The sequence below is a fragment of the Schistocerca piceifrons genome, chromosome 6 (assembly GCF_021461385.2).
Source record: "Schistocerca piceifrons isolate TAMUIC-IGC-003096 chromosome 6, iqSchPice1.1, whole genome shotgun sequence".
In the NCBI taxonomy this organism is placed as follows: domain Eukaryota; kingdom Metazoa; phylum Arthropoda; class Insecta; order Orthoptera; family Acrididae; genus Schistocerca; species Schistocerca piceifrons.
Window position 1 is genome coordinate 9,818,037 of NC_060143.1, and position 72,089 is coordinate 9,890,125.

The 72,089-nt window shown below is 40.2% G+C and overlaps 1 protein-coding gene across 2 annotated transcripts; it reads left to right on the top strand.

Moving 5' to 3' along the window:
• Positions 1-23,394: 23,394 nt before the first annotated feature.
• Positions 23,395-54,304, top strand: LOC124802604 (innexin inx3-like). 2 transcript variants are annotated; one of them, XM_047263484.1, is made up of 7 exons: positions 23,395-23,514; positions 29,330-29,504; positions 34,924-35,138; positions 39,343-39,561; positions 45,440-45,599; positions 45,720-45,946; positions 53,061-54,304. In XM_047263484.1, the coding sequence occupies exons 2-7, from the start codon at positions 29,345-29,347 to the stop codon at positions 53,235-53,237; spliced, it is 1,158 nt and encodes a 385-aa protein (XP_047119440.1). In that variant the 5' UTR covers positions 23,395-23,514; positions 29,330-29,344; the 3' UTR covers positions 53,238-54,304. The 2 variants fall into 2 exon arrangements, with proteins under 2 accessions (XP_047119440.1, XP_047119441.1); XM_047263485.1 differs by having other exon boundaries at positions 23,468-23,602.
• Positions 54,305-72,089: the final 17,785 nt, after the last annotated feature.

Genomic DNA, 72,089 nt, shown 5'->3' on the forward strand with positions numbered 1-72,089 from the left:
ACTAAAGGAAGAACGCAAAATGATGAGGCAGATTCTCGGCCCTAAACTAGTTAAAGGGGGATCAGATTGCACTGTCGGAAAACCTAGCAATAGACGTCAGAAAAAGGTTGAAGTTCTGCAAGCACTTCGGAAGGCTACCACCAAGACTCCCCGACAGAATTTGGACGTACATACAGGGGGGGCAAGTCAACGATACCATGGATCACACAAATCGATGTAATAGAAACTGAAGACAGAAACATATGCAGGGACAAGATACATAAGTGAAATCTGACAGCAGAGAACGAAGTCGCAAAGAAACCAGGAGGAAAGTTGACTGAAGACAAAAAGAGACTCCGTGTAGAAAAAAAGAGTAACTCGTGGAAGAACTGAAAGAATGCTCAAATGAGGCAGAATGCGTTGCGTGGTCCTGCAAGGTCTCGACGCAAATAATAAATATTCTTGTTCATCTTCGCTGTTGTGGAAAACATTTCTGCTGCTGAATAAATCCTCATAGTTCGTTAGGAATGCATTTTAGAGCCCATATGTACTCCATTTTTTATGTCTTGTTTTGGTCCATACTACCGCCTCTGAAAATATCGAATACTTTTTAGCTTCCTATGAATCTTGTAACGGTGTTGCAGGGTAGCTTGTGCTGAAAAATAATTGTTGAGAAAAAAATTAGATACGTTGCACCGTGTCAGATTGAAGAAAGCCAAACAAGTTGTTGTGCACGCAAATTCAAGCAGCCTGCCATGTACAACATTCTTAGTTTGGTTTCCTCAAACTGAACAAGAACGATACAGAAATTGGACACTGGATAATAGTAAGGATCCAACTCGCTACCGTCCAATGTTTTTCCCGTGATTTTTGTTTCAGCTAATAATCTGTAAGTTCGCTTGCCCCAGTTCGATAACTGGGTAGGTTACGGACACGCAAGTCGACGAAGTGATGTTCAGTTGAAAGACTTGCACAAGGTCCCTGAGCCACACGAATTATTATTATTTATTATTATTATTATTGTACCTAAGCAAACAAAGAACATGTTTCGCAACAGCGCCTCTGGCAGGTTGCTTGGATTTGCGCGCCCAACGACCTCAATGGCTAACTTCAACGCTATTTAAATCGGATGCGGCGTAAAGTATCGAATTTATATCTTAAATATTGTTGCTCAGCACAACCTACCCCGCAATACTCTTACATCCCTTTCGGGACCACCCTCTGTCTGTAATACGCAAGACGATGCATCCCAGTCCCCTCCAGGTCTATTGTTGGCAGTTGTCTTGGATTTACTTAAATATTTATTTAGAGCCGGCCATTACATACATAGTACAGTAATTACTTCTTTATGTTTACCCCACTCCGTAGCTAATGCACACATATAAATCGCTCTTGATCTGGATAACCAGTTCCAATCCTGGCTGCGAAAGAAATTATTTTGACTGGCAAGAGGGGAAGTTTTGGCCAGTGGCCTGCATTAAACTTCAGATCCCTCCGTACTGTCTCATAAAGTGAGGACAAGTGACGCTGTTGATGGTGATCCGCTGGACGGGGTCGTTAAGCCCATCTGTCCCACTGGTGCTATTCGCAAGGAGTAGACAATGCGCCAGTACTGAGTTTCACCCTCTCTCTTCGTTCATCGTGATATGACACAATCATGACACTGAACTACGTAACACTTTACAGTCTCTTACATTCAACAGGTACTCTTAAGACAAAACTCTTACACACTGCGAGGAAAGGGACTACCTGATGACGGACACAAAGCCAATACCGGTCCGTGTTAAATAAAAATCACCTTCTATTGTGACTGGTAGCGGTTATTATCCTACACGCAACAGAGCTCCCGTTTCGACGACATGTTGTGCTGCAATTCTGTATTCCTTGATTCAGTCACTACAGCCGGCCTGTGGAATCCAACTGGAAACACGAAGTCGAGTACTGCAATCACTTTCGGGTGCCAGCTGAAAATCGAAAACGATCGCCTCTAACGTTAGCTGCTGTTTCCATTTCACGATGTGTCGTAGCACTGGTGGTTCAGACCATTCCTTTTCGTCCTGTATACCGTCGTTGATGATACAACACGACCTCTGTATACTGTAATCAACTTGGACGCAGTTATCTTCATGCAGCTGGCGTATTGGCATTCTACCATACTATGGATCTTGCCACATATTTTGAAATGACCTGTGTTTCGCGTGGAGCCTCCAAAAGTGGTAGAATAAGCACATATCTCGTGTAGTGCTCTTTCCTTTCACACCTTACGTGCTCTTGTTACATATGAATGTCATGAGTGGAAGTTAACACACTGGATTCACATTCGAATGGCTGTGGATTCGAATCGTTTTGTTTTAGGTTCACCTTCATGCACATGTTTCCTTAAAGAGTGTTTAAGATCACTATTTAAATCATAGTCAAGCAATGTGTGATGACTAAATACAAAGAAATTAAATGTGGCTAAGCAGCATTTTACGACACATGTCGCTTGGTCACTTCTAAATTTTTCATTTCTGCCTATTTAATCGTTATCACATTATTTGCTTTTGATTTAAACAGTGATCTCCAATACTGAGTATTAAAACATATACATGAGTAAAAACACCTGAAGATGGGCACAACCTCGAAACAGGTTGTGTGTTAAATAAAGTCACCTTGGCTGGCTCTGAGCACTATGGGACTTAACTTCTAAGGTCATCAGTCCCCTAGAACTTAGAACTACTTAAACCTAACTAACCTAAGGACATCACACACATCCATGCCGAGGCAGGATTCGAACCTGCGACCGTAGCGGTCACGCGGTTTCAGATTGTAGCGCCTAGAACCGCACGGCCACCCCGGCCGGCTTAAAGTCACCTTCTGGTGTGACTTGTAGCGGTTATTATTCTACACCCTACAAAGGAACAGTCACGAAGTTCAGTTCATCCAGTAAGGATAAAATTCATCGAATGTTTACTCATATGACACCATATGACAAACCAGCTGACATGAATGGATCAGGCCAATGACAGATTTTATATATATATATATATATATATATATATATATATATATATATATGTTCCATATATCTATAATGAGGAGATCCTCAGCGATGTAAGACATATCACCAAGTAAAACAATTTGATATTACATATTTAGAAAATACAGAGAGATTACAATGTTCCTTCCACAGATTCTAAGTCAAGTGGTCCTGATGGGTGTGGAATAAGTCAAGAAACCTTTAAAAATCTTTACTTGAGAGGTAATGTCGAAGCTTGTCACAAACATGTAAAGGCATTTGCATTGAGGTGTATAAGATGCTTTTTGTGCTATTGTAGCCACACATCATCAAAGGAAAAACCGTTTACAACACTTACTTACATTGATAATATTATTTTGCAGTCATGCAGACATCATTTTTAACATGGCTGTTATTTAATATTATTAATAATATTTACATTAGTTGGTTCTATTAAGAAATTAGCGAATGGAGTAGAAATACTTGGCCACTGATAAATTCTTTACACTAGTCTTAAAAAATAAACTTTATTAGTAGTTAAATTTTATATGGCTGCTGGTAAGTCACTGAAAAAATGTGTGTTAACCTTTATGGACTAAAGTACATGAATTTGAATTTTTATTTAAATTACTCTTATTTCTAGTACCGATTTCAAAGAGGAATATATTATTGTTAATATTTGTAGCCAAGTATCCTCAATTGCTGCTTCAATTATACATTATTATATAAATAAAAAGATCCATCTTTTGTAGGTGAATATTTTGCCTATTCATGCTAGGCATCATCAGTCGTCTATAACACAAAGAAATCTATCAATTGGAAACCGATACTAGGATGTATATGCATCTAACACAAACAGGACAACATATTATATATAAACTAAAGGAGAGAAAAATGAACTAAAGGGTAAAAATACAACCATTATCTGCAAATAGATAATTTAAATAAACTGACAAGTCATTACACTCTCGTATAAAAATATATTCAATTAAACAATTTTCTATGTATTATAATGCCTAGCATAAATAGGGGAGTATAATTGGTAGGCACAAATAAAACATTCTGTTGCAAAACGCGTATTTTTTTCTTATCTAGATGATTTAGCGTAATTTGGTATTTACGACAAACGTCATCAAGGAAAGAGCATATTGGGAAGCATTAGTTCCTGTCAATAGTTCCTTCAACAGGTCTCTGCATGATGTACTTGAGTTCACACCGCAAATTATTTGTGTTACACGGTTTAGTTCTTGGAGACGTTTAATTTGGTTTAATTAGTTGCGTTACTCCAAAAAATGATCTCACGTGACGTCATAAAGTGATAGTAGGCGAAGTATACTGGCTTTTTTTATTTTTATATCATTCTATCTGACAACATCCACTCTGCAAATAAAAATCGATAGAAGTGGGGAATCGACGAAAGGGAGGAAGTTTATCATTTAGTGCTTCGTTGTTTAGGACGAAGTGCTGTCCAGAGGGGCAAGGAAATCAGCCACGCTTTTGTTCAAAAATAACTGTCGTGGCAGTCACTGAATTATATCAGGAAAACAATGTGGGTGGATAGACATGGATTTAGTCATTCTTCTTTCGAATGCGATTCCAATTCGTTAACTACTGAGCCACTCCACTTGATAGGATCCATCGAGATTCATTAGAGCATAGCGCAGATTTTCTGTGATTGGTCTTGATCCAAATGGTGAATCCTATAAAAATATCGACCAGGTCTCAGTTATACATGAAGTAGCAAGGCTTGTCACTGTCCTTTTCGAATTGGCGTTGATTCACTTCATAAATCAAATGAGTTAACGGAGTGGTTTGATGAGATGAAAGTGAATCAGATCGGACGATAGGTTAGCAATAACAATGTGGCAAAATTTAAAAGGAAATCTCACTGTATCATATTTTATAGGAGGAAGTACAGAAATGTGCGTCAAAATACATGGTGTCCCACTCAAACCTCCATGATTTCAAAGACCAAGGAAAAAAATACCATAGTAGATACGACAATGATAAATGCACCACATTGTAGAGCATCTCAAGGAATTTATTAATCTGAACCATTTGCAGCACGACGAATACCGAGTCTATATTCAGTTTCTTGCCAAGTTCTTTGTACCATTTCCTCTATTATTGTTGCAATCGCATTAGTGATACGATGTCGCAACTTAGGAATATCGTCCACTTTGGTCGCATGCACGCGGTCCTTCATGAATCCTCACATGAAGAAATCAAGCGGTGTAATGCCGGGTGGACGTGGTCGCCAGGCAATAGGTCCTCCACGTCCGATCCAACAATTGGGAAATTTCCTATCCAGGAACTTGCGAACAGCCGTTGACCAATGCAGTGGAGCTCCATCTTGGTGAAAAATGATGTTGGGTTGCAAGTCTTGTATCTGTGGGTACATAAACTGCTCCAACATGTCCAGGTACACTGACCCATTCAGTGTTTGTTCCGCAAAGAAGAACGGTCCAACAATCCTCTCGTGCATTAGCCCACACCAGACATTTAGTTTAGGGCTACCATGAGTATGTTCAATGACAATGTGCCGATTTTGCGAACCCCAAATCCGAGCATTATGCCTATTAACCCTTCCTGATAGATGAAAGGTTGCCTCATCTGAGAATGAACATCTTCCCAGGAAGCTGGCATCCATATCAATACGCTGCAGCAAATTGTTGTCGGCGCGGTTTGTCGTTCGGCGTCAGATGTTGCAGAATTTTCACTTTGTAAGCACACATACGAAGACACTGACGAACTACACAATGCAATGTTGATCGAGGTAGATCAAGTTGCCTAGATGCTTGACGAATTGACTTACAAGGGCTTCTGAAAAACGTTTGTCTGATGTCCTCCACTCTCTCTTCTGAAACTCCGTAACGTGCACCGCCAGAATGTTTCAGAGCACTTCCTATCGCCAGAAACTTCCTGTTTGGCAGAAACCTCCTATATCATTCCTTAATTGTTTTCACATCAGGTGGATCACATTCATACTCACGACAATTTCTTTGCGCAGTAATCTGCGGTTTTGTTTCTGCAAACCACACTACTGCTTGCGCACGCTGCTGTGGAGTCGCCATTTTCACTTCATGCGACGATGCTACACTCTGGCGACGACAGTTGGCACTTCTGATGAGGAAATATAAATTCTTTGAGATGCTCTACAACGTGGTGCATTTTTTATTGTCGTATCTACTAAGGTTTTTCTCTCCTGGGTCCTTGAAATCAGGGAGGTTTGAGTATGTAAACAGTAGCAGCAGACGGCCAATGTAGCTGGCAAAGCAGGCCGAATGCTACGGTGACACGGTAGTTGAAAATCAGCCATTAAAGGAATTTTCAGCTTCAGAGACGTGTCCTATTTCATACCATCAGTAGACATATTTATTTAAGTAGTAGCACACTAAGGAATGTATAGTGTAAAAAATTTTATTAGTAATTGTGACTTTTTGAGGTGAAATCAAATAGCATTAAACACTTACACAGATAAAATTCAATAAACAGCGACTCACAAAATTACTAAATTAAACCAAAAGAAACTGAAGAAATTTCCGTGTTTCTTGCAGTTTCATACTGATATTATGAAGGAACACAATCTATAAATACATAATGAATAAAATAAATAATAATAGGTACCACCAGAGTACATAATATTCAGTTCTATAAACACTTTTACTGTTATCAATTTTCTGATCCAACATTTTGAAGAATTTTTGTTTAAAAAACACTAGTGTCCAAAATTCAAACAACAGCCGGAAATTTTGGAAGGTTGCATTTATTTCGCCACAAAACAGTACAAACAGGTGATAGGAAAGTATAAACAATGTAAAGAAAACAGAATGTAAGCAACTGCAACATGCAGAACAGTAGACGAAAATGTTCTTCGTTTTGTTCCAGCTTAACAGATTTGCACACACATCCCAATAACTGGTAATGTGCTCTTAATGGGTTGTGACCAGCTCTGGCAGCAATAGAGGAATGACAACAAAAGAGCATGTTTTGAATAACGTCACCAGTGCCATATTGACGCAATGGCGCCCATCCTTCCTGCGGAGCTGCTCGCACATCTTAGAGAGTGGATGGTGGATGTTGACGTGGTGCAACCCGTATCCCTAGTGCGCCGCAAACATGCTCAATGGGATTCAAGTCACAAGAGCGAGCAGGCCACGCCAAGCGTGCAGTATCCAAGAAAACATCAACCACTCGTGTTCTATGAGGTTGAGCATTATCACCCATCAATACGAAGTCTGGGCGCATAAGCACCTCGCAACAACCGTACATGATGTCCCAAGACCTCGTCAGGTACCTGAAAGCAGTAAAACGTTTCCGATTCACCCGTACAATCTCATGAAGAGGTGTTAGAGTGATCAATATAATCCCTGCCCACACCATTAGCGATATCCTTCTCGATATCGATCCCTTTCCACAATGTTCGGATCTCGAAATCGTGTTCCATATTCCCTTCAGATGAGAATCCGTCGGGAATAACTCTCCAGACCAAACGAGGATCCATCTGTAAAAAGAACATTGACCCACTCTTCGACTGTCCAGGTGGCATGTTGACGACTTCATTCTAGACATTCCCTCGGTGAAGACTGGTAAGAGGCACACATACAGCAGGTATCCGACAATAAACGCCACTCTGTCGAATCCTTCTCTACACAGTTTGCTTCAATACGACACGTCCGGTGGATGCTGCGAGGTCCCATGCCAGTTGCTACAAGGTACTAAGGCGGTACCGTCGTGCGTTTACAGCCAAATAACGGTCCTCTGGCCGGCCGGAGTGGCCGAGCGGTTCTAGGCGCTACAGTGTGGAACCGCGTGACCGCTGCGGTCGCAGGTTCGAATCCTGCGTCGAGAATGGGTGTGTGTGTGATGTCCTTAGGTTAGTTAGCTTTAAGTAGTTCTAAGTTCTAGGGGACTGATGACCTCAGAAGTTAAGTCCCATAGTGCTCAGAGCCATTTGAACCAACAGTCCTCTGTGATATCACGCATGGTTGGACCTGCCCTAATCTCGACGATACAGTTTCGGTCTCTCTAAACTGTCGCCACACCCGAGAAACAACAGAACGATTCACGTTAAGCGATCGGGTCACATGAGTTAGCGACTGCCCTACTTCCATTCTTCCTACGGCTCTCCATCGCAGAGTGTCTGTTAGGTGTCTTCTCTGTGCCATACTCCACCGTCTGCGACAGTGTACACAGCGATTGTGGATGTGAGACTACCAGACAAACACTACTCCGTTTGATAGATACCCTGACATCATCTTTGGCGTGGTTTTCGGTTGACCGAAATTCAATCTTCCGTGCAGAACACGATCTTATGGACATTTGTTGATAGTTTGTATGATTTTATCGTGAATTAAACATAGGACGGGGAAACAGCGGTTTGTTGCTTTAATTTTGGACACCAGTGCATAAATCGTCTGCGGGTTTCCACGTCTCTTGTCACTTGTAAGTTAAATCTGGAGCATCCCTAACAAAAGTCCAGTTGTGGTCTGTCAAAATAGCAGGAGACCACTTCCCTGCACACTTCTTCTCCATACATTCTCGCCATGTTTGTCAGAAACGAATCCCACATTTTCAGGGAGGAAGTCGATGTTGGTGTAAAGGAAGAGTATTTAAGAGACATGTTACAGCCAACGCTTGCACGTCACGGCAGCACGTCACCCAAAGGCTTCTTATCGCTTTGTGCTCTCTTATTTCCTACGCAACTCGACAAACCTTTATAATCTGGGGCGCCCCCTGCCGCTTCTTTCTCTAACAAGGGGAGGCCGCCATTTGTGAAATTCAGATTCGATTCATACTGCACATAATAAAAGCTCATGGCCAGAGGTGTAATGTGGCAAAGCACCAAGATGCACTTCTCAGCCGTTGTCGAGAAAATCGATAGTTAAAAGAAACCGTTGCGGTGAAATACTCTGTACGATTAATGATTTTCCACAGCGTCATAGCGCAGCGGTAAGCGCTGGGGTTCGTAATCCGAAGGTCGCCGGATCGAATCTCGCGCCATGCAATATTTTTTTATTATTAGTTTTTTGCAATTCAAATATATATATATATATATATATATATATATATATATATATATATATATATATATATATATATATATATATAATGAATTGCTTATGCATGTTGGTGAAGGCGGATCGCTCTCCAATTGTATCGCCTCCATTTTTCCGTTTGTTTAACAGGGTGTAGCAAAGCTCTCCCGTCCGCACTGATTTTCGACGATGTTATAAGTTGCGCTAGGGACCGCACCTACCTTCTTTCGAAGTTAGCAGGCGACTACGCTGTTATGGGGCGGCTCGTTTCGGCCCATTCAACATCTGTCCTTCAAGTGTAACGAGCGAGTAACGGAGTTTATATTTCATACCTGCCACAGCAAGTTTGTGTTCCTGGGGTCTCTATTCTAATTCGAACGTTTGACTTACGCTATACGTATTCGTTTCTACGTCTTCCGTTAACTATACGTGGTTAACATTATGAAGACAATTAATAACATTTGTGAAATACAACTTTGTTTGCGGAAAACATAATGATGTTCGAAGTCGCCAGTTTTTCCACGACAAACGACTTTCAACAACTTATTATATGCATAATTGTTGCAACTGATTGCCGGGAATTATATATATATATATATATATATATATATATATATATATATATATATATATATACAAAAAAAACAAATACTAAAAAAAAGTTGCATGGAGCGAGATTCGATCCGGCGACCTTCGGATTACGAACCCGAGCGCTTACCGCTGCACCACCACGCTGAAGAAAATTACTAATCGTAGAGAGTATTTCACCGCAACGGTTTCTTTTAACTGTCAATTTTCTCGACAACGGCTGAGAAGTGCGTCTTGGTGCTTTGCCACATTTCACCTCTGGCCATGAGCTTTTATTATACGCAGTATGAATCGAATCTGAATTTCACAATTGGCGGCCTCCCCTTGTAAGAGTTCATTTCTGGAACTCAGCCGGCGACTAGCTTGAAGGCTTAAAGCAACTTTCTGTGCGATCCGCCAATCATTTTGCAGAACATCGCTCGGGAGAACATGTGGTAAGTTGACTGTTTTTTCGATCGATGGGACGGAAATGCTGCACTACGTACCACACTCACCGGACTGATGCCCTTGTCATTTCAGCTTGATTCCTAAATTGGAGGAAGCACATCATGGCATTCGCATCAGAAGTGTGACAGAGATTGGTCAGGCAATAGATAGCTCCACTCGAACTGTCGACATAGCTGATGCTGTTAAGAGTATCCTACGACTTAGACAGCCCTGGTAACTGGTTATTAGACAATGTTAGTGAAGGCTTTGAAGAACAATACGAAACACGCACCTATTTTGTATAAGTCGTAAATAAATAGCGGGTGTTATTAAAACTTCAACACTCGTGCCCAAAATTTTGAAGAATTTCTATCCTGTAAGCCAAACAAACTCATGGCAAATCATATCGCCATTCTTCATTGTACTCGTGTTCTGTAACAAATCTGTACAACCCGAACTTAAAGGAAGCTCAAAATTTGTAAGTCTTTCTATTTGTATCAATATTTTCATTGTAAATCTATTAGTTTTCGAGACTATGACCGTACATTGTGTTTGTGTAGCAGAGGGGAAAAATGGCAAAGAACTATATCGTTCTGTCCTGCTCCATCAGACAACCAGGCTGTTTTTCAAATACAGTCATTCTGTTTACAAATAGACACTTACAAATGAAAGCAGTAACTAGCCGCTACATACAGTATTTTTATACTTTTCCGAAATATTTAAGAGGTAATGGTGAACAGATATACAGGGTCTTCAAAAAGACAGTCATGGATTGAAAGTGAAATGAAACCTACCGTTACTGTAGCTCAAAAAGGGTAAGATGAGGTGGCTCAAACCTTCTTCAGCATGTAAAGTGGTTAACTAGGAGCACTTGCGTGCACCCAGCGGATTAACAGATCAGCCACCTCTTGTAACGGGCTAAGCTATCCTATCAAAAGTTGAAGCTTCTGTAAACTGAGTGCAATGTAGCCACTCCGCAGATATAGTCCTTGAAGAACTGTCTCCAAGTGAGCGAGATATGCAAAGCTGGCAAGACAGCAAGGAGATTACTTCCGCACCAAATGTACTTCCCTTCGAAGAAGAGATAACGAACCGAGGAAGCCCAACCGAGCTGCAGTGAAGTGATGTTTGACCAAGGTTTTACCACAGGATGAAGAATCCTGGGAAGGACGAAGGAAAGCAGAGTAGAGTTTAGCATCCCGTCGACAGCGCGGTCATTATAAAGGGAGCACAACCTCGGATTACGAAAGTATGGAGAAGGAAACCGGCCGTGCCCTTTTCAAAGGAAACGTCCCGGTATTGGTCTGGAGCGATTTAGGGAAATCACGGAAAACCTAAATCTGGATAGGCGGACGGGTATTTGAACCGTCGTCGTCCCGAATTAAAGTCCAATGTGCTGACGTCCGCGCCACCAAGTACGGTGGACAATAAGGAACAGACATAGATATTTCTACTGATGACGAATAGGATGCGGACTGTTTTTACTACACCGATTTATTCAGCAGATCAAAAGGAATGGAAGTGTAATTGAAATTCGTGAGCTGTTCAGAACAGAGCCATGTAGGAATGCCCTGTAGTTTCTAGAGAAACATAAAATGGGAACTATGTCACGGATGAAATTTTAAATTTGAATTGTCAGTTTTTAATTTCTGGGAGACGTGGTCAAACGATTAAATTTTTACATTTTTAGGATCACAGCACTAACATCTGATTCCGATATTATTTGTTAATCCTATGTGCTAATGATTTCTTCTTTTTCATCTGTCTTTGTCCCGCATCGGCGCAGCGTCGACATAATTATTTACGGCTGGGGCATAGTTAGTTAGTTTCGAGGAGTGGCCGGATGCCCTTCTGTCGGAGAAACATTGGTGTAATGTAAAAGCGTAGGTACACAGTTTTAACTGGCGTTAAGTCACATCTACATCTACTTAGATACTCCACAAACCACTGTACGCTGCGTGGCGGATGATATCCTGCACCACTAGTAGTCGCCGGCCGGGGTGGTCGAGCGGTTCTAGGCGCTACAGTCTGGAACCGCGGGAGCGCTACGGTCGCAGGTTCGAATCCTCCCTCGGGCATGGATGTGTGTGACGACCTTAAGTTAGTTAGGTCTAAGTAGTTCTAGGGGACTGGTGACCTCAGAATGGTTCAAATGGCTCTGAGCACTATGGGACTTAACCACTGTGGTCATCAGTCCCCTAGAACTTAGAACTACTTAAACCTAACTAACCTAAGGACATCACACACATCCATGGCCGAGGCAGGATTCGAACCTGCGACCGTAGCAGTCGCGCGGATCCGGACTGCGCGCCTAGAACCGCTAGACCACCGCGGCCGGCTGGTGACCTCAGAAGTTAAGTCCCATAGTGCTCAGAGCCATTTGAACCATTTGAACCACTAGTAGTCATTTCCTTGCCTCTTCCAGTCGCAAATAGAGTGGGAGAAAAACGACTATCTACATGCCTTTATATAAGCCGCAATTTCTGGTATCTTATCTTCGTGGTCCTCATGCGCAAAATGGGCATGTTGGTGGCAGCAGAGTCAGTCGGCAGTCAGCTTCAAATGCCGGATCTCTAAAAGTCGCCTTCCCTCCATGGATTCTCATTTGAGTTCGCGAAGCATCTCCGTAACACTTACGTGTTGTTGAAACTTATCGGTAACAAATCTAGCAGCCCGCCTCTGGAGTGCTTCAATCCGACCTGGAACAGGTCCCAAACACTCGACTAGTACTCAAGAATAGGTCGCACCAGCGTCCTATATGCGGTCTCCTTTACAGGTGAACCACTCTTTTCTAAAATTCTCCCAATAAATCGAAGTTGATCAGTCGCCTTCCCTACCACAGTTGTCACACGCTCGCTCCATCTCGCATCGCTTCGCAACGCTACGCCCAGATATTTAAACGACTTGAGTGTGTCAGACAGGACACTACTGCATCCAAACACTACAGGTTTCTTCCTCCTAGTCATCCGCATTAACTTGCATTTTTCCAGCTGGGACATACAATTGAAATTTCAGTACGTCGTTTTGGATCTCCTTCTAGCATTCGTTGCACTTCATATCTACGCGCAGTGTTACTCTCAGCTATCTCTGTGACGTCGTCACGATGAGCTTCTCTTAGTAAACGCGCGAAGTCACGAAAAGGAGACCGTGGCGCGGTCATTCCGACACATGCGATCCTCCTACACGACGTACTCTGCACCACTGTCAACGAAGATACTGTTGATGGAGGGACCCGTATCAGCCTTCTTGCCTCTAGCAACTTCCTCGGCAGTCATTCAGAGGAAACTGTCTCGGGACAATAGTTCAAAGACATGAAAGTCATGAAGTTTGGAACCGCGGTGGCCGAGCGGTTCTAGCCGCTTCAGTCTGGAACCGCGCGACCGCTACGGTCGCAGTTTCGAATCCTGCCTCGGGCATGGATGTGTGTGGTGTCCTTAGGTTAGTTAGGTTCAAGTAGTTCTGAGTTCTAGGGGACTGATGACCTCAGATGTTAAGTCCCGTAGTGCTCAGAACCATTTGAACACTGCTCACAGACTACTGTGATACTCGACTGGAAACAACAAAGTTCTGCAACAACCATACCAGCTCTCGCCAGTAGTAAACGAAACAGATCGATGGGGAAGCTGTGAACATCTACCCCAAAAAATGAACTCCGTCATTTGTTTGCTAAGTATCTCGAAAGAAATGTCATTAATGCAGGCGTCTGATCTGCAATCCTCGACGGTTAAAAGGTGATTATAACGCCTAACGAAAGGAAACAGCTGAACATCAAAAGGCAGTCGAGCGGCGAAAACGGCTCTTCTTTTAACATTACAAAGACATACTGATGTATTTGACGAAAGGGTAATATATAAAAACGGAGCAAATGAAGCAGGAAATAGGGAATGCAGACTTCTGAATATGAACTGAACAGAAAGTGCAAAATGGAAAAGCAGAAATGGCTAGAGGAGAGATTTAAAACTGTAGACGCATGCATAATCATGGGAAAGATAGATGCCACTTTCACGAATGTTAAGGAAACTTTCGCAGAGAGCAGAAGTAGTTGTATGAATATCGGTAGCTCACATGTTAAGTCAGTACTAAGTAAAGAAGAGACGGTGGAAAGGTGAAAAGAGCATATAGAGTGTCCCAGGAGGAATGGTCAGTATCCAGGGATACGAGGCACGATCATCCATGAAAGTCTAGTGAACACGGGCTCCAAAATGCTCGCCTTAAGAGTTATGAGAACTTCATCTTCGATACTGTGAAACAAATCTCTCCTACTGCAGGCTCTTTGGTTTCCATATTTTGTGAGGTGGTAGTATGAACCAAAGCGAGAAATAAAAAGTCCATTAAATATGGTCTGAATATGGGATCACGAGCTATGATGAGATTTAAAATCCTGTACTGTTCATATACACTATGTGATCAAAAGTATCCGGACACCCCCAAAAACATACGTTGTTCATATTAGGTGCATTGTGCTGCCACCTATTGCCAGGTACACCATATCAGCGACCTCAGTAGTCCTTAGACATCGCGAGAGAGCAGAATGGGGCGCTCCGCGGAACTCTCAGACTTCGAACGTGGTCAGGTGATTGGGTGTCACTTGTGTCATACGTCTACGCGACTTTTCTACACTCCTAAACATCCCTAGGTCCACTGTTTCCGATGTGATAGTGAAGTGGAAACGCGAAGGGATACGTACAGCACAAAAGCGTACAGGCCGAGATCGTCTGTTGACTGACAGAGACTGCCCACAGTTGAAGAGGGTCGTAATGTGTAATAGGCAGACATCTATCCAGACCATCAAACAGGAATTCCAAACTGTGTCAAGATCCACTGAAAGTACTACGATAGTTAGGCGGGAGGTGAGAAAACGGATTTTATCGTCGAGCGGCTGCTCATAAGCCACACACCACGCCTGTAAAAGCCAAAAGACGCCCCGCTTGGTGTGAGGAGCGTAAACATTGGACGATTGAACAGTGGAAAACCGTTGTGTGGAGTGACGAATCACGGTACGCAATGTGGCAATCCTGTGGCAGGGTGTGGGTATGGCGAATGCCCGGTGAACGTCATCTGCCAGCGTGTGTAGTGCCAACATAAAATTCGGAGACGGTGGTGTTATGGTGTGGTCGTGTTTTTCATGAAGGGGGCTTGCAACCGTTGATGTTTTGCGTGGCACTATCACAGCACAGGCCTACATTGATGTTTTAAGCACCTTCTTGCTTCCCATTGTTGAAGAGCAATTCGGGGATGGCGATTGCATCTTTCAACACGGTCGAGCACCTGTTCATAATGCACGGCCTATGGCGGAGTGGTTACACGACAGTAACATCCCTGTAATAGACTGGCTTGCGCAGAGTCCCACCTGAACCCTACAGAACACCTGTGGAATATTCTAGAACGCTGACTTCGTGCCAGGCCTCACCGACTTACATCGATACGTCTTCTAAGTGCAACACCCCGTGAAGAATGGGCTCCCATTCCCCAAGAAACCTTCCAGCACCTGACTGAACAAATGCCTGCGAGAGTGGAAGCTGTCATCGAGGGTAAGGGTGGGCCAACACCATACTGAATTCCAGCATTACCGACGGAGGGCGCCAGGTGTTCGGATTTTTGTATCACACAGCGTGTGAATACAAGTTATTGTAGAAATAACACATAATAACGTGATGTGTAGCTTAGCAGTGGTGCGGAGGTTGAAATGAATGTATGCGTGTATATTTATGCATATTACTGGAACGCCTGAAGCACTTATCAACAAGACTTACTGCATATAATTCTTACTTTCGATATGGACAAATTTGCTGTCAGTACAGCACTGCCCTGGGTCATTTATAAATTGCGCGGCAGTGGGAAGAAGCTATCAAATTGACGAATCCTTGTTGCCTCAGGATGTTTTCTATCAACTGGCCGCTTTTTAGTAAAATTTTGCCTTAAATTTCTTTGTTCACAAATTAGATTCAGTACCTCCTCATTAGTTACCCGATCTAATTCCCAAATATTCAGCATTCTTCTGTAGCACCACATTTCAAAAGGTTCTATTCTCTTTGTGTATGAAGTGCTTGTCGTCTGCGTTTCAATTCCGTACAAGGCTACACTACACACAAATACCTTCAGAAAAGACTTCCTACTAGGCACATCAAAAAAAGTTTTGCATCACCCCGGTTCCCAGAACTCCTGAAGACAGGCGTTGACTGTGAATATTGTATAACAGACACAGTCCCTTTGACTGTTTAAAGATGTCACTAAACCCTCCCAACGATGTAAATAACCATGCACGAGCAGCGCCTACTGGGCGGAGGGGGTCTGTAGTTCAACCATGCCTAGACGGCAATATCGCGATTCGATCGCGTCCGCATTGTTACTTTGTTCCAGGAAGGGCTCTCAACAAGGGAAGTGCCCAGACATCTTGGAGTGAACCAAAGCTATGTTGTTCGGACATGGAGGACATAGGAACAGTCGATGACATGCCTCGTTCAGGCCGCCCAAGGACTACTACTGCCTTGGATGACTGCTACCTACGAATTATGGCTGGGAGGAATCCTGACAGCAACGCCACCATGTTGAATAATGCTTTTCATGCAGCCACAGGAAGTCGTGTTAGGACTCAAATTGTACGCAATAGGCTGCATGATGCGCAACTTCATTCCCGACGTCCTTGGCGACGTCTAACTTTGCGACCACGACACCATGCAGCGCGGTACAAATGGGCCCAACAACATGCCGAATCGACCGCTCAGGACTGGCATTACGTTCTCTTCACTGATGAGTGTCGCATGTGCCTTCAACCAGACAATCGGCGGAGACGTGTTTGGAGGCAACCCGGTCATGCTGAACGCCTTAGACACACTGTCCAGCGAGTGCAGAAAGGTGGAGGTTCCCTTCTGTTTTGGGGTGGCATTATGTGGGCCGACGTACGCCGCTGGTGGTCATGGAAGGCACCGTAACAGCTGTACGATACGTGAAAGCCACCCTCCGACCGAAAGTGCAACCAAATCGGCAGCATATTGGTGAGGCATTCCTCTTCATGGACGACAATTCGCGCCCCCATCGTGCACATCTTGTGAATGACTTCCTTCAGAATAACGACCTCGCTCGACTACAGTGGCCAGCATGTTCTCCAGACATGAACCTTATCGAACAGGAATGGGATATACTGAAAAGTGCTGTTTTCGGACGACGTGACCCACCAACCACTCTGAGTGATCTACGCCGAATCGCCGTTGAGGAGGGGGACAATCTGGACCAACAGTGCCATGATGACCTTGTTTTTAGTGTGTTACGACGAATACAGGCATGCATCAATGAAAGAGGACGTTCTACTGCGCATTAGAAGTACCGGCGTGTACAGCAATCTGGATCACCACCTCTGAAGGTCTCACTGTACGGTGGTACAACATGCAATGTGTGGTTTTCATGAACAATAAAAAGGGCGGAAATGATGTTTATGTTGATCTCTATTCCAGCTTCCTGTACAGGTTCCGGAACCGAGGTGACGCAAAACTTTTTTTGATGTGTGTATTTAAATTAATATTAGACTAGTGAACTCGGCAATACTTTCCAATTGCTAAATATGTATGGGAGTTGCATATGTATCATAAATTCCTTCCCTTCCCCCTCCCTCTGCTAATATTCTCATCCTCTCTCTCTCTCTCTCTCTCTCTCTCTCTCTCCCTCCCTCTCCGTACATCTCCTCTTTTCCCAATCACCCTGTGCACAACCTCCTCCACCTGTCTCTGTCCAACTGCTCCTCCCCCATGTGTGTTCAGTAGCGCCGTTCATCTCCTCCCACCCCGCCCCCATTTCCCTGTCCATTTCCTCCTCCTCCTCCTCCCTCTCCTCCCCCTCCCTCTCTATGTTCATTTCCATCCGAATGTTCATTAGAGTATCGTGTAAAAATTGGAAGCAAATCGGTCAAGAACTTTTCGAGGTTTGTGGCAATTAGCTTTCCCTTTATGTATTGTATGTGTATCTGTCCGAAAGTTCATTAGCGTGTCGTCTAAAAATTTGTAGTAAACCGGTCAATAACTTTTCAAGATTTTCGGTAACAATGTTTCCTCCTCTTATGTTACATATGTGTTTGTGTATTAATATACATAACTGTCAAACTAATTTTTTGTTATGAAAACACGTGACAGCAGAACTGTCATAATTGAACGCATTTTTTTCCATACCCAAAATATCATTATCATCCACAGATACGAACAAACAAAAAAAAATCTACCAAATCGGCCGAGCCATACTCAAGTGATGATCTTTCAACAACTCATTTTAATTTCCGACTTTTGCGATGGATTTTCCATAAATTTTCTTTCGTACCAACCTTGTCCTGACAACAATACAAAAAAAAAAAAAAAAAAAAAAAAAAATCGGCCAAGCAGTTCTCAGGTGATCTTTGACACATGCGTGAATTAATTTTTATTTATATGAATGCTATCAAATTTCTCTTCTTCAGAAACGCTTTTCTTGCCATTGTCAGTCTGCAGTTTATATCCTTTCTGCTTCGGCTATCGCCAGTTATTTTGCTTCGCAAAAAGCAAAAATGGCTCTGAGCACTATGGGACTTAACTTCTGCGGTCATCAGTCCCCTAGAACTTAGAACTACTTAAACCTAACTAACCTAAGGACATCATACACATCCATGCCCGAGGCAGGATTCGAACAGCGCGGGATTAGCCGAGCGGTCTCAGGCGCTGCAGTCATGGACTGCGCGGCTGATCCCGGCGGTGGTTCGAGTCCTCCCTCGGGCATGGGTGTGTGTGTTTGTCCTTAGGATAATTTAGGTAAAGTAGTGTGTAAGCTTAGGGACTGATGACCTTAGCAGTTAAGTCCCATAAGATTTCACACACATTTTAACATTTGAACATTTGCAGGATTCGAACCTGCGACCGTAGTGGTCGCACGGTTCCAGACTGTAGCGCCTAGAACCGCATGTAGCAAAAACCTTCAGCATCGCCTGATTTGCTTCGACTACATTACATTACTGTTGTTTCACTTATATTGGTGATTTCTTATTATCCCTTTTTCAAGACAACGACCGTTCCATTCAACTACTCTTCCTTTTCTGTCTCTGGCAAAATTATGGGGATAGGCGACAACCCTGTCTCGTCCCTTTCTTAATTACTGCTTCCCTTTCATGTTCTTTAACCTTTATAACTGTTCGCTCGCTGCATACTAATTACTCAAAAGATGAAAGAGAAAGATGGAGAGGGAAAGAAAGAGAGCCGGTCTGCTGCACTGGTTGCAGTTCTCAGATGTATATTAGATTTACTTTTGCTAAAGAAAACAATGTTTTAAATTTCTTGAAGCAGTGGCGTAGCTGTAAGTCTGATTAAAATTACTTGATAGTTGACACTTCGCGTGTTGTAGCTGGTTTCCTCCAATCAGGGCGCTCAACGACATACCTGAACCGTTCGCCGTTGCCAAACTACCACAACAGTTAGTTCAGTTAAAATTCTTGTCCTCCCGTCTTTCTTGATTTTGTGGACTGGCAAGACAGCCAATCCACTAGGACGGGAGCCGAAAGGCACGCGTTTAAACTCACGCAGGCTGGCGTGAGGTCTGGAACAGGTCAGGGATATGAGACTAGCAAAAATAGTACGTATCTGTTGGAATACTTAACTTTAATCCGTAATTGGTGAACATCGGTCTGACGGTACATGCATCACAAGATAAATAGCAATTGATAATGGCGCCTTGCTAGGTCGTAGCAAATGACGAAGCTGAAGGCTATGCTAACTATCGTCTCGGCTAATGAGAGCATAATTTGTCAGTGAACCATCGCTAGCAAAGTCGGCTGTACAACTGGGGCGAGTGCTAGGAAGTCTCTCTAGACCTGCCGTGTGGCGGCGCTCGGTCTGCGATCACTGACAGTGGCGACACGCGGGTCCGACGTATACTAACGGACCGCGTCCGATTTAAAGGCTACCACCTAGCAAGTGTGGTGTCTGGCGGTGACACCACACTTGATGTGTTTGGGTCCCCAATCCTGGATCTGGACCTTTTATTTCTTATTTCAAAAAAATGCTCAAATGTGTGTGAATTCCTAAGGGACCAAACTGCTGAGGTCATCGGTCACTAGACTCACAAACTACTTAAACTAACTTATGCTAAGGACAACACACACACCCATGCCCGAGGGAGAACTTGAACCTCTGGCCGAAGGCTCAATGGTTCAAATGGCTCTGAGCACTATGGGACTCAACTGCTGTGGTCATAAGTCCCCTAGAACTTAGAACTACTTAAACCTAACTGACCTAAGGACATCACACACATCCATGCCCGAGGCAGGAGTCGAACCTGCGACCGTAGCGGTCGTGCGGTTCCAGACTGTAGCGCCTTTAACCGCTCGGCCACTCCGGCCGGCTCCGGCCGAAGGGGTCGTGCAATCCGTGGCATAGTGCCTGTAACCGCGCGGCCACTCCGCGCCGCATTTCTTATTTCAACACACACGATAACCACAGCAAACACTTACGCACACACACACACACACACACACACACACACAACTCTGCTAACGAACTACACATGTTTCATACACAGCACTAACCAGAGACACTATTGGAGCCTTCCGGGCAAGACGCGATTCAGCGTCATTTTTACCGTTGTTGTAATCACGGAGATCGGCTTACATTAGATAGGCTTCATACGACATTACGTGAAGCCGGGTTTTTGGAGGCCGTCAGTTAATCTCTGCGTCTGGGACACCAATCATAAATATAAAAAGGTTTTGCAGTGTAATGGCACAGCGTAATGCTTAGCGTATAACCCTGAAGTGTAGAAAGTTCAGGGTTCGAATCTCTTGAAATGCAAAGAAGCTTTTTATTCTAAATCTAATCAATAGACTTTATCTTGTTTATTCAATTAATTGCTTTAAATGTATTTTTTACTTCTAATATTTTGTCACGCCATATCATCTACATACGGACTTTTTCTTTCCTCTTATTTTACTTCCTATCATTCTTTTTTCGTGTGGTACTGCTTGCGTCGTCTACAGTCTGCAGGCTGTTCATCGGCTGGTAACGCGACATCCCGTGCAGGCAGTGTGAGCAAAGTTTTGGGCTACCTAATGACAGAGAGAAATTACATTTTACTTTCACAGCTAAAACTGAAATTTTTCTGCGGCAGAAGTCTATACGGACAAACATTTTCTTACGAGCTTCCAGCACGCTGGAATAGCTTGTGAATCAGCAACTTCTGCTAATCAGTAGAACGAAAAACCAGTCCAAAGTTGCAAATTTCACTATTTTAAAATTCACGTCCAGCCCGAAATTAGTCATCGAGTGAAGAAAAAAAAGTGAAATTCACTACTTTGGACTGGTTTTTCGTTGTATTAAACATGTTTTTGATTATGAAATTTTTCTGTCTTGTTTTTGCCCGTAGAGTTTAGCCTTAAACGCCGTGAAAGAAGCGATCGTGATTTCAGCTCTGCAGATTGTTGTTCGCCGTTTTCTAGGATACATTACACATTACAAGACTGTTGTTAGGTTAAATTCGGGGCTGCAATACCCGTCGTCTGGCGCAGTTCACAGTTCACTCACTGGTCACTTGTAATCAGCTGTGGGCAGAGCACTTCCCATCTCCGTCGTATGTCGCGGTGGCCGCTTCAAACATTGCTCCGCATTACACATTAGCAGCACGCAGTGTTTGTGTCCGCCGGCAGCGGATGTAGCAGTACTGTAGCAGCAAGTGAAAGATGTCAACTATCAAGTAATTTTAATCGGACTGCAGATATACTTACACCTGGTGCAGACGCCCCTCCCCCCACCAACTCAACAAAAATAGCAAATAACTTTTTAACTTTTTTAAGCTGTTCTTGATATAAGTGAATAAGTAAGCACAGTATAATGGTAAATATTTTATAAACAATGTTTATGACTGAAAACAAATAAACCAAGTTTTATAAATAGTATAATTTAATAAGTTATTAATAAGGCAGTACAAATAACCTATTCTCTTCTTAGTGCTAGGTGACTTCAACATGTACCTTAGAATCTCTTCCTTCTAACTTTTTCTGCTGCATATTTCGTAATCGCGCATCAAAATTGATACCTTTAGCAACTCTGTTTTCGATCGGCAAAATTTGCAAACCAGAGAGTCATGCTTTACTGATAGCGGAGCTACGGTAATCATTAGTTAGAGTTTAGGAAATCTCCTTTCACATGACGCTGTCCAAGCACACGAAGTTAAGAAAAATCTTGACGCCAAAATGATGGTGGGAGCAGATTTGGAGAATTCGTATTGATATACGAATTTTAGGAATCCTAAAGAATCTCTGTATGTCCATCTTTTTACAGATGGATGCGGGACTCGACTGTTCGATACAGGATGTCAAATTAAATTCTTTTCAACCGTCTAGCTTCCAAATTTGTTTTATTTGGCTACCAGTTTCAGCCGTTTACCTATGCCATCTTCACGTGCTCTCAGACGGTTAATACCGGGTGAACAAAAACTCAGTATAAATTTGAAAACTTGATAAACCACGGAATAATGTAGATAGAGAGGTAAAAATTGACACACATGCTTGGAATGACATGAGGTTTTATTAGAACCAAAAAAAAGTATTGCTAGACGCGTGAAAGACCTGTTGCGCGCGTCATTTGGTGATGATCGTGTGCTTAGCAGCCACTTTCGTCATGCTTGGCCTCCCAGGTCCCCAGACCTCAGTCCGTGCGATTATTGGCTTTGGGGTTACCTGAAGTCGCAAGTGTATCGTGATCGACCGACATCTCTAGGGATGCTGAAAGACAACATCCGACGCCAATGCCTCACCATAACTCCGGACATGCTTTACAGTGCTGTTCACAACATTATTCCTCGACTACAGCTATTGTTGAGGAATGATGGTGGACATATTGAGAATTTCCTGTAAAGAACATCATCTTTGCTTTGTCTTACTTTGTTATGCTAATGATTGCTATTCTGATCAGATGAAGCGCCATCTGTCGGACAGTTTTTTGAACGTTTGTATTTTTTGGTTCCAATAAAACCCCATCTCATTCCAAGCATGTGTGTCAATTTGTACTTCTCTATCTACATTATTCCGCGATTTATTCAGTTTTCAACTTAATACTGACTTTTTGATCACCGTGTATATTGACGGTTTGACAATATTATTGAACATGTGAGGGCTCCTTTAGTGTCCGGAGAGACACGACGAAAACAAATTATGTTTATATCTCGTGCCACAGAGCAAGTTTTGTTATCCCACGGAGATGGTACCCGGCGCAGGCCGTAACCCCCCCCCCCCCCCCTCCTTGCTACACAGCTGCGCTGTTTTTGCTCATTTCTAATCGCAGCGACTGGCGGCAGAGCGATGCAACTTGTCTTCCGTGGCGGGGCGGTGCAGCGGTTTCCGCTAGGGAACGCTCCCTTCCGTGTGGTTGGGCCACGCTGGTGGGGAGCCAGCGAGAACCGCTGCAAAGCCAGTGAGCGGCCAGTAGTGTTCGGTACGCCAACAGCGAAGGACACGTGCCGCACCGCTCCTGGCCTCTCCTCCAGGTACATCGCGCCGGCCCAGCCGCGATCTCTGCAGTTTTGGATTATCTTGTGCTCTAAGTGACCGACGAAGAAAAGCTGTTGTGTTGCAGTAGGTCAATACTGACGAGACTCTACTTTCGCATTTATGATAAAATGTAACGAAAACTTGGGGATGCTTTCTGGCGAATGTGCGATCTGTCACGTGGTGATGTTTTGGCACCGGTCGTTTCATCAGCCGGCTTTCGAGCTATTGTAGGCTGTACCAAGAGCATTATTTTATGCGTGAAGACGCCCAGATGATTGCAATATGGGAGCAGCAACGAGCAGTTTACTCTGAATTTTATGGGACAGTTACCTTTTTTGCGCTGCATGGGCTGCTCAAATTGTGGCGCTATAGTGTGTGTATTTTCTGCATTGCAGTTAAATTCGATTAATCGCAAACATTCCAGCCACTCGGTCTGTAATCTGAGACACTCCTGTTTGTGTGTCGCCTCCCTGTGTGCCTGAAGCAGAACAAAAGCCCGCTGATGAGTCAGTAATTCAACGCAAATACTTATTCGCAACTGTTTGTAATTCCCAAAGCAGTCTCGAAATCTAATGAATTACCGAAGGGGAGTTCTGTTCTTGAGTAGGCTACTTCTTCTTTCAGGTAGAGGTACACTATCAGGAGCTTACCTAGAACAATATGTAACGGTACAGCACGGCTAAGATAAATTAATTTCGTAGTTAAGCGTAAAATCCAGGTTAGTTGTGTGCTACCCTTCTCTCAACAATTATTTACAGTTGCTTGATATTAATTACGAATTAATACCGTCAGAATGAACGGAGCAATCACGGAAGTGAAGTATTTGTTTACATCTACTAGCTCTAAAGGCGGCGTAGGTAAGTAAAAGCTTAGCAGCGGTAAGCTGTGGATGCCTGACGTCCACGTGGTGTTTACCGTGGAATTCTTGAACCACAGTGACCAATTGCAGACTTGAAAGCTTCGTTGTAGTGGCGATCCTATCCGTATTGTCAGTTTTATACGTCAAGTCAGGTCACGTTGCCCACGAAACTGCGCGTCCGCGGACTTCGTGAGCAGTGGTTCTGATACAAAAAGGCAATGTGGAAGGGGAAAGCAAAAGATTGCTGTGATGTTTGGCGTTGCCCCATTCCCCGCACAATAAATGTCCTATTTACATGCTATATCGCGGTTTAGCGTTCGTTCTTTCGGACGATTTAGGTAAGGAGAAAACGGTCAATCTGGTCTACCATTGTTTGTGTAGTAGGCAGATAATGTAATGTCTGAGGAATTGTTGGTGCTGAAGGCCTATTTCCATGATTTCTGTTAAACTCGTGGTTTACGTCTTAGGAATCAACAGGTACTCTAAGATGGTTGGCAGACATTAAGTACGTACGCAGTTGCAGTTCTTGATAGGTCTCCCAGAAAAATAACTGTGTGTGTGTGTGTGTGTGTGTGTGTGTGTACCATATGACTTTCAGCTTCCCTGCCTCGAATGCACAGTTATGCATAGCGTCCGTCCTCGAACTAACATGTTTTAAAATTGCAGCCTTGGCACTATATTGCTGCAAGCAATAGGAACGGTGATTTCCTTACTGTTTCATTAGGTGCTTGTTCAGTTTCCTTTAATTGCGTGGATTAGAAGTTACCCTAGCTGATACTAAAAAAAAATAAAGCATCTTGTGGTGTTGGATAATGTGACTTTTTGTAGTTGCCAATAATCAGCCAACTTGATTCGTAAACACGTTCTGTTTGCAGCGATTCATTCAATTTGTAAAGCCGGGTTCACACACGCAACGAAAGTATCGCCACAAGGCAAGTCATTCTGAAGTGGCGCTGTGAGCTACCGTTCACACAGGACGCCTCAAATTCTTCGTAATTGCGCAGTTTGCAAAATGGCGTCACCTGTATCAGCTGATTAAACGGATGTACATATTACTAAATAAGATGTTTTGGAAACATAATAAATGTAAAATATTACTTACCAAAGTGTTTCTCGTCTCTTTTGTCTCGACTACATGTTTTAAGAACCGGTCTGCAGCTTCAAACCAAGCAAGGCTGGGTTTATAAATACCGTCTGTACTTTATGTTCATTCATATAAGCATTTCGAATGCTTCGAATTTTTAACTTTGTTGTAGCTGCATCAATTCCAGGTACATATTCACGCATACTATTTACTATTTCAATTAATGCAGAATCTCTCAAATTTCTGTCTTTGTATGATTCGCTTTTGTGGTTCCAAAGGCATTCTCGTTCTTGATACCCCTCCAAGAACCTCATAATTGTCGCTGTTGACCACTTTTTCGACATATTAATAGCAAACGCACAAACAAAAGCACTATTTGCGAACGAATACGCACTAGAAAGGTTTGAATCCAGCCGCGAGGTAGCAATCGAATGACGTGATTCGATTGTGGAGAAGGCCAAATGGCGCAACAAAGTAGAACCAAGTTCAACTTTTTGTGGCGTGACAAAAGTTTCGCTTCTTAAATGGCGCCACCGAAAACTAGTTCACACATGCAACTACAAAGCAACTGCAGTTCGCCATTCGCAGTGGCGATACTTTTGTTGCCTGTGTGAACCCGGCTTAAGGCAACCCTGACGAATTTTATAAATGCTAAATCAGGTTCTTCGAAAGTTCGAAGACTTCAGCGCAAACGTTGGCTAACCTGTAGCGTCGTCCGTCACGAAACAAAAACCTCCAGCAAAAGAAGCAGAGGGTAATTTGAAATGTGTCGCAATATTGCATCTTAATCTGGCAGCATTATATTATAAATGTAACAGAAATAAATAATTTTTGTGATTGCTTACACCGTTGTATTTACAGTTTCTATAGGACAGTTCGTTGCAGAATAAGCATGTTCATCTACATCTACATGGATACTCTGCAAATCACATTGAAGTGCCTGGCAGAGGCAGATGCTCATATTTGTTGTTAGGTATATATGGACAGGGCTGTAAGTTTAACATATTGCTGGTGAATAGGTTACAACTTATCCCGCCACCCATCCACCTTCTTTACAAAGCATTGCAACATCGCAGTACGAAAATATAAACGTAAAGGTTCCGTGTCACTGCGCCTATTTCACGTTTCCCGATATTTTAGCAAAACAAACTAATAAAAATTACGCGCTTTGGCCAGATTTTGACGCGTTGTTATGACTCAAAGTATGTGTTTCCTTAATGCACAATACTGAGGTCACATCCATTTACATTCTTATAACATAATGATTCATGTGTCTACTTCATGTCGACCACACCCCACCCCTTTTACCGCTTTACACTGCTTTAAATGATGCTATTTTCTAATCAACTCATTTAATGACTGTCATGGGTGCATCATCTTTTGTGGTGCATTTCTTTTCCAAAACCGTTCACTTAAGTAGAAATGACCCTATTGTTTTGTTATCGTACGTCCTTCCTATGTTTTATGTATTCATGAAAAATTGAAATGTACAGTATTAATGTCTCACAATAAATTTGGGACATCAATAACTCTATCACATTTTTTAATATGTTATGGTCCTCTAATCATCAGTGGAGTATTTAATAAGTATTATATATTTAAATGAATTGCCATCCTAAGTCCTATTTTAAAATAAGATGGGTTTGCTTTTCTCTCTCTGTTCACTTCTGTTAAGAGTGATTCTGCTTCCTGTGTTGTCAGTAAGGTGAAAACATTACTTAGGCTTTGAGATGTCTACATCATTAGGTTTATGGATTTGTCCTGACAATGCAGCAGCTTCTGTACCCAACACTTCGAGGTCTATTTTATTCATACAGATCCAATCATGTTTTATTTGCTAACTTCATAACAATATTTTTCTGGCTAGCTTACTCTAACCAGACTATTATCATTAAAGGTACATTTTTGTCAGGTCTTCCATGACAGGTTATGCTTCAGAGATATTAATGCTCTCCTTAGCATAAATATTTGAAGGGTTCATATTTATGTCATAAGAATGAAATGCAATATTTTCATTATATAGCTGCAGTAACTAAAGCATGGTCACATGGGGTAGACAACAATATTTTAGATGATACTGAGAAGGATTTCTTTGTAAGAAGGATTAGTGTGTTATCTTGGATGGAGAATCAAAAGGCATAGATGTAAGGCCATGCATGCATCAAGGAAGCTTGTAGCAACACTTGCTGTTCATGCTGTACACTAATAACCAGGCAGGCAATGTTTATAATAACCTCAAATTGTTTGCAGATAATGCAGTTATGTAATTGTATACTGCCAGGGAAAGTGCACAGATATTGTCAGATCTTGATAAGATTTCAAAATTGTACAAAGATTGGCAATTTGATTTAAATGTTCACAAGAAGAAAAGATATCGTCACATGACCATACTACAAATTTGTCACTGTAGAAATCAGTCAACTGTACAAATTCATAGATCTAACAATTTGTAGGAGTATGAAATGGAACGATCACGTAGGCTCAGTTTTAAATAAAGCAAGTGACAAACTTCGGTTCATTTGTAAGATACTGATAAAATACAATCAGTCTATGAAAGAGATTGCTTTAGAACACTTGTTCAAAGTAAGTGGGACCTATGCCAAATGGCACTAACAGGGATAGAATGTTTACAAACAGGGGCAGCATGAATGACCATGTGTTCAATAGACTCTCGGAGATACTGAAAAAATGGAAATGGCACACATCTGGAGATACATGCCAATTATCTTGTGAAAGCCTATTTATAAATTTTAGAGAACCATTACAAAGGTAAGAATCTATTCCTAGATACCATTCACGCAGGAGTCGTGAACATTAAATTAGAAAGACTACAGCACACAAAGCTGCTGAAGCAATCATTCTCCCCGCACTCCATATGAAAATGGAATAGGAAGAAACATCAATTAATGAGGAGGCAATGGGAAGTAAGCTCAGACATGAATTTCAGTAATTTGCATAGTTTGATGTATATTATATTTCTGTTGCTATTCCTACAATGTAGTTGAGTAATGAATGACACCACACACCAACATCCAGACTTAAGATATTTATCTCTCTTTGTAAAATTATGTGAAAAGTACCTGTGACTCACGTAAAAGGGATTTAATATGCGAGTATTGGCCCATAAGCAACACATTTGGAATGACAGATTTTGCATTGTATGTATGTATGTATGTTTGATACTGGTCACATGGTTATATTGTAAGGGAAGAGGAATGTCTTACTCTGACTTATTAGCTGAAATTAGGCCACTTGAATTGGGATCTGGTCATTTCACTACCCTCGTCATCCAGAGGAATGGTGTGAGCTGTGCATTTGCAGGAAAGGCTCATTCTGGCATCTAAATATTGATCACTGTTTTTTAGAATAAAAGACAACAGCATCAATCACTAAATAACAAAACATGTTATTGCAGTTTGAGATTAAATACATACAAAGAATATTCAGTTTAGAATTATTTACTCGGTTCCCCACCCATGCTTATATTGGCAGCAATAAGGGAGTAACAATGGTGTATTGCTGTCAGCAGTCATGGCATTAACGTACAATGATTTAGAAAAACTATGAAAAAGCCAAACAGCATGGTGGGAATCATTTCTGAGTTCTTGTTATAAAAGGAATGTATCCTAAATCATTCATTTTCGGACGAGCCAATAACTTTTATGTCATGGGTATTCTTCTGGGTGGTTGAGTGTACAGAGATAAAACCTTCAGCTTGTACTGAAAACTGTCATTTAAAGATAACCAATATTCAGCTAACAATGTATTTTGCCAGTGTTATATTCTAAACAGTTAAACTTTAAGAATTTCATGTAATGTGATTTTTAAATAATTCATGTGAAGGTTTTCCTTTCTATTATGTTCACAGGCTGAATGGGCCACCATGTCTCTCTTGAAAATTGCATCATCAGTTGCAGCATTTGTCAAAGTCAGAGTCTGGGACAAGGAAGTAATAGATACCTTTGACTTCAGACTTCATTATCGATTCACGTGTGCTTTTTTGTTCCTCGCAAGTATATTGTGCACAGCAACAAGTTTCCTTGGTATGTATCACTATTGTAACTTTGGTAATACTTCTTATCTGTCTTTCACCTTCAAAATTAGATTGTTTAATTACTTATTGATGGTTGTTAATAGACAGGAACAATATCTTATAAAACATGCAGCCTTTCAGACACTGTAAAATAAATTGCACATTCACTATAATGAAGTAAGTTAGGATGGAAAATCTGTCATTGAGATTCTCATAAATATCACTAAATGTAATTGTTAAAAAAAAAGCTGCATAGCAAAGCCCTTTTTAGCTTTATGCACTCAGTGAGACATGAGAATTGATGCAAAATATTGAACATATTTCTGTAAGTGCTGTAAATTTGGTTTCATCAAATTGGGCTCATTCAAGTAGTTAATAATATAGTTAGCACATCAGATTTTTGTGGTTAAATTATATGTATAAGACAATTTGAACAATGGTTTGGTCTAAATAGTTGCCATTAACCTTACTTCAAACAACAGGTAAGATTTACGTATGAAAAAATTGAATCTTTGAATTACTTACTGAACAATATTCTTGCTGTGGAGGCAGTCGCCACTTTAGTTATTAAAGAAGCCCAGACTAACTTTAAAATAGAGCTACATAGATGTATCCCAGATTACTGTACATTCTTATTCAGTATTTTATAATATTTTAGCTAAACATCTAAACTATGTTAAAATGCACACTGTTTCAAGACGATTCAATGTTCACCAGAATGAAACATAGAAACTTTGAGTAAATTACATTTAGAATTAGGTTTTTATTTTCAAATTAATCATCTGATTTTACAAGAGTATATTTTTAATATGAATTTGCATACAACCTTGGAGTCCCTACTTTATGCAAGTAAGTTTATTCATGAACTTTCATTTACCTTTATCAGATGCTCAACAAGGCCTCCAGCAGAAGCATAACAACATCCCAAGAAGTCAAACTCATATTATTGTGAGCATATCTGGAGTTACTGCTTTCACTGTTATTGCTCCTTTTGATATGAAAGTTAAAATTTACGTGTTTCTATCCTCATTGCAGAAAACACAGTTCTGTGAAATCAGTTGTATCTTTTCGAAACACTGTTTGTACACATTGCATGAAAAAAAAAAGTGAAGCACCAAAAAGACATTGTCTGATGTGAATGTGTAAATGAAGGGGACTTGTGTTCAGTGCATGCCATCTAAAAATGAGGAATGGACTCCCTCCATTAGGGTATCATTCCTGCCCCCATTGATACTAAACTAGGATCAGTCACACTATCCCTAGTAGAATTACCATCTCATGTGTAGGCTGCCATTAACACAACACCACAAATGGTTGCATTTGGAGTGGTGTCATCCAGGAGGCATTGGTTGCTGATGAATGATATTGCATTATATCCAGTGATGAGTTACAGTTGTGAACTATCCCAGATGATTTTCATCAGTGACCTGGGACGAGGTCCCATTCTTCTAATGTAGGAGGGGCGCAGTAGCATTTCTCCTAGCACCCTGGTGTTGGGAGCCAATGAGTAAGACTTCCGGTAAAGGCTGGTAGTAATTCTGGGAACTGATGACACAACAGGATGTTGTGGACAACCTGTGTCCTCTTGTGACAGTATCAAGGGGCCATTTTTCAGTGAAACTGCTTGTCTCAATAAGGGGCGTCTCTGATACGAACCATTTGCATGATGTTGAGGTACTCCTATGACTAGCAGGATCTACATCTACATAGATACTCCAAAAGTCACTATATGGTGTACCATACTAGTCATTTTCTTTCATGTTCCACCTGCAAATAGTGATGGGAAAAACTGTCTATATGCCTTCGTATGAGCCTTAATTCCCTCTTGGTCCTTACATGTGATATATGTTGTGAGCAGTAGAACTATCAGTGTCATTTTAAAATGTCAGTTCTGTAAAATTTTTTAATAGTGTTCCTCAAAAAGAATGTCACCTTCCCTCCAGAGATTCCCATTTGAGTTCCTGAAGCATCTCTAACATTTACGTGTTGCTTGAACCTACCAGCGACAAATCTAACACCCTGCCTTTGAATTGCTTCAATGTCCTCCTCCAACCTGATCTGGTACGGAGCCCAAACATTTTAGTAGTCTTAAAGAATAGGACACTCCAGTGTCCTATGTGTGGTCTCCTTTACACATGAACTATACTTTCTGAAAATTCTCCCAATAAACCGCAGTCAACCATTCGCCTTCCCTACCACATCTATCACAAGCTCATTCCATTTCATATTGCTTTTCAGCTTAATGCCTAGATATTAAAGTGACTTGACTGTGTCAAGCAGTACACAACTAATGCTGTACCTGAACATTACAGGTTTGTTTTTCCTACTTCTCTGCAGTAACTTAAATTTTCCCCCATTTAGAGCTAGCTGCCTTTCATCACATCAACTAGAAATTGTGTGTGCTATCTTGTATCTTCCTACAGTCACTCAACTTAGACATCTTACCACACACAAGACCGGCATCGGAAAACAACTGCAGAGTGCTGCCTACCCCGTCTGCCAAATCATTTAAGTATATAGAGAACACCAGAGGTCCTATCACACTTCCCTGGTGTGCTGCTGACGATACCCTTGTCTCTGATCAACGCTAGACATTGAGGACAACATACTGGGTTCTATTACTCAAGAATCTTAGCAGCTTATTCTATATGCTCGTACCTTTGTTAACAGCCTCCAATGGGAAACCACGTCAAGTGCTTTCTGGAAATCTAGAAATACAGAATCTATTGCTTTTCATCCATAGTTTGCAATATATCATGTGAGAAAAGTGCAAGCTGAGTGTTGCATGAGCAGTGCTTTCTAAAACCATAATTTGTGAACATAAGCGTCTCAGTATCAAGAAAATTTATTATATCTTAACTGAGAATAAGTTCAAGAATTCTGCAGAAAACTTAAGTTACGGATATTGGTCTGTAATTTTGTGGATCTGTTCTTTTACCCTTCTTTTGCACAAAAAACAGGAATCACTTAAGCTTCCTTTTATATGGGACTTTGTGCTGGACTAGATATTCACAATAAATACAGGCTAGGTAAGGTGCCAATGCTGTAGAGTACTCTTTGTAAAATGTCTAGCTGCCACACCAGACTCGTCGACAAGGGACTCGCTGGAAGCCTTAAACCCGCTTAGCGATTGTACGTAGGACCAGAATATTCTTGGGTTCTCAGCCAGATCTTTTGCTAAGGTGTCAAGGTGTTAGAACTATGCTTTGTGAACAGATCTTTTCACATATGCATGAATTTCTACTAACCTGTGCTTGTCGTCATTTGCGCATTCTCTTTTGACCGAGAGTGTCACAGCCTCTGCTTGGTCAGCATTTTCTGAGCTTCATTATTAAACTACATACTAGGCGCACAACTTTCCAGACCATGATTTATAATCTGCTTGAACTTTGCCCATAATCTCTCTGTGTTCATCTTACTGGAACTAAATGACATCAGTTCACTCGCTAAGTGAGATGTTATTAACTGCTTATCTGCTCAATCTAGCAGAAACACTCTCCTAGCTTCTTGACTTATTTATTAAATTTTGTAATCATAGTTGTTGTAATGACATCATGAATACTAATTCCCATTGCTAAACTGACATTATCAATAAAATCCAGTCTATTTGTGGCTACAAGGTTAAAGATATTTCATGTGTGGGCTGCCGAGCTAGCTGCTCAAGACACGTTTTCAGAAAATGTGTTCAGTAGTATTTCGGATGACTGTCTGTGTGTACCCCCCTGCAATGAATCCATAGACCTACCAGTCTATGCTTGGTAGGTTAAAGTCACTTCCAACTAGAATTGGGTGGGCAGTAAAAATATTCAACAATTATCCTCAGATCTGTCCCTAATAGAACTTGCATGAGACCAGTATGGATGTAGACTTCATCCCAGTGACAGTATCTGAAATATGAATACCAGTTAAGTGTGTTGTGGTCCAGCTTGCCTTCAGGAAAGGGTGCAACAGCTTTGACACCATTTCCAACTGAATCGGTGCATGCATCCTCATCAGACTGGGTGCAACATTATTCAGATAAATAGACTGTCCAGTTGTCCATAATTTTGACTCGATGTTGTGAAGTTTATTATTTCAGAGATTAGTTAGTGTAATGTGTACTGTAGGCATGTTAGAAGGAAGAAATAGGGGGCTGTTGGCTATATACAGGAATAAAGCCCCGGGCTGTAGCCCTAAACAAATAGTGTGTTAAACAACTCTTACAGTGCTGTGCTTCAGTAAAAGAATTGGTAGCATGTGGGATAGCAATTCTAAACTTAGTTACGCAATTAAAATGTGAACAAGACACAGAAATGACTGGGAAATCATTGTATACAGTGATTTCAGTACTAATTTCATCTGAGATAGTGCTGTTTAGAGTACATAGTCTGTTTCCCCACAGTAAAATACACAACAAAAATAGTGCAACAGCAATTGGTGAGTAATTTTTAAATCTAACAGTCTTTGATGAAACTGATATGAGCTTCATAACATGTAGGAAGTCTGGTGTAATTGTCAAATGGCAGTTGTAGATATCCATGTCAGTCAGTTTTAACCCAAGAGGAGAAGAGTACAGTATCACATAATCATAAATGCCAACTCTAACCTTATTCAGAGGGAGTCTACTGAACATTTGGAAGATATTTGATCAAGGAACACAGTATATGAGAAATTTCTTTCCTAAAAAAATATTCTAATGACAGTATAAATCCACTTGTCCTCTACAAAGTGAAGGAAACAATTGGTGATACTCAAGTATGGTTGACATCTGCAATAAAAGTACATTCATTTAATTCAGAGGACTAACTCTAATAAAGGCTTAATACTGCAAGGAATACTGCAAAAGTTTTCAGACATGTGAACAGATTTATGCACAAAACATTTCAAGAACAAAGCAAAGCCAATTTGGAGCATTATTAGGTATGTATTGAATTCTCAGTAAGTCAAATTACTTTTAATTTCCTGGTGATAGTAGCTGTGAAACGCCATTAGATTCAAAGCATTGGCCACTAAATGCATTGAATTCTTCCAGACAATAGCACAATGCTGATCCATAGCAGTAGACCTGCATAAAAAACTTTTACTGGAATTAAAAGCAAAGGCATACTGCAAGAGGAATGACACTGTAAAATGCATGAGATAAAAAGGCTGTGCATCCCTCTCTGGAGTTCAAAATTGTTTTACATTTTGGTGCAAATGTCTGTATAAGACATTAGGCAGGGAATTGAGAATCTCAGATTTTCAGAAACAATGTAAGACTACCATGTAAGCCACTCTTATGATTTATCAGAATATATGGACATGTGGTGGTAATTCTGATCAATAGTAATGGTCATATGAACCAGGTTTTTAAACTTTCATTCTATACAGACAGCTGAGAGAGAGTGAGTGAGGAGGATGGTGCCATTTCAATTAAAAGATTAATAATATTAACTCTGTTTGCACTACAGGTGATCCAATAACTTGTATTGTTGATAATGAAAAGATAAAAAAGGCTGTTACAACATACTGCTGGATTACATCAACATTTACTGTGCCAAGATTAAAAGGTGGAAGACCTGGTGTGGATGTAGCTGCACATAATGTAGGACCATATTTGGCATATGAGGAGAGTGTTGTGCACCATAACTACTACCAGTGGGTCCCATTTGTACTGGTATTCCAGGTAAGAGAACGACAATAGCTCATACTTAATCGTTTATTATATTGTCTTAAACTTCTTAAAATTCCATTATGAACAGTGAAATATAACCTGCCCAGAATCATTCTGACGTATCTGTTGAAATTTACTTGTTGTCTTCAGTTTAATCTTTTGTATTTCTTAGACCATGACCATCCACTGTCCTTGTTATACCATTATCACAGAAGTCAGTCGATAATTCACATGACACTGCACAGTGGTAAGTGATGTGCCCAAGCCGGCCATGCCCCTCCTCCCCTCCCACTCCACCCCTCTTATCTTCGTTCAGAGTTAGTGTGTAGGAAAAGATTGCTATTACTCCATTGTATACAACTGACTTTCTGTAATGTACTGCCTTGATCATTACCTGAAATGTGAACTGGTGATATTATTTTGTTTTTCATACTGAAAGATGGGACCTTCATCAGGAATAATGTTCCTTGGAATAGACAGTGTCTTTCTTGTCTTCTCATACTTAGGTGTCAACACAGGGTGGGATGGGACATGTGTACCACCCCAGCCCCTCAGCGCAATATTTTTGAGAAGCAATTTGAATTTTTTTGAGTCATAGTTGACAAAAAATGACACTGCTGAATGAATACATCCAAACCTAATTACACATACTAATAGCTGTTGAGCAGTAATAATTAATGCTTTGCAGAATTTAGTAACATGCCAGTAAATAAAATCCATTTATATTTTTCACTAAAAAGACAGCATTCTAAGTTGTACTGAACTGTGTTGGATGACTGAGTGATGAATAAGCAAGCATCTGAAAGCTTAAAGGTGGAGTAGCCAGGAGGCTGAAGGGTAATAATTGACGGCCACATGAGAGCTACTTACATTCGAGTGTTAGTATGATAACAAAGCTACAGTCAGTGCATGTGTCACAAGGAATTGCTATGAAGACAGTTACAGATAATTCACAAAGACTGTATTTTTTTAAGGCAAAGGAATGATGTTAATAAATACTTATTACTAAATGTGTTCCACATATTTTCCTCGATTTCCCCCAACAAAAAGGTTTATTATCAACTAGCAGTGTATCCATAGTGGCTTCACCCACATTACTGAGAAAAAGAAAATTACATAATGTGAATTTTTAGAGGATGGTATTGTACAGCAGTAGGGTTCCAGTGTTCTCCATGTTCTCCGAGCATAGGTCTGCACTAAAAAACTCTTTTTTTTTCTGGAACATTTTTTCACCTTCTTAAACTAGTTTTAAGAGTCAAAATAATACAGTAATTAAAAATGTAAAGATCTTTGTCTGTTACTTTTGTACTTGGTAATCTGAAAATACAACTTAATCCAGTCTATAATAGGCCCGCTGTAGGAGTTTTAAGTGCTACTAAAATACATGGCCTGAGGTATCCACAATGCACCAAAAACTGGTTTTAGGTCATCATTTTTCCAAATATTTCAAGGGAATTTCCTCATCAGATCTCCTTGTGAGCAGTGGCTAGCACACTGGACTCACATTCGGTACAATGACGGCTGAATGTCCGCGTCCGGCCTCCCTGATCTAGGTTTTCCGTGATTTCCCTAAATTGCTAACAGCAAATGCCGGGATGGTTCCTTTGAAAGGGCATGGCTGACTTCCTCCCCTAATTTGACGAGACCGATCACCTCGCTGTCCGGTTGACCTATCCCCATCTCCTCCCCCAACCCGTCTCGACACCCCCCCCCCCCCCCGCCCTCGCCCAACCCGTCTCGAAACCCCCCCCCTCCCACCCCCCCCACTCCCCCCCTGCCCTCGCCCAACCCGTCTCGAAACCCCCCCCCCCTCCCACCCCCCCCCCCCACTCCCCCCACCCCCCACCCCCCGCCCTCGCCCAACCTGTAATTAAGTGCTGGTGATAGCTGTGGTCTCATTCATGAGAATTTAGGCTGTGTGTGTGTGTGTGTGTGTGTGTGTGTGTGTGTGTGTGTTTTTTTCATCTGACAAGGAACAATTATCCTCAAGTGTAAATAAATGATTCTGATGAAACTTGATGGATATGTAGTGGATCAAAATGATGAAATACACATTTTTTTATTTCTTTACAGTTTCATTTTCAAGGGATAAAACACCCCTTAAAAGACAATTTGTATTATTGGGTTAAGAAGAAATATTTTCGAAACCATGAAATATAAAAATGTTTCATATAAAATTGGAAATGTAACTAGGAGTTTTAGCAAACTGTTCAATCAACTTCAGTAATAATTTGAAATTTGGCAAACTACCCTGCCACCATTAATTTGGCAAAATCCCTACTTTTTACAACATAATATTAAAGAAGCTTTCGCATCACATTCATCCGTGTGTAGGCCTAATCAAGCCAGTTTCTGAAATGCCATTTTTGGAAAATAAGTTGTACATAATGTGCTCTGCATTTTCAACATGCCGGCCGAAGTGGCAGAGCGGTTCTAGGCGCCACAGTCTGGAACCGCACGACCGCTACGGTCGCAGGTTCGAATCCTGCCTCGGGCGTGGATGTGTGTGATGTCCTTAGGTTAGTTAGGTTTAAGTAGTTCTAAGTTCTAAGAGACTGATGACCTTAGAAATTCGGTCCTATAGTGCTCAGTCATTTGAACCATTTTCAACATACCCAATTAAAATTTCTGAATGTTAATTACTATTCTAATTATTTGTTGTTCTTATTGTTGCGGTTGGGCCACCTGTGAAAGCAGTCATGTCATTTACCATATCTACTGCAAACACTGAACAGCTCTTTATGTTGGTATTACTACTAAAACAGATGTATTTCTTTTAACCCAGGGCTTCTCCATGTCGTGAAGAGCCTTTACAGTGGCACCCATTTGGAATCACTATCACACTGGTCCCTTTTTAAATGAGTGTTGTGTTTGTGGACAGGAGGGCATTAAAGTTAAAAATTGAAAGTATAGCTAACAATGTTGACTACTGTTTCTTTAAACTGCATGAATCTTGAATGAAGGTAGAAAAGGGAGAAGCAGCATAAGTGACTTGATACTGGATCTAATACCTTACTAACACAAATCTCCAGAATAGCATTTCAGAGGAAGAACTAATGTGATCACATTCTTTACAAGATGTGTAGGTGCAGTCATGTGGCAAGCAACAGCATTCCGATTGGTCCAGATACCTGTTCCTATATCATTCTTACTACCTGTGGTTCACTTTCTGGTGCAGACAAAAGTAACAAGGCTAGCACATATGAAGGAAATGTGGCATTGGTGATACTGAATGACGCCAGAGGTAGATGTTGCCACAGTTCAGATAGTGGTAGCAGTTCAGGGCTGCAGTCTAAAGTCTTGTTATCCACATACAACTAGCACAGCCCTTGCCATCTTTCACTACTGGTCAGAACTACCTAGCTGCATGAAAGGATTCTCTATAACAGCAAATTTCAAAAAACTCTTCCCTATCAGTCTTAGGTCTTGATATAGAATGTTCTCTGCAGTTTGAAAAGTTTCGTTAATATTTGTTTAAATGTATCATGTTTGATATTTTTCAAGAAATGCTATCCTGGGGATTTGCAGAAGTATGATATTAGATCTAATGTTGAGCAACTTAAAATGTTCCTCTTTCCTCTACTAATATTTATTGTTCAGGTGGTTGAATGTAATATACGTAGTGGTCAGAAACAGCCTGAAAATTTTGCAAGGGTGTTTCGGGGTAAGTTGTGCTGAGAAATAATTGTTATGAAAAAGATTTGATGTGTCCAAGCTAATTAGCATTGCAGTTAGCGAATTAGGCTGTTGTGTGCACAAATTAAGTGGTGTGCCAAGGGTAATGTTGCCAAATGGTTTTAGGAAAACCAAATTAAGAACACAAATAAGTGATACAAAATTGGACATGGGATGGTAGAAAGTATTGAACCCAAGCCAAAGGCTGAGCAGTATTGTGAGCAATTGTCGATACTAAGAAAACAATTGACACTGTGTTGGGTGGGCTGCTTGAATTTGCATGCACAATGGCCTGATAGGCTAACCTCAATGCTGATTAACTCAAAAATGGCACAACACATCAATTTTTTTTCTTAAGTTATTTCTAAGCACAACCAACATGTCAACACCCTTAAAATCTTTTCAGACTGTTTATGACCACATTGTGCACTGTTAGTGTAAATCCCAATTTTAACTTTTTGCCAAAAAGTATATATTTTAACATTTTTGTAAATTTCAGTAATGTTTTCCAGAAGATTGTTGAAAAATATTGTTTTTGCAGGGTCTGATGTTTTATGCACCTCACTGGCTGTGGAAGAAGTGGGAAGGAGGCCTTATTTCCAATATTAGTGAAGGGCTGAGAGGTCGTAAGATAGGTGACAATGAGGAGACCAGAAAAAAAATGGAGCGTGTTATTCTATACTTCACATCATCGTGGAGAATGCACAAAATGTACTGTGCATGTTATACCTTTTGTGTCGCTCTCAATCTAATAAATACAGTGAGTAAACACTAATCTGACTTTACCTAAAGCAAACATTACTAGAATGGAGAAAGTGTCTTACATATACTGGAAAATTTATAAGAATGCACACATACTTCTGAAATCTACCAAGGACTTGTGATATCTATGCTGCTGTGTTGCATTCTGAATGTGGACAAACTTGCTGTTGAACAAGTGGTTATAACATTTTGGTTCAGTAACATGTGTGTATGGGAGTTAGCTAACTCCATCTGTTGTTCAGATTTAGTGTTTACACAATGCGTAAGAATTTTGAATTTTCAGTACATCAAATTATTGTAATAAACTTGCCAGTAAACTCTTTGTAGCATGCCTAAGTAGTAATCATAATAACCACAACCTGTTTTGCAAATGCTGAGAAGTGTTAAGAGTTTAGTTTCTTCCCTGCCTGAACCTGGTAAGCTTATCGGTATCACCAAAGACTTTAAAATCACACCATATAATCGTACCATTCATCTAGGTGTCTACATTTGTGTGACAGATGACAGAAATTTAAATATTTCGTGCATTTGTAAAATTGCTGAAGGAAAGATATTTCAAAATGGTACTTGTATTTAAAGAGGGAGTTGGCAATTAAATTGAATTTGTATACAGAAAGCATAAAAGTCAAAATTAGATACATATGTTGCAAAAAACTGTAAGGTCCATGGCAGAGGCTACCTTGTACCACTTCTAGTCACTTTCTTTCCTGTAACACTGGCAAATTGAGCAACGAAAAAACGAATGTTTAAAAGCTTCTGAACAAACCCTAATATCTCGGATCTTACCTTCATGATCCTTTCGTAAAATGTACTTTGACCGAAGTTGAATTTTTTTGCAGTCAGCCTCAGATAAGTTACCTATATTTGTGCAATACTGTCTTGTCGAAAGAGCATTGTCTTCCATCCAGGGATTGCCATTTTTTCATGAAGCATCTTCATAATACTTAAGTGCTGATCGAATGATTGGTAACAAATCTAGCAGTACACCTCTGAATTTCTTCGTCCTCTTCCTTTAATCCAACACTCAAACAGTACTCAAGAACGGCTCGCATTCGTGTTCTATATGCTGTCTACCTGATGGATGAGCTATACTTCCCAAAATTTTCCCAATAACACAGTAGAGCATTCACTGTCGCTATTACAAACATTACATGCTCATTCCATTTCATAGTGCTTTACAATGTTACACCTAGATATTTAATCAAAGTGGCTGTGTTGAGGTGCAATCACTAGTTCTGTATTCAAATGTTTCAGGGCTATTTTTTGTACTCATCCTCATTAACTTGCTCTTCTCTATATGTAGAGCAAGCTGCCTTTCATCACACCAACTAGAAATTTTGCCTATCATCTTGTATACTCCTGGAGTCACTCAATGATGACACCTTCCCATATACCGCAGTGTCATCAGCAAATAGCTATTAATTGCTGCTCACCCAGTCTCAGGTCATTTATGTATGTGGAGAATATAAGTGGTCCTATCATGCTTCCCTGGGGCACTTGTGATATCCTTGTCTCCAAAGAATACTCACCAAGGATGACATGCTGGGTTCTCTTATTCAAGAAATTTTCCAGCCATTCACACATGTTGTTGTTGTTGTGGTTGTGGTTGTGGTCTTCAGTCCTGAGACTGGTTTGATGCAGCTCTCCATGCTACTCTATCCTGTGCAAGCTTCATCATCTCCCAGTACCTACTGCAACCTACATCCTTCTGAATCTGGTTACTGTATTCATCTCTTGGTCTCCCTCTACAATTTTTACTCTCCACACTGCCCTCCAATTCGAAATTGGTGATCCCTTGATGCCTCGGAACATGTCCTACCAACCGATCCCTTCTTCTAGTCAAGTTGTGCTGCAAACTTCTCTTCTCCCTAATCCTATTCAATACTTCCTCATTAGTTATGTGATCTACCCATCTAATCTTCAGCATTCTTCTGTAGCAGCACATTTCGAGAGCTTCTATTCTCTTCTTGTCCAAACTATTTATCGTCCCTGTTTCACTTCCATACATGGCTACACTCCATACAAATACTTTCAGAAACGACTTCCTAACACTTACATCTATACTCGATGTTAACAAATTTCTCTTCTTCAGAAATGCTTTCCTTGCCATTGCCAGTCTACATTTTATATCCTCTCTACTTCGACCATCATCAGTTATTTTGCTCCCCAAATAGCAAAACTCCTTTACTACTATAAGTCTCTCATTTCCTAATCTAATTCCCTCAGCATCACGCGACTTAATTGGACTACATTCCATTATCCTCATTTTGCTTTTGTTGATGTTCATCTTATATCCTCCTTTCAAGACACTGTCCATTCCGATCAACTGCTCTTCAAAGTCCTTTGCTGCCTCTGACAGAATTACAATGTCATCGGCGAACCTCAAAGTTTTTATTTCTTCTCCATACTCTAAATTTTTCTTTTGTTTCCTTCACTGCTTGCTCGATGTAGATATTGAATAACATCGGGGAGAGGTTACAACCCTGTCTCACTCCTTTCATGCCCCTCGACTCTTATAACTGCTATCTGGTTTCTGTACAAATTGTAAATAGCTTTTTGCTCCCTGTATTTTACCCCTGCCACATTCAGAATTTGAAAGAGAGTATTCCAGTCAACATTGTCAAAAGCTTTCTCTAAGTCTACAAATGCTAGGAACGTAGGTTTGCCTTTCCTTAATCTAGCTTCTAAGATAAGTCGTAGGGTCAGTATTGCCTCACGTGTTCCGATATTTCTACGGAATCCAAACTGATCTTCCCCGAGGTTGGCTTCTACTAGTTTTTCCATTCATCTGTAAAGAATTCGTGTTAGTATTTTGCAGCCATGACTTATTAAACTGATAGTTTGGTAATTTTCACATCTGTCAACACCTGCTTTCTTTGGGATTGGAATTATTATATTCTTCTTGAAGTCTGAGGGTATTTCGCCTGTCTCGTACACCTTGCTCACCAGATGGTAGAGTTTTGTCAGGACTGGCTCTCCCAAGGCTGTCCAGCAGTTCTAAGTGAATGTTGTTTACTCTCGGGGCCTTGTTTCGACTCGGGTGTTTCAGTGCTCTGCCAAACTCTTCACACAGTATCATATCTCCCATTTCATCTTCATCTACTTCCTCTTCCATTTCCATAATTTTGTCCTCAAGTGCATCGCCCTTGTATAGAGCCTCTATATACTCCTTCCACCTTTCTGCTTTCCCTTCTTTGCTTAGAACTGGGTTTCCATCTGAGCTTTCGATATTCATACAAGTGGTTTTCTTTTCTCCAAAGGTTTCTTTAATTTTCCTGTAGGCAGTATCTATCTTACCCCTAGTGAGGTAAGCCTCTACATCCTTACATTTGTCCTCTAGCCATCCCTGCTTAGCCATTTTGCACTTCCTGTCGATCTCATTTTTGAGACGTTTGTATTCCTTTTTGCCTGCTTCATTTACTGCATTTTTATATGTTCTCCTTTTGTCAATTAAATTCAGTATTTCGTCTGTTACCCAAGGATTTCTAGTAGCCCTAGTCTTTTTACCTACTTGATCCTCTGCTGCATTCATAAACCATATGCTTGGACACTTGTCAACAATCTGTAGTGGGACATAATTTCAAATGCTTTCCAGAAGTCTAGGAATATGGAATCTGCCTGTTTCCCTCCATCCATGGTTTGTAGTATATCATGTGAGAACAGGGAGGGTTGAATTTTCAGATGGTTGATGTACTCTAAACCCATGCTGATTTGTGTACAGAAGCTTTCCTGTCTTGAGCAATCTTATTGCATCTGAACTCAGAATTTGGTAGAGAATTCTGCAGCAAACCAATGTTAAGGATATTGGTTATAATTATCATATTTTTACCTTTCTTACATACAGGAGTCACTTGCACTTTTTTCCATCACCTTGGGACCTTATGCTGAGTGAGATATTTGTAATAAATGCCGGCTATGTAAGGGGGCCAATGCTGCAGAGCACTCTTTGTAAAACAGAATTGGGATTCCATCTGGACCTGGTGATTTATTTGCTTTCAGATGCTTCCCTAAGCCATGGATGCCAATTTATATGTCCTCCATGTGGGAATCTGTATGACAATTAGACAACTGTATGTTTGTACGATCCTCTTCCATGAATGATTTCTTAAACATGAAATTTAAAACTTAAGCTTTGCTTTTACTGTCTTTTATTACAACCCCAGACTTACAGCATTTATTACTTCACCTGTTCCCAAAAAATCAAATAGCAGAACCCCGTTTTCTGTGCCAAAACACTGACACCCTGATTTGCCTTGCTGTTTGTTGAGTTGTGAATTTTTTGGCTAAAGGAGAATGAGTATGACACCACTGCACTGACTGTTGTTTGCCCTTTGGAGTATGGTGACAAGCCCAAGTTTCATCTTCTATCACTACAGAACTGAGAAAAGCATTGTCTTCAGTCTCAAAACAATCAAGAAATTCACGAGCAGCACTGACCCTATTCATTTTGTGTCTTTAGGTAAATTGTTGAATGGCAATCAGAGAGATGAGCTTCAATTTTCTGCAGCACATCACCAGTCACAACAAATGGCCTTCCGATTCTGTCTTCACAGTGAATTTTCGTCCTTCGAAAATTGAAATTCCGCACCCATTTCATCACATCCTCTCCACACACTGAAACAATTTCATGATGAATCACAGCAGTGTTCATGCCCTTAACATTTAGGTAGCAAATCACAGCATGCACTTTGCACTTTGCACTTGCCAGGTGCCGGAATGAGAATGCTTATTTCTGTCGCCGCAACACTAATCGACGAGCTTATGATTGTTGGGAATGCTTCTTCCTTCCACTTGTTGCCTGTGACATAGCAGTGGTACCAACTTCCCCCACGGACATTCCATGTTAAAGCTGCATGCCTTATCACCTTAGTTTCTGGGTAAGCCTCATATCTCTAGCAAATTTCACCCTGCAGTCTAACTTTCATCCAACTTAGTGTTTGACACCGTCTCTCCTGAACTGTGTGCCATACAGTGATATAATTTTGCTGGTACATTCAGTGGTATATGTGAATACTGTCTGCAAAATGTCAAGAAAACAGTTATCAGTAAAGTAGTAATAAATTAAAACATCATGCTTCATGTGGCAGTTTTACAGCACGAACAGTGAAAATTTACTAAGTAATAAATGTTTTTCCTTTCATCATTTTTTGGGGGTTGTCAGTGAGAAACATTTCATAAAACTTTGACATTATGTGTAAAGTTTGTTGAAAGTTGCTAAGTGCTCTCACATTAGCAGATGCAGGATAAATGAAATCTGGATATGCATGTATCATGGGCTACACTTATTTTTTACGTTCACCCTCACAGCAGTTCCTTAGACAGTAAGTGATATGTGTTCTGTTTGGTTGAAATCAGTCCAATGGTTTGCACTTGGAGTTAATTGCTTCTACATTATTTTCCCCTGGATAACACATGCATTTAAATATAAATGCTTTGCTTCCTTTTGCAAGTTTAATTATAATTGCCCTTAATTATTCCTACAAAACACTGAAAATTTTTATGAAGAGACTACACTTAATGAATTTCAGATGATGTTAAATGCAGTATTCTAATGATGAGAAATTACACATCCATTATCTAATACTATGGATAATGCAGAGGGGTATCTTGGGAACATCAAAAGGATTTGAGGATGTGAGCATACATCTGAGTGCAATACAGAAAAATTTACACTTATATTCTATGAGAAAATGTTCTGTATGGACTCGTCACACCAGTAGCTATGCTAGACGCATTAACATAATTTGTTACAGAATGAAATCGCTATACACTGTGTGATAAGAAGCTACAACTTAAAAATACTGTAAAGAAACAACGTGCAAAGAAAAGGGCAATGTTCTTCAGAAATAAATTAAATTCAGTAACCTTTTTTTCAGTTTGGAAACATATTTCTAATTAATAAGTTCCTTGGTGGGACATTTCTTGAGTATGGAACCAAAGTTCTGCAACTTCCGGACCAAGAATTTCGAACTGATCCAATGGCTGATGTATTCCCAAAAATTACAAAATGCACATTTCATAAATATGGTCCTTCAGGTATGAATAATTTCTTTGTTCTGTTCACAGTTTTGTTTTCTTGCCTGAAAGAAATTTTATGTTGCTAATATGCATAAATATACCCTTATAGTATTAATATAATTTCAATTTACTTTGCAGGGGGGATACAGGTACTTGATGTTATGTGTGTACTGGCACTCAATATTCTCAATGAGAAGATATACATCTTCCTGTGGTTTTGGTTAATAATATTGGCAGTTATATCAAGCTTGGGCCTATTGTACACATTAGCAATTACGCGGTTTCCAAAAGCCAGAGAAACTGTTTTTAAACGAGGTTTCAAAATTTCAAGGACAGCTACGAAATCAATAGCCACAAAACTCTCTGTAAGTATTTGAAGATAACGGTGTATTTCTGTGTGATAAAATAGTTCCTTTAAAATGATAAAGCACACTTGTCCAATGTGATGTTAATAATAATAACAGACATAAAACACTTCTGGAGCAACATATGGTCAAACCCAGTACAACATAACAGAAATGCATGGTGGATACAAGCAGAAACAGACTCATACAAGATGATACCACAAATGCCTGAAGTGATAATTTTGCAACATGAAGTCACTCGAGCAATTAATTCTACGCACAATTTGGAAAGCCCCTGGAAATGATAAAATAGCAAATTTCTGGCTAAAGTAGTTCACCTCAACACATTCACATCTAATTAAATTATTTAACAATATTAATATAATAGAGGGAAACATTCCACATGGGAAAAATATATCTAAAAACAAAGATGATGTGACTTACCAAACGAAAGCGCTGGCAGGTCGACACACACACACACACACACACACACACACACACACACACACACACACACACACACACACAAAATTCAAGCTTTTGCAACAAACTGTTGCCTCATCAGGAAAGAGGGAAGGAGAAGGAAAGACGAAAGGATGTGGGTTTTAAGGGAGAGGGTAAGGAGTCATTCCAATCCCGGGAGCGGAAAGACTTACCTTAGGGGGGAAAAGAGGACGGGTATACACACGCACACACATCCATTCACACATGTACAGTGTGTGTGTGTGTGTGTGTGTGTGTGTGTGTGTGTGTGTGTGTGTGTGTGTGTGTGGGGGGGGGGGGGGGGGGGGGTAAAACCCACATCCTTCCCTCTTTCCCACTCCTTCCCTCTTTCCTGATGAGGCAACAGATTGTTCCGAAAGCTTGAATTTTGTGTGTATGTTTGTGTTTGTTTGTGTGTCTATTGACCTGCCAGCGCTTTCGTTTGGTAAGTCACATCATCTTTGTTTTTAGATAAATTATTTAACAATTACATTGCAGACTCATACACAGTCCCTCATACACTTACACAAGGAATAACTTGCCTGAAACCTAAAGATCAAGCAGACACAGCAAACCCAGAAAAATGTCGCCCCAAAACACGCCTACCTACAAGCTACAAAATATTAACTTCAGTCATTACACAGAAATTAATGACATATACAACACAGAACAAAAAGGCTGCTGCAAAGGAGCACTAGGATGTAAAGAGCAACTGATAATAGATGCAGAGGTGACATATCAAGCTAAAACTAAACAAAGGTCACTGCACTACGCATACATTGATTACCAAAAAGCTTTTGATAGTGTACCCCACTGATGGTTACTACAGATATTAGAAATATACAAAGTAGATCCTAAATTAATACAGTTCCTAAACATAGTAATGAAAAATTGGAAAACCACACTTAATATCCATACAAATTCAGATATCACATCACAGCCAATACAGATTAAGCGTGGAATATACCAAGGAGACTCGTTACGTCCTTTCTGGTTCTGCCTTGCTCTGAACCCATGCTAAATAATACAAATACAAATTATGGATATAATATTACTGGAACATACCCACACATTTGCTGTACATGGATGATCTAAAACTACTGGCAGCAACAAATCAACAACTCAACCAATTACTAAAGATAACAGAAGTATTCAGCAATGATATAAATATGGCTTTTGGGACAGACAAATGTAAGAAAAATAGCATAGTCAAGGGAAAACGCACTACACAAGAAGATTACATATTGGGTAACCACAGCGACTGCATAGAAGCGATGGAAAAAACAGATGCCTATAAATATCTAGGATGCAGACAAAAAATAGGAATAGATACTACAAATATTATTTATCCTGTGGAGGCCCGGGAAAAGAATAGGCCTCCGGTATGTTCTGCCAGTCGTGAAAGGTGACGAAAAGAACAAACCACTAATAGGGCTAACCCCCCTAATGAAGCCTTGGACAAGTGCTGTCATGGTCAGGGATGACGCTTGAACCCTATGCCCGCCCACAATGCTAACAACACTGCTAGCCACACGGAAAATGATTTAAATTCAAATAGAGGTGTTTTGAAGGATATGCTTCCTGCAACCACTCTAGAAGGAAAACAGACAGAGGGTAGGATGGTCAGATGAAGTTAACCGACACCTCTGTTCTGTTATTACCAAGTAACAAACTTAGGAACCAACACAACTGGATACAGTCACAAGTATACACAACATTTATTACCAGATACCCAGAATTAAAATTTTTAACAGAACGACTGGCTGATCAGATCCGTGTAATAATAAAAAATAACAGGACACCCCAGTCAGAATTAGAAAACATCAAACAACAAGTTCAACAAATACTGGAACAAAATAATGTGCAATCAGAAGAAGAAAATACAGTAATGGACTCAAACATCCCAGAGCAAACAAACAAAGAACAACATGCATCAATTAAACAATCAGAGGAAAACGATATCTTAAGACAGCCACCAGAACAAGCACAAATAGAACGTGAAGTGGCACACATGTTAGATATAGAAGAAAAATTTCAGCTGACATGTATAGAATACAAAGACACAAATACAGACATTAGACCATTCTTGCATAGATCACCAAATAACCCACAAGTCGAAACAACAACAACAACTATCAACACAATCATACACAACAAAATAAATGAAAATACAACTATGGAAGAGTTACAACTACAGGTTTATATAGGAGCAGTCACTACACTAAATATACACCCTAGGCCCAGATCAGAACCAACCAACACACAGAAGAAACCCACAAAACCAGCATGGCAACACAGGCTACAGATCAGAATAGAAAAACTGAGAAAAGACATCGGACAGCTAACACAATTTATAAGAAATGAAATGTCAGACAAAAAACGAAAAAGGTTAGGTAAAATCTCAAAACAAGAAGCGATAGAGCAATTGGATGAAAAGAAGCAGAAATTACAAGCATTGGCCAAACAACTTAGGAGATACAAAGAAAGTGAAAATAGAAGGAAACAAAACCAAACATTCAACAGAAACCAAAAGAAATTTTACCAGACAATATTATTATCTTCTTTCCTTTCTCAGACCTTAGGTCTGGTTAAAAATGGAAAGTGACGCGGACCTTGATCAAGCGTGACTTCCTTTTAACTGTACGGTATATGTTACATTGCATTTAGGAACTTTCAGGTAATTGAACATGTATCAATAATTACATATTTCTGTAGTTGTATATAGTTATAATAGAGGGAAACATTCCATGTAGGAAATATATATCTAAAAACAAAGATGATGTGACTTACCAAATGAAAGTGCTGGCAGGTCGACAGACACACAAACACAAACATACACACAAAATTCAAGCTTTCGCAACAAAGGAGAGGGAAAGACGAAAGGATGTGGGTTTTAAGGGAGAGGGTAAGGAGTCATTCCAATCCCGGGAGCGGAAAAACCTACCTTAGGGGGGAAAAAAGGATGGGTACACACACACACACACACACACACACACACACACACACACACACACACACACACACACACATATTGAATTTTGTGTGTATGTTTGTGTTTGTTTGTGTGTCTGTCGACCTGCCAGCACTTTCATTTGGTAAGTCACATCATCTTTGTTTTTAGATATGTAGTTGTATATATACACGTTTGGATGTAGCTGTATTGCGTTGATGTACTGGTGGATATTGTGTGGTATGACTTCTGTAGTTGATAGTACAATTGGTATGTCAACTTTATCCTGATGCCACATGTCCTTAACTTCCTCAGCCAGTTGGATGTATTTTTCAATTCTTTCTCCTGTTATCTTCTGTATATTTGTTGTATTGTAAAAGGAAGTCGCACTTGATCAAGGTCCGCGTCACTTTCCATTTTTAACCAGACATAACGTCTGAGAAAGGAAAGAAATATCATCATCAAACTGTCTGATCATCAGCAAAGATAGTCAGCTTTTGAAAAACTAATGCAATTCGTTAGGCAAAAAAATCTACTCACCTAGTGGTGGCAGCAGAATATGTAGATGAAGATATTTAAGTTGGCAAGCTTTTGGAGCCAGTGGTCTCTTCTGGCAGAAGGGGAATGGAGGGGCATGAAGGAAAAGTACTGTTGAAGTTTAGGAAAAAGGGTAGAGTTTGGAAAAGTTACCCAGAATCCCAGATGGTATGAGAAGAAAAGACTGATTGTTGGGGACTGCACCAGATGAATTTGAAAACGAGAGAGGTTTAAGGTGGAAGATAGGGTAATGTGAAAGACAGATTACTGCCAAAACGTTGTGCATGAGTTAATAAGAATGGAAAGCTAAGTGCGTTGTATGTGATAGAGGTGGGGTAGGGAGGTGCGAGGTGGGGGTTGAGAACAGGTGAGAGAGTGAAAGATATATAAAACTAAAATTGAGTGAAGAAAGCAACATTCACTGTGAAGAAATGCTGAAACCAAAGAAATTGTTGTAGATAAAGACCATGGGGATGGTGAGAACCAAGGACATGTTGCAGCACTAGTTCCTGTTTGTGCAGTTCTGAGAAATTGGTATCTGGGGGGAAAATCCAGATGGCAAATGTGGGGAAACACACTGAGATCACCACTATCAGCTACTTTGACAAGGCTGAGTTCCTACAATCATGCCCTGAAATGAGGTCCGTTTTCAGACATTTTGCCCACCACAACTAGAAAAGCTTTTTTTCAACTTCCCTATCTCTGCAATATCCTTGTCGGATCCTATTCTCCTTGTGCACCCATCTCCCTACCTTTGGCTTCTATCCCTGTGACTGTCACCACTGTAAGACTTGGCCTATGCAACTTCCTGTCACCACCTATACCAGTTCTGTAACTGGCAAAACATACACTAGCAAATGGAGAGCCACCTTCGAAACAGCACATCATAGACCGGCTGTTATGTAAACATTATTCGGCCTTTTATATCGACATGACTACTACCAATTTACCAGTTAGGATGAATGGGCACATGCAGTTTGGGTATACTGGCAACACACAATATCCTTCATGTCCTCGGTGCCTGTTGCACCACACGTACCATCTGGATTCTTCCCAAAGACACCATTTTCTCAGAACTCTAAAAGTTTGAACTGCTGTTACAACATGTTCTTGGTTCTTGCTACCAACCTGGCCTCAGTCTATTAATTTCTTCAGTCTCAGCATTTCGTCATGTTAACTATCTCTTTATTCACTCCCTTTCAATTTTCTATATCTTTCACTTTGACTTGATGTTCCACCCTCCCGCCACTTCCATCACATACAATGTACTTCGCTTTCTGCTCTTATTAACTAGTTACAATGTTTTGGCAGTAATCTCTTCCTTGCATGTTACCCTATCTTCCAACTTTAAGCTCTTGGATTTTCAAATCTTGTCTGGTACAGTCCCCTTCTCATCCTATCTGGCCATTTGGTAAGCCTTCCCTGATCCTGGGTTCTGGGTACTTTTTCTGAACTCCACCCTTTTTCCAAAACCTCACCAGTCTTTTGCCTTCACCCCTCTTCCTTCCCCCCCTCTTCCCTCCCCTCCAGTCCTTCTGCCAGAAGGAGCCACTGGCTCCAGAAGCTTGCAAACTTGAATACCTTAATAGATGTGCTCTCCTGCTGCCACTTGGTGAGTAGATGTTTTATTTATCCAATTACAAAATGTCTAATCAGTATGACAAGAGACAATAAATTTTGCTCAAGATAACTGAAAAGGATGAGCAGATAATGCACCAAAGAGACAAACAGAAAAACAATACTTAATGCCAAAAACAAATGTAACCACTCTGCAAGGTCTGAAACTAATATTATCAGCTCTGGTTTACAATAAGATATGAATCATGAATATATAAAATCTTAATTGAGTTCCAAAGAAGTGTTCATGAAATAAAAGGGCCAAGAAATGAAACGAGTAAAAAGAGTGCTACCAGCAGTTATTACGAAACCAAAATTAAGTAGAGTTTGGTACATAGTTATATAACTTATTATACGTGGACTAAAAAACTTCCATTTAAATACTTAAAAAGAAAGATGAAGAAATTCTGTGTGACCTGGTTTGTAATTAACAGCTTTCAGGAATAACCCATGAAGAATCTCAGAAAACTAGAAATTGTCATTACCCAACAGTGTATGAAAGGTGGCCAGTAACACTGATCCTTTTGAAAGGGAAATGTCCTACATGGATGAAATAAGGTTCTGTATGCCTAATGAGGCAGTAAGGGAAGTTAAGAACTTTAGAAATGTGGAGGTTTAATAAAAAGCAGCTGCAACAGATTTGGTTTATATTGTCCTGCATTTAGGACATGTACACGATTGTCAAATTTACTGCAGCAAGAAATAAAACCTTCATAAGAATTTTTCATTATCATAGCAGTGAGTGAAATAAATTTGAAATTAAGAAAAGTAATTTTCCTCTATATCATTAAAAAAGTTGTTACAGGACAACTCCAGAATTCTGGAAAATAAGATTAAATATGGCAGAATGTAGCAAAGTTCTAAGGTATTACTGAGGTAAATTTAGCATTTACACACAAACTAATAAAAAAAAACTAATCAAAAGTTGTCTTCAAATACCAGAATACCAGCAGATACTTGCATTCAAGAGGTAAAAGGAAATCAAAAAGAAGCTTTAGGAATGTTTTGGAAGTTTTAAAAAAACTGAAGGATTTCAGAGCAGGAATCAACAGGAACTGTACCCAAAGCGATCTGAGAAGAAGTTAATAAATCAGAGCTTGAACAAATTTTGGTGAAAACCATACACTTGAGAACTGAAAGTGGCATTTGGTCATTAGGAGGTCCTTACAAAAGGAAAATAAGAAATGTACAATGTTTAAAGAAGATACATGTGTTGAAAGTAATGCAGAACATCCAAATGGAGAGGAACTGAGACCCATTTCTTGTAAACACAGCCAACTTCAAATTTACAGTGTTGTTTTTTTTCTATATTTAAACATGGAACAAATTGCATAAATGATTTTGAAGATATAAAATATCTACAGTCGTTGTTTTGAAAAATTGACAAATTTTTGTAACTTGGTTACTAATAAATGCAAAACTGAGGTGTCAGGTGTTAGTTCTATTACTGCACTACCAAGTATTTTCAGTTTTGTTTATTGTTACTATAATTATAGTGGTAGAAAGTCTCTACATAGTGCTACTGAACTCTAACTACTTTTTTTTCAGGCTGGAGACTTTTTAGTATTACATTTTTTGGGCCAAAGTATTAGTGCTGCCTCATTTACTGAACTGCTAGATCAGTTATCTGAAAACTTAAATGACAAACGTTCACATGGAAATCAAACACCTCCATTAATTGAAATGTCACCTCTGTATCCTCATTTGCCAAAAACTGCAGCCTGAGTTACTGGGCTGTGGAACCCGTGATCTCATGACTGATTTGAGAGAAAGGAGTGAGATGGACAAGAGATAGAAATGTCTGCATTTGTAATTGTGACACATCAATTTTAAAACAGTTTAGTGCAAATTGAGTATTATGAATTTTCAGTGTTTGTGCTTCAGTTGTTTGTGTGGTGATGAATGAACTGTGTTATCAGTACCTGGAGCAGCCAAAAGTGACTGAAAGAGTATTAAAATGATCTTATTGTGCATAAGTAGCACATACTGTTAAGATTCATTTTTGAATATTTATGTGGTATTCACATGCTGTGATAATTTGTGCCATTTACAATGTATTTATAAGGATCTTGCCATTTATTTTGGTACTTTTTATGATGTATTTGTAAATGTTTTTGTAATTTATTACAGATTGTACACATAATCATTAAAATATTTTTGTAAGGATTTCAAAATGTTGTATTACCAGTATCTCAGTGATTCACATTTGTAAAACCCACAACAAAAATCATCTTAAAGGGTATGGAATCAATTCTGGCACATATTAACAAAGTGAAGCAGTGTGATGCATTATTTTGCTCCAGTCTTTGAATAAAATGATAGAATTTGTGAGAACTGAATTAGTGTGGAGCAATGGTCATTGTTGATGGTGGTGGGCATTCTTCTTACTGCATCTTATACACATTTAAAAAGAATGCAATGGTTTAAAAATAAAATTGGCTCCTGAATCTACGCGCCATAGTAATTTTACACCATCATCAGTTCTGTGGGGCCTGTTTCTGACAGAAGATTCACAGTTTGGAGAAAATGGCCAAATAATAGATAGTTTGTGCTTGCTCAATATCGTCTCAAGTCACTGTTAAATTATCTGCAAATAACCTCAGTGATGTGCTTTGCTTATAGCAGAATGAAATCAATGGCTGAACATACACTGCACCTCTCTATCGTGATCTGTTGAGTTCGCAGTTCCAACTGGCATTTGTGAAACAAATAATGAAAAAATCATAAATCATTTACCCCTTCATATTATGAGAGATACATTTCCTTTTAAATGAAACACAAATGTAACTCATTTTTTAACTTATTTGACAATACAATACAATACAACTAATTCTGTGAGTGAGTGCCCACATGCTATATTTTTTCCTTTTTAATATCTGTTACTTATTTGCTGTATGTACTGGTTCATGTAATATCAGAATTATTTTACAAAATGTATTTTTAAACCATAATTATTAAAAATGTGACTTTGATGATGGCAATGGTGAAAATGTTGTGTAGAAAGATTTTATGTAAGAAAGTATTAAAAATGTAGTCTTACCAGTTTGCAGGCCTAATGTTTCTCCATCAAAATTCTATACTTTTACCAGAAAAATTGAAAATTCTCAAATACAAAATCTTGGTTTCTGGAATATTTTTGTTGGACTTTACTAGAAAACAGATGTGTTCATCCAAAATTCTGCTTATGAAAAGAATACATAAAGTAATAAAAGTAATTTCATTTAAAATCCAAGTATTCTGCTATTCCTGTCTTTGACATTGGTAAATGCCAGTAAACCCCAATTCATTAAAGAAGTGAACTCGAAAGTATAAGAAAGCATCAAACATGAGATTACTTTACAAATGATTTAATGTGTGAAATATTTGCTGTTAAGCATGTAAGCAGGAGAAGCTTATAAAATGTTTAAACATAATTTCAAAGTTAATTGGATGTTGCTAAATATTCTGTCTCATACTTGATGAATATAGTCAGTGTAATTAGTGTGTAGTAAACTACGCTGCCTTGAAACATATACACATTTTTCATACCTGTCTCATTGCATTAAACCTTTGACATAATGTGTAATTACGATAGTATTTTTAAATTTGGTCAATAAATACACAAAACATTGTAGATGAAATTTTTGTGGCCCCTAGAAACCATTAGGCAAGCAACCTCTGACCGGAACTAGGAACCATAAACTATGAACTGGGTTAGTCGGTTAGTAATATAAATGTAGTTGCTCTGTATTTTTAACAATTTGGAAGAACTGCCTTATGAAAGCCTTTGAATCCAGCAAGTTATAGTCCATTAAAATTAAGTCTGTGGAGTCTTTGTTCAGCATTTATTGAATAAAATTCCCAGCACCAGTCGTCTAATTACATTTAAACACTGTTTGCCACTCGTAAAATTCAGGTTGGTCCTAGTTGGGTCTGTATACGATGCTGACTGTAACAGACTTAGAGAAGTGCACACTAATAATATTTCAGTTGTTCTATGTATATTGTTTCTAGTAGTTATTGATTTTCACTTCTTTCTCCTGATCTTGGATGACTTGGCCCAGATTGGAGACAGATCAGTCCTTGCTCTTAGAGGAAAGAATAAGTGTGTTTGGTGATTGAATCAAATGCTGTTTAGAAGTTGACAAAAGGGCAATCGAAAGGCTGGTTCTGGCTGCTTCATGTTTTAGTTTTGTATTTAGGTTGAAGGAATTTTGTGGGTGGCTCAGAAAGTAATGCCCTTTCCAATTAGAATAGATCTACTTTCATTCCAACTGATCCGTAGTGAGGATGTCCTTCAGGATGTAGAACATGTCAGAAAAACAATAATACATGACAAATGTTTACAACTCAAACAAATAAGCTAATGTACCATTCCAAAGGTCCCAAGTGGAATGATCGTCATTTTTTAACGAACAGTATATGAAAGTCATTTTACAAACACTAATGCACTGAATTTAAAATAGTTTTTTTTGTTTATAAGGTCATAAACATGTAATAGAACTGCTATAATACTTATTTACCATGAACACATTACTGCACTGAAATTGTGCAGAAGTTATATTGCAAATATATAATCAGTTAATTCTACTGAGAGATTCATCAATGGAGTAGGATTTGGACACCAGTAAATCCCTTAGGCTTTTCTTGAACTGAATTTCATTGGTTGTTAAGCTTTTTATGGCTGCTTGCAAGTTATTGAAAATGTGTTCCTGAATAATGCACACCTTTTTTGTACAAGACTAAGTGACTTTAAATCCTTGTGAAGATTATTCTTATTTCTAGTATCGATTCCATGAATTGAGCTGTTGGTTTGGAAAAGTGGTATTTTCAATGACAAATTTCATTAAGGAATAAGTATATTGGGAAGCAGTAGTTAGTATCCCCAGTTCCCTAAACAGGCTTCTGCTGGATGTTCTTGAGTTCACACCACATATAACTCTTACTGCGCGTTTTTTTAGCGTGGCTTGATGAATTGCCCCAAAAAATAATCCCATATGAGATTATGGAATGAAAGTAAGCATAGTATGCCAGCTTTTTCATTTTTATATCCCCTATGTCTGACAGAATTCGCATTGTAAATAGAGATTTGTTAAGATGCTTCAGCAGTTCTGTGGTGTGCTCCTCCTAGTTGAATTTATTATCAAGCTGTAACCCCAAGAATTTAAAACTGTCCACATCTTCTATCTGGCACATAGTCGAGGGACACAACCACTGACTCTTGTAACTGCCATCTGCTTTCTGTACAGATTGTAAATCGCCTTTTGCCCCATGTATTTGACCCCTGCCGCCTTCAGAATTTGAAAGACGGTATTCCAGTCAACATTGTCAAAAACTTTGTCTAAGTCTACAGATGCTAGAAATGTAGGTTCGTCTTTCCTTAATCTATCTTCTAAGATAAGTTGTGGGGTCAGTATTGCCTCAAGTGCTCCAAAATTTCTACAGAATCCAAACTGATCTTCCCCAAGCTTGGCTTCTACACATTTCTCCATTTGTCTGTAAAGAATTCGTGTCTGTATTTTGCAGCCATGACTTATTAAACTGATAGTTCAGTAATTTTCACATCTGTCAAGACCTGCTTTCTTTGGGATTGGAATTATTATATTCTTCTTGAAGCAGGCATTTCACCTGTCTCATACATCTTGCTCACCAGATGGTAGAGTTTTGTCGTGACTGGCTCTCCCAAGGCCGTCAGTAGTTCTAATGGAATGTCTACTCCTGGGGCCTTGTTTCGACTCAGGTGTTTCAGTGCTCTGTCAAATTCTTCATGCAGTATCATATCTCCCATTTCATTTTAATCTACATGCTCTTCCATTTTCACAATATTGTCCTCAAGTACACCGCCCTTGTATAGACCCTCTATATACTCCTTCCACATTTCTGCTTTCCCTTCTTTGCTTAGAACTGGATTTCCATCTGAGCTCTTGATATTCATACAAGTGGTTCTCTTTTCTCTAAAGATCTCTTTAATTTTCCTGTAGGCAGTATCTGTCTTACCCCTCATGATACATGACTCTACATCCTTCATTTATCCTCTGGCCATCCCTGCCTAGCCATTGTGCACTTCCTGTCGATCTCATTTTTGAGACATTTGTATTCCTTTCTGCCTGCTTCATTTTTATATTTTTTCCTTTCATCAATTAAATTAAATATCCCTTCTGTTAGCCAAGGATTTCTACTAGCCCTTGTCTTTTTACCTACTTGATCCTCTACTGCCTTCACTATTGCATCTCTGAAAGTTACCCAGTCTTCTTCTACTTTATTTCTTTTTCGCATATGCTCTCTCTGAAACTCTCTACAACCTCTGGTTCTTTCAGTTTTTCCAGGTCCCATCTCCTTAAATTCCTACCTTTTTGCAGTTTCTTCAGTTTCAGTCTACAGTTCATAACCAATAAATTGTTGTCAGAGTCCACATCTAACCCTGGAAGTGTCTTTAAATTTAAAACCTGGTTCCTAAATCTGTCTTACCATTATATAATCTATCTGAAGCCTTCCAGTGTCTCCAGGCCTCTTCCACATATGCAACCTTCTTTCATGATTCTTAAACCAAGTGTTAGCTATGATTAAGGTTAATAATAAAATAAACATTGTGCTTTTCTCACTTGTTTGACCTTTTTTTTGCCCAAATCCTATTCCTAATCCATTACGTATGGAAACATTTCTGTGTCTCTTGCTTGCATTCACAGAGCCAGATTTGCACCTGGTGGCCTATATTGGAACTAATTTTTTCCAGCGTAAGTCAGTTTCGCATTAATGCATTAGAATATATACCAATTTTTGTTGCCATATAATAATTACAGCCCACACTGGACCTCTGTGAGTAGTAGCACTTCAATTGTAGATAACTGGTAAATTGACTTACAAATTTCCTCCCAAAAAACTTAATTTATGGTGGAAATAGCTAAGGAGAAGTGGTGGTGCTGAGTTGAGAATCCCACACAACAGTAATCTAGAGGAACTCTATTTAATCACAAGGGGAACCTCCAGTAACAATAAATAACATGGATCTGAAAACAAATTTGTACAATTAATAATATGAATGAAAATAATAAAATAAAAACCACACACTAACTGCATTTAACTTGATTCCAAGAAACAAACTCAAACAATAATAATTAGCTTTGGAGAAATCCTATCGAACTCCAAGGGGAACCCAAAATACACAACATGTCACTGGATTTAACCAGTAATAGTAATCTCGTGGATACTACCAAGTAGAGTCCCTACGATGCCAAAACATCAGAGCTATCTTATTCTATAGGCCCTCCCGTCACACAAACCAAGCAAGTTCGGTCCCAACCCAAAGTTGGACCAGTCCTACACATTACTCTAACCAGCATACTAAGAATTATCATCTGAATAATGAATTTTCGTGGATTATAGCCTGAATAAAATGTTCCCGTGTTTGTGTACACGCGAGATGTATATGAAATGGATAACTAGATTCAAATGGAAAATGAGGAAAAAAATTAAATTAGGATTGCAATAATAGCAGGTGGTAGAGTACCACGTTTCTCTGTTTCAAGGGGAGTGCTCCTTTCCAGTTGGTTCTTGGGGATGGTGGGAGGATTAGGGCTGTGTGAAGATATGGTGCGAGAAATCTGTTTGTGGACAAGGTTTGGGGAGTAATGCCTCTGTGAGACCTTCAGCATACTGTGGAAGGGAATTCTCACCTCTGCAGACTTGCTCCCCATAGGAAGCCAGGCTATATGGAAGTAATAATTTGGAGTGGGAGGGGTGGCAAGTGTCAATGCCAGTACTGCTGCTGGTTGGTGGTCTTGATGTGGACAGAACATTTGGATGAGGCCATTAGAAAGGTAGTCAATGTCCAGGAAGGTGTCAAGTTGGGCTGAGCAAGAACAGGTGAAGCAAATGGGAGAGATGATGTTGAGGCTGTGGAGGAATAAGGATAGGGTATCTTGGCTATGGGTCCAGATATCATCAATGAACCTGAACCAGACAAGTGGTTTTTGCTTTTGGGAGGTTAGGGATGTTTTATTTAGCCGACACACAAACAGATTGGCACAGGAGGGTGCCATGGTAACACCATGGTTTTGTTTACACATCTTCCCATCAAAGCAGTAGTAGTTCTGAATGAGGATGTAAGTAGTTAGCTTATAAAGAATGAGGTACTGGGTCCTGAGTCGAATGGACATTGTAACAGATAATGTTCAATACCAACAAGACCATTGGTATGAGAGATTTTGGTATGCAGGAAGGTGGCATTGATGATGATGAGCAGGAGGAGGAGGAGGAGGAGGAGGGATCCAATTTGTGATGGGCTGAGTCAGTGAAGGAAGTGGTCTGTATGGTAAAATATGAGGAGCTAAGTTATGGGCAATTGGTTGGAGATGATGTTCCACAATAGAGGAGATTCTTCCAGAAAGAGCACAATAACTGGTTTCAATGCAGTGTACAGTGTTATGTTTATGGATTTTGGGAAGCATGTAAGAGTGTGTGTGGGTGGTTGTTGGAGTGAGGAGTGAGATGAATTCAGGGGAAAAATTCTGGAATGGGTAGTTATATTGAACTTCTGGGATAGGGTCATAACAGCAGAGCTTGTAGATGGAGGAGTCAGACATTTGGCAGAAGCCTTTTGTCAGGCAGTCCTTGGCTGACAGTGGTGCAACCTTTGTCTGTAGGGATGATGGTCAAATCAGGGTTTGCCTTGAGGTTGTAGACGGCACATCTTTCTTCTGTTGAGAGGTTTGTGTCCTTGAGAAGGGACTTAGGGAAGGATTGTGAGCTCAAGTTAGATATAAGGGATTCCTGGAAGGTAACCGGGGGTAGTTAGGTGTATGATGGTGTGAACTTGGTGAGGTTCAATGTTAGAATTAGGTTGGCTTTGGTTGGAGGGATTGGCAGCAAAGTGTTCCAACTGTAGGAATTGGGAGGATTGTAGGTCATCAATGAGTCCTACAAGGTTAAACCTGACTGCAGGCATTGAAGATAAGGCCTTTGGATAGGACTGAAACTTCTGGTGGATATGTTGACTACAATGCTTTGAGTTAAATTAAGGGAATAATAAAAAAAAAAAACTTAAACATTAGTGTCATGCAATATTTTGTGTAATGTAATATCTTGTACAGACATCTTTTATTAACCTGACACGTTCCACATCATTACGAAGTGTCGTATTCATGATCTATGGAACAAGTATTAATCTAATCTAATCTGATGCATAGAAATGAGGGATAACCTATGTACAATCCTTCCCAGCCCTCCCAAAGTGATATTCCATTCTCCACCCAACTTGTACATGCTACTTCATCCCCAACCCTTTGTCAAAGTAGTCATATCCATTTGGAAGACCCAGGTCCAAGTCCTGCCTGATTCACCCACACAGTGCATCCTACTCTAGTCCTGTCACAGGCTTATCTTATCCCATTAGAAGCAGGGCCACCTGTGAAAGCAGTTATGTCATATCACTTGTGCTGCAATTAATACACAGCATTTTATTGTGAGCGTGGCTACTGACAAGTTGTCCACCAGAATGAATGACCCCCATAAAACTGTTGCCAAGATCAGAGTAGGCCCCTAATGGCAGAACACACAGCTAAGCACAACATGCATGATTTCAGTGGCCGCTATACAAGCTGTGTCATCTGAATCCTCCCCCCAGCACCAGCTTTTGTGAACTACATAGATGGGAGTTATCATTGCAACACATTCTTCGCTCCAGTAATCCTCCTGGCCTCAATCTCCGCAAACCGGAACCAGTGAGATCCACGGAGCCTGTGATGTACGTCACAGCATTAAGATCACTTTAATACATTAATGCATAACATTTAAATAGACTACTCTATCAATAACATATGACAAAGTTTAGGATTTTATTGGGTACACTTTCACTGACTACTGATTTCTCACCTCGCCCCGTAGGTAGCAGGGTGTTCGTTATGTATGTTGGGCAAGGCAACTAGTGTGATGTCAAGAGTTTGTTGTGGTTCCATATTTCCCTTGGACCCCACTGCAAACTCACTATATGCCTGCTACTTTCCCTCCCAATCCACTTCTCCATCGTCACTGTCATCATCTCTCGTAAATCACAACATTAGGGAGGTTCACTTGTGAATGTAATGTATACAAAACATAGAGATAAGTCCCAAGTCTTTCATGTTAATGAATATTGTGTTGAACGGTTCTTCTGATGTTGCTTAACAGGTAATAGTGGAGGATTTAGGGATACCAGGAAACACAGCAGTCTGAGCTAAATTATAATACATACTTTTGGATCTCAAGAATGAAGACGGCAAAGCTTGGTTCACATGACCCCTGCTTTCAGAAATCATTTTGATTCCTTAATAGTTGTTGTGCAGTCTCTATAAAAGTCATTGTATACATGCACATAATTCTGCAAGAATAGTTCAGTCTATAGTTCCCAGTGTTGGTGTTACAATCTTTCTTCTAGAGGGGAATGGCCTACACATTTCTCCAATGATATGGTGTGTACCATTGCTCAAGGAAGCCAAAATAAACTGATGCCACAAGAAGGGCCAGTTCTAGTGGGCATGTTATCTATGTCCATGGATAAAAAAAGCATCACTAAATCACTTGCACATTAAACATTCATCTGTTTTCCAGACACACTGGTCAGCGTACAACAAAATGGCAAAAATATCAGGAAAAAACTAAGAAGCCTTTAAGCAACAGATTCACATACCCAAACAGCAACAAAAGCACAGAGCACAATGCCAGGAGAAGGTGACGGTCACATATACAGAGAGAATTGTTTGCACTGGGTCACACTGTGAATTTGACTATAACAGAAACTGACAGTGTTACACACAACGTATGACGTGGAAGATAACATCCATCAAGTGCTTCGTATCTTATGACCACCTTATTACTTTCATCAAGTGGTGTTAGCACACAGAGGCAATGCAACAGAAAAGAGCACTGAGAAAGATGTTCGACAGACTTCTGAAAGTAGTCCAGATCAAGCCATGGTAGCCAATCAAGACACTGTGTCACTAATATGGCAAATAGAAAAAGTAGAATTGAAGGTGTTATGATGTCTGTTAATACCAGATTTGACAGGTGAAGGTAGCAGCATTCAATGCTGAACCCAGCCTGGAGGAGATGAGAGTAGTACCACTAATTCTAAATGGATCACAGCTTGTGGTCTAGTGGCTAGCATTACTACTTCTGGATCATAGGGTCCTGGGTTCGATTCCTGACCAGGCTGGGGATCTTCTCTGCCTGGGGACTGGGTGTTTGTTTCATCATCATCATCATCATCATCTGTAACAGTGGCTAGATTGGACTGTGAAAAAATTGAGACTTTGTATGGACGCTGATGATGGTGCAGTTGAGCGCCTAACAAACCAATCGTCTAATTTGAAATGAGGTTTGTCAGTCACTGGCACAGATTTCAAGGCAGACCACAATGAGGAATGGATTCAGAAACCCCAGACTTAACTGTCAGACAACATCTAAGGTTGTCAACAACAGATATAAATGGCTTTTTTACCAGTTTGATCATCACATAGAAAATTGCACATCTGGACCAAGTATGAAACACTGGTATGGTTACATTGTGTATTCCCTGGGAACTTTGTGAGCTAAAGTATAGAAAAAATGATATTATGAGAAGGAAAGTTGCTACTCACCATATAGCAGAGGCCAATGGCTGAAAGGTTTAATTGTGAGAGTCTTTTTGTTGTGCCTATCTGGGACTCAGCATCTCCACTATATGATGAGTAGCAACTTCCTTTCTCATGATATTGTTATGTTCCATCCTGGATTTAATATTGTTTGAAAAAATAAGAATGTTCAAAAACTATTATGCCACAAATGTCAAGCAACAGGGCAACTGTAGATGATTTACAGCCAACCTCCAGGATGAAGACTGCCACCATTCCCTGGTCAATGTTGTGTAGAGGATGGTAGGTGCAGCGAGTGGGTGGAGTAGAAGAGATGATTGTCAAGAGTGATTGAAAAAATGTGTGTTTATTGCAGTTTACGGTGTATAAAAGGCCCTGCAAGATGGATATACCTGCACCATATGCCACTGAAATGGGCAGCATGGATGGGTGGCCAGAAATTAAGATTTTAGAAAGGAACAGTAAGATTTCAGGGGAGCCAGGGGCACATGGCTTCAGGTCATCTGCACCAGAGCAGGAAGAGTCAACAGGAGTCTGTAATTCAAAAGTGTCTACGCAGACAGATGTAGGAAATAGTCACATGGATTCCCTACCACGCCTCCTGATTGGTTATTCAAGGAATGCTAGGCTATGCTGCATCTTGGTACAGGCTCTGTAAAGCCCATGGACTTTGGTCCATCAGTTCAGCATTAGTATAACAGCAGCACATATAGGTTGGTTAGAAACAGTGGATACTGAATGTAAAATCTTAATGAGATGAAAATGCAATAAAAATTATTAGTTTTTAGGGATCCACATTGTGGCTTACGACTTGGGACGTACACTTTTAGGTATATGGAATGACCCAAAGTATTAATTAACAATATGAGCAAGTCAGAAACTTAACCATAAAGTTCCTATAGATTACAATATAGGTTACAAAGACAGCTTACGGGCAATCCTATGAAGCCAGCAGATGATGTTAAAATTCTGCCAAAAACACTGACGTAGTAATTCTCGTGGCTACTTTTTAGTGCTCTTATTATACACACTGCTATCAGTGGCATGTATGAAGGTGCTCCACATAGAGATTACTACACTCTCTGTTATTAATATTATATGTGACCCACCTGTCACTCGTGGAACTAATACTAAACTAAGATGTAATTATGATCTTGGTCAATTACACACTATACCTGTCACGTCTCTATAAACTCATTTGCAGCTTAACAGAACCAATCCTCACTACCACTGTGTTTTCCTCTTCAGCCTCCTCTCACTTCCATCCAGTGGAAGGTTGAAGGGGAGCCACCATTTACACTCACACTCTATATTCACTATATTCTCAGTTACTCTTGCGACATACCATTCACAACCAACTTGAAACAGAATTCACAGTCTCCTCATCCTGAAATATTTTTCACTGTATTCTGTTGTTAAAAACTGTTGAGTAATTTTTCCATTTTTGGTAATACTTTTCCTCTCTGAATTTCATTGTTATACAATAATGCTGAAACACAGTTCAGCACCACAGAAGATGCTAAACCCACTAGTTGAACATAATCAAAATATTGTTAGTACCAGCTTATTACTGTGGATGCTCACAATATTCAGCTTTCTGTTTTAAATTACTTGTTCAATAAAGTTGTACTGACTTTCAACAGTGTAATAAAAAAAATGAACACACTTGATGACACATCCCATGAATAACATTAAATAATTTTGTTCAGTGTTAATGACTGTGCAATAATATTACATCAGATGGACATTGTCATTTAAAATTCTCAGTTTTTGAATTTATCGGTAATGAATGGGCCATCAGTGTAATTAAGATTTCACTCAAGAGCAATCATCATTGTACACTATGTGTTCAAAAGTATCCGCACACCTGGATGAAAATGACTTACAAGTTTGTGGCGCCCTTCATCGGTAATGCTGGAATTCAGTATGGTGTTGGCCCACCCTTAGCCTCGATGACAGCTTCCACTCTCACAGGCATACATTCAGTCAGGTGCTGGAAGGTTTCTTGGGGAATGGCAGCCCATTCTTTATGGAGTACCGCACTGAGGAGAGGTATTGATGCCGCTCGGTGAGGCCTGGCACGAAGTCAGCGTTCAAACACATCCCAAAGGTGTTCTATAGGATTCAGGTCAGGACTCTGTGCAGATAGTCCATTACAGGGAAGTTATTGTCGTGTAATCACTCCCCCACAGGCCGTGCATTATGAACAGGTGCTTGACTGTGTTGAAAGATGCAATCGCCATCCCCAAATTGCTCTTCAACAGTGGGAAGTAAGAAGGTACTTAAAACATTAGTGTAGGCCTGTACTGGGACAGTGCCATGAAAAAAACAAGGGGTGCAAGCCCCTTCCATGAAAAACATGGCCACACCATAACACCATCACCTCTGAATTTTACTGTTGGCATTACACATGCTGCAGATGACGTTCACTGGGCATTTGCCATACCCACACCCTGCCATCGGATCACCACATTGTGTACCATGATTCATCGCTCCACACAATGTTTTTTCATTGTTCAATCGTCCAATGTTTACGCTCCTTACACCAAGCAAGGCATCGTTTGGCATTTACCAGCATGATGCATGGCTTATGAGCAGTTACTCGACCATGAAATCCCAGTTTTCTCACCTTCCGCCTTACTGTCGTAGTACTTGCAGTGGATACTGATGCAGTTTGGATTTCCTGCATGATGGTCTGGATAGATATCTGCCTATTACACATTACAACCCTTTTTAACTGTCAGTCAACAGATGAGGTTGGCTTGTACGCTTTTGTGCTGTACATGTCTCTTTAATTTCCACTTCACTATCACATCAGAAACAGTGGACCTAGGGATGTTTAGGACTGTGGAAATCTCATGTACCAACATATGACACCCAATCACCTGACCACCTTCAAAGTCTGCGAGTTCCGCGGAGCACCCCATTCTGCTCTCTCATGATGTCTAATGACTACTGACATTGCTGATATGGAGTATCTGACAGTAGGTGGCAGCATAATGCACCTAAAATGAAAGATGTATGTTTTTGGGGGTGTCTGGATATTTTTGATCACATAGAGTATACATCAATCACCTAGTACGGTTCCAACTTGATCAAGAAGTATTCTTATACAAGTTTCACTGTCTCAAGACACCCATGTAGTTCCACGTTTGTAATCATGATCTTAAAACCAAAGACTGACTTGCTGCAGCTCTCCATGCTAGGAGTAGCACAAGCCTCTTCACCTCTGTATAATGGTAGCAACCTATATCCATCCAATCCTGCTTAATATATTCAAGTCTTCCCCATTTTGATTCAGTGCCCCTATACTTGTTACTCTACCTCCCTATCTAATTTTCAACATTCTTCTGTAGCACTATGTTTGAAAAGCTTCTGTTCTCTACTTCCCTTATATGCAAACCTTTACTGGCAGATGTGTTGTAAATGGTCTTGACAGGTTTGCCACCGGATCACATTGTGCAAATTCCACACTATTTCCCCAGAGCAACTGTCTGACATCATCAGGTGGTTCAACCTTGCTGGTGGCAAGGTGCCTAGCCACCAGCAAGGTAGAACTACCTGAAGATGTTGGACAGTTGCTCCGAGGAAGTATTGTGGAATTTGCACAATGTGATCTGGTGGCAAACCCGTGAAGACTATTTACCACATTTCAATTCTTTAAATGGCTACAGCTCCATACAAATAGCTTCAGAAAAGACTTCAAAACACTTAAATTTACAATGTGATTCTTCAGTTTCTCCTGGTGTATTTGTTGCTCGAACAGTCCACGGGTATACTGCCGGTTCATAGTGTCCAACAGGCACAATATTTCGCCAATCAGACATGTCGCCATCGTCAGGTGTGCTGACGAACTGAGCTCCCGAGGGCGGGTGGCCGATTTAAATCCCCTCGCCCTGCGGGCCGCTCTCTTTGCCGTGCGCCCGCACGACAGCGGTCGCGAAGACGTGGGCGTCGGAATCAGTCATAGTGTCGATGTGCTTGCTACGTCCGCCCTGGTCGCCAGTTCGTACTTCTTCCTGAGAGTATTCTTAATTACATTCAGTGCCGGGTCCCAAGCCTTGCTGAGATTGTAGCCGCAATCTCGGTTGATAAGATCTTCCTGGTGCGAATTTCGATAGCCTCCCTTATAACACTGTCCCAATATTTAGAGGTCTGAGCCAGGATCTTGGTATGCTCATAATCCATCTCGTGTTTCTCGGACAAACAGTGCTCTGTTACTACCGACTTATTTGGATATTTCAGTCGAGTGTGCCTTTGATGTTCTCGGCAACGATCTTTGATGGTGCGTACTGCTTGTCTGATGTAAGTCTTCCCACACTCACAGGGAATTTGGTATATGCCGGCCGTCCTCAAACCGAGGTGTTTGCCCGCCCGTGTTTTACTGGGCGGGCAAAAGACGGTTTTAACTCAGTGTTTCTTTAATATATGGCCGATTTTCCCTGATAGTTCACCACTGTACGGAATAAAGGCAGTGGCTACCTCTTCTTCTGTGACGTCATCCATCTCCACAGGTTGTGCTGTGGTGGTGGGACGGAGAGCGCGTCTAATCTGCCATTCCGTGTACCCGTTTTTTCGGAACACGGGCATACATCCAAACATCAAATTCACTATGGAGACCAAAGCAGAAGGAAGATTACCATTCCTGGATGTCATGGTCAAGAGAAGAGCTGATGGTACCCTGAGCCTTGGTGTGTACAGGAAGAAATCGCACGCTGACCTGTACCTGCATGCAGACAGCTGCCACCACCCTTCTGAGAGGAATGGAGTACTAAGAACACCAGTACACAGGGCGCACAGCATCTCGGATGCAGAGAATCTGCCCCAGGAATTGGAACACCTCAAAACCATGTTCCGAAAAATCAGGTACTCGGAATGGCACATTAGACGTGATCTCCGTCCCACCACAGCACAACCTGTGGAGACGGATGAAGTCACGGAAGAAGAGGTAGCCACTGCCTTTATTCCGTACAATGGCGCACTATCGAGGAAAATTGGCCATATATTAAAGAAACACCGAGTTAAAACCATCTTTTGCCTGTCCAATAAAACACGGGCATTACTGGGAAGTGTGAAGGATGACCTCGGTTTGAGGAAAGCTGGCATATACCAAATTTCCTGTGAGTGTGGGAAGACTTAGATCGGACAAACAGTACGCACCATCGAAGATCATTGCCGAGAACATCAAAGGCACACTCGACTGAAATATCCAAATAAGTCGGCGGTAGCAGAGCACTGTTTGTCCGAGAAACACAAGATGGATTATGAGCATACCAAGATCCTGGCTCAGACCTCTAAATATTGGGACAGTGTTATAAGCGAGGCTATCGAAATTTGCACCAGGGAAGATCTTATCAACCGAGATTGTGGCTACAATCTCAGCAAGGCTTGGGACCCAGCACTGAATGTAATTAAGAATACTCTCAGCAAGAGGTACGAACCAATGACCAGGGTAGACGTAGCAAGCACATCAATGCTACGACAGATTCCAATGCCCACGTCTTCGCGACTGCCGTCGTGCGGGCGCACGGCAAAGAGAGCGGCCTGCAGGGTGAGGGGATTTAAATCGGCCACCCACCCTCAGGAGCTCAGTTCGTAAGCACACCTGACGATGGCGACATGTCTGATCGCCGAAATATTGTGCCCGTTGGACACTATGAACCGGCAGTATTCCCGTGGACTGTTTGAACTTAAATTTACATTAAATTTTGACAAATTCCTCAGCATTTTATATCCTCTCTACTTCAGCCATCTTCATTTATTTTGTAGCTGAAACAGCAAATCACACCAATGAGTTCTAGCATGTCATTTCCTAACCTAAGTCAGCATCACCTGACTTAATTTGTCTACACCACGTTACCCTTCTTTCACTTTTGTTGATATTCTTACTATAGCTTCTTTTTCAAGGCACTATCTGTTCTGTTAAACTGATTGTCCAAGTGCTTTGCCGGCTCTAATGTCCATTCCATATATTCCTTCCACCTTTCAGATTTCCCTTCTTTGCTTAGTACTTGCTTACCTCTGAGCTCTTGATATTCATACAGTTGGTTCTCTTTTCTCCAAAGTTCTCTTTAATTTTCGTATAGGAGGCACCTTTCTCTTCTCTAGTCATGCATGCTTCTACAGCCTTTCATTTCTCATCGAACCTTTCGTGCTTACCAGTTTGAACCTCATGTCAATCTCATCTCATGTTTTAGGTGTCTGCTTCCCTGATTCACTAGCATTATTTTTATATTTTCTTTCTTCCTCAATTAGATTCAATATATCATGAATTGTCCAAGGATTTCTACTGTGACTTGCCTTTTTTATCATTTGCTGCCTTCACTATTTAATCTCTCAAAGCTACTCATTCAGCTTATGTTGTATTCATTTGCCCTATTTCAGTCAATCGTTGTCTAGAGCTTCCTTAAACTCCCATCTCCTTAGTTTCCCAACTTTCTGCAGTTCATTTATTTTTAAACCAAGCATTAGCTGTTATTAAATTGTGCTTTGTACAAAATTCTACCAGGCAGATATCTCCTTTCATCTCTCCTCCTGGACCATGTTCTCTTACTACTTTTCCTTCTCTTCCATTTCCCACTGTTGAATTACAGTCCCCCTTCACAATTAAATTTTCATCTCTTATAATAATTTGAATGATTTATTTTATCTTATCATACATTCTTTCTATTTCTTCGTTAACTGTGGAGCTAGTAGACATACAAACTTGAACTACTGTACAAGATGTTGGCTTCATGTCCGTTTTGGCTGCCATAGTGCTTTCACTCCTATTTGCTTTCTCATTACCTGTGGCTGCACTTGCATGTCAATAGTGTTGCTACGATCAATTATGGTGATCAAGTAAGCTGCCCTCACATGTCTGCCTGTTTGGGTAAGCATAGCTCATTACATGTTCCCCGCTCTCCCCCCTTCTTAAGCTGTCCAAGCACACAGAGCAGCTGAGTGACATTTCGGCCCTTCACCAACAGAAGAAACCATTCATGACTGGTGGGTTAGTAACGAAGAACTGAAAAAAGTGAGGAAGACTAAATGTCCAAGTAGAGGACTGAATGCAAAATGGCCAAAAGTAGATGATCACATATTGATCTAAAAACAAAGGTGATGTAACATAACTGATCACATATTGAAATGGATTAAAGGACAACACCAAAATGGCACTGGAATTAACACAAAAGTGATTCAAAGACACACTCATAAGCTAGTGCTACACTGGGACTTAACAGACGTTAAGAGTGGAGTTGGTTGGTGCTACAGGTTTATGAAGTGTCATGGACTTAGCATGTGAATCAAAACCAAAATATCTCAGAAAATACTACAAGAGTATAAAGAGAAAATATTACCTTTCCATTGCTTTATTATTCAATGTCAAAAGACAACCAGTGTGGAACTAAGCCAAATAGCAAATATGAATGAAACTCCTCTGACATTTGATGTGCTGAGTAACAGAATTGTTGCCATGAAAGGTGCTACAATTGTAACTATAAAAAGAAGTGGACATCAAAAAATGCACTACACTGCTGTCCTTTCATGCTGTGCTGGCAGTATTAAACTTAATCCAATGATCATTTTCAAGCACAAAACAATCCAAAACCTTCTGAAATACCATCAGTTGGTGGCGTTCATATACGCAACGAGGGCTGGATGGACAACGGTGGTACGAAATTATGGATTAACAAAGTATGGGAGAGAAGGGAAGGTGCTTTGTTGAAGAATTCTCTTCTTGTGCTAGATCAGCTTAGTAGTCATTTGAAAAATTCTGTGAAAGAGAAATTGAGACTGGGAACTAAAGAGCTTGTTGTTATTTTGGGAGAACTTAATTCACAATTGCGACTTCTTGTTGTCTCAATAAATAAACCATTTAAAGTGTATATGAGAGAGGAATGGAACAAATAGCAAATGGATGATGGAGGAAAACCAACACGAATTCATACCAAAGAGAATTTTAAAATGATCTACAATAAAAAATGTGTGTTACTGAATGAAAAGTAGTTGTCCAGTGTGAGAGAAGACATTATTGTTAAATCTTTAAAAAGTGTAACACAAGTAATTGTCTCAATGGCAGTGAAGACCATCTTATATACAAAATGGACAATGCAATGAAGAGGAAAAGGAAGAAGAAGAAAAGTTCAGATGATGGTTTTCAGGGAGTTTAAAGGTCAATTCGGTTTTATTAACTAAGATTTTTTTTGTAGTTTGGCTTTGCAATATAATAATAAAAATGGTAAAAATGTTTTTTTTTTTAAACTGCTTAAAAGTAAGATGTGTCTTACAGTCCATAAAATATGGTATACGGTTCCTCTAGCTACTCACCATATACAGTGAGTAGTAATCTATCCTTTTCATAGCTTTGGAGATTCATGTGTTCAGACAGACAGATAGACAGACAAGAAAGTTTTAGTAAAACTTCTAATCACGATCTTTCCCCCCACCCCTTTCTGCGAGCTAATTTTGATGAACTAACGTCTACACAGGGGCCCAAACAATGCTCACATTACCTGTGAAAATTTTATGAAAATTCATCTAGAAGTTTTGGAGATTAGCATTACAGAGACAGATGTGATGGTTTGACTAATTTATTATTAGTACAGATTAGACTTACCACTACATTACCACTATCTGATTTATTATTGATAACCATGTAATGACCTGATCCAGAGTCCTGTTCTCCCTGCCGCCACATTTCACTAATTCCCCCTATATCTAACTTCAACCTATCCATCCTTTCTTTCAACTAATATAACCAGCAACTCAAATAAGGGACCTAAGATTCCACAATTTGACCTGTAGGATGCCAGTTGTGTTTCTCGTGATGAGAGCCTCCCACTTGGTTGTCCCAGCCTGGAGAATCTGAATTTGGAGCTATTTTACCCAGGAGGATGCCATCATCATTAGGTCATACAGCAGAGCTACAAGTGCTTGAGAAAAGTAATGGCTGTAGTTTCCCCTTGCTTTCAGCTGTTCACAATACCAACACAGCATGATCATGTTAGCT

Bases quoted from the DNA above. Each gene is read 5' to 3' on its own strand.
- LOC124802604 (XM_047263484.1), top strand. From the start codon at position 29,345: ATGTCTCTCTTGAAAATTGCATCATCAGTTGCAGCATTTGTCAAAGTC. The intron at 39,562-45,439 runs GTGAGTAAACAC...CCTTTTTTTCAG, and splicing joins CTCTCAATCTAATAAATACA to TTTGGAAACATATTTCTAAT. The intron at 45,600-45,719 runs GTATGAATAATT...TTTACTTTGCAG, and splicing joins TCATAAATATGGTCCTTCAG to GGGGGATACAGGTACTTGAT.